This window comes from Acartia tonsa, chromosome 11 (genome assembly GCF_053477335.1).
Source record: "Acartia tonsa isolate MP-2025a chromosome 11, ASM5347733v1, whole genome shotgun sequence".
Taxonomy (NCBI): Eukaryota; Metazoa; Arthropoda; class Copepoda; order Calanoida; family Acartiidae; genus Acartia; species Acartia tonsa.
Window position 1 is genome coordinate 3830874 of NC_137270.1, and position 72089 is coordinate 3902962.

General features: G+C 35.8%; 3 protein-coding genes across 4 annotated transcripts in view; all 3 read right to left on the reverse strand.

Annotated features, from left to right (window-relative positions):
• LOC145332473 (uncharacterized) overlaps positions 1 to 2342 on the reverse strand; it is a 6148-nt gene extending 3806 nt beyond the window's left edge. The window contains exons 1-2 of the mRNA XM_080177474.1: positions 2261 to 2342; positions 1803 to 1916 (exon numbers count right to left, since the gene is read on the reverse strand). Of these exons, the coding sequence (XP_080033600.1) occupies positions 1803 to 1916; positions 2261 to 2316 (170 nt within the window). The 5' untranslated portion in view covers positions 2317 to 2342. The remainder of the gene's footprint in view (positions 1 to 1802; positions 1917 to 2260) is intronic.
• Positions 2343 to 18591: 16249 nt separating this feature from the next.
• LOC145332810 (uncharacterized) lies at positions 18592 to 56368 on the reverse strand. 2 transcript variants are annotated; one of them, XM_080177878.1, is made up of 6 exons: positions 56188 to 56368; positions 23764 to 23839; positions 23044 to 23240; positions 22018 to 22075; positions 21105 to 21312; positions 18592 to 21001 (listed from the first exon to the last, which is right to left on the reverse strand). In XM_080177878.1, the coding sequence occupies exons 2-6, from the start codon at positions 23836 to 23838 to the stop codon at positions 19932 to 19934; spliced, it is 1608 nt and encodes a 535-aa protein (XP_080034004.1). In that variant the 5' UTR covers position 23839; positions 56188 to 56368; the 3' UTR covers positions 18592 to 19931. The 2 variants fall into 2 exon arrangements, with proteins under 2 accessions (XP_080034004.1, XP_080034003.1); XM_080177877.1 differs by lacking the exon at positions 56188 to 56368 and adding an exon at positions 31593 to 31647.
• A 6054-nt stretch (positions 56369 to 62422) lies between these two features.
• The window catches only part of LOC145331548 (uncharacterized), a 12381-nt gene continuing 2714 nt past the window's right edge, over positions 62423 to 72089 (reverse strand). The window contains exons 2-5 of the mRNA XM_080176260.1: positions 65346 to 65380; positions 64615 to 64686; positions 64124 to 64216; positions 62423 to 63634 (exon numbers count right to left, since the gene is read on the reverse strand). Of these exons, the coding sequence (XP_080032386.1) occupies positions 63567 to 63634; positions 64124 to 64216; positions 64615 to 64686; positions 65346 to 65380 (268 nt within the window). The 3' untranslated portion in view covers positions 62423 to 63566. The remainder of the gene's footprint in view (positions 63635 to 64123; positions 64217 to 64614; positions 64687 to 65345; positions 65381 to 72089) is intronic.

The window sequence follows — 72089 nt, forward strand, 5'->3', positions numbered from 1 at the left end:
CCCCTTCCCTTTTTATATGATGGCACTTTACAAAAGTGATACAAAATCGGGACAGATTGGGCTTTCTCAACTTTTTTGCTTAAATTAGTTAAGAATTTATTTCTCTTTTCTAGTTGTTTTTATAAACAAAGAAAATAAACGTAAAAAAGTAATTGTCTGCTATCATTCTCACATGGGCTTGCATATTATATATATTTAAAAAAAAAATGGGTTTGATATATGTATTTGGATTAGGTTTAGACTTCCAGCTGATTTTAAAACTTTTAAAGTTGATGTTCTTGAGGCTCATAGGTTGCTTATGCGTAGCACTAATTTTCACGTACCTTTAATGACAAGCTAACCTATAATTCATCCTATTATATAAAGTAGAAAGCTTTTTTTGGCAGTTGCGAAGAATTTCTTTAACCGCAAAACCGATATGGTCATCCTTTACAGTAAAGCTTCTTATAGGAACGGGGATGTTTTTTTTGATAAAAAGTCTGGGTATGGTTTTAGGCTGTTTTTCTGCCATTCCATTTCGCTTCGAATATAGAGCCCCTAGAAGCTAGGGGCACAGCCGCTAGTAGTTGTAATAAAGCTAAGGATTGTTGAAAACGTGTAATTTCAATTACAATATAAGCTGTAAAACTTTTTAACTTTCAGCTTCAGTTTGCTAAATAAAGGATAGTTCAAAATTTATTTAAATATTTGTGTTTGTTAAATTAAAATAAATTTTTATTTTAAAAGTTCTGTTAGAACAAGAAACATTATGATACTTTCAGAGGCGTGCATAAGGAGTGTTATCCACTAATTGTCAAATTTATAAAGGGGGTGGTGGATACACCCCCCATCACCTTCTAATATACACAAATAAAATAGCAAAGTTTAAAAAAAGTATTTTCAATGTTTATCTTTGAAATGGTCTGGTTGAGCCCAGCAGAGATATTATTAAAAACTTGTATCAACTATAAAACCATACTTAAATTATGGCTATGAACTCATGTTGTTACAAAACAGCCATTAAATTTATCTTATCATCGAATACACAATGCAGTAGATTACAATAAATAGTTGAAATGTTTGAACACTCAACAAAATGAAGCAAACAATCAAAATTCATTAAGAGTCCCCATAGTTGTTGATAAAACTTTGGGGACTAGTGTAAAAAACAATGTCCCCTCTCTTCCTAATACAGTGTGTTTTTTTTATGAGCACTTTTTTGAAAGCAATTTTACCCCACTTATAGTTATCAGAATTTAATGATTAATGGCTTATTTTCTTCGTTTTTTAAGGGAAATTATGAAACAACAAAAAAAATTACAGTTTTTGTTAAAAAAGTACAGTAAAGTTGAAAATTAAAAACTTAGGTGTCAACATCTAAAAATGGTTTTAGCGCATTTTTCTTATGTTCAAATATTCTACCTTTTGCAAGAATGGCTGCAAAACGCTTCAAAGTTGAGATATAGAGCTATAAATTTATACTGATACTATTGGGGACATGTACTAGAATAGGTCAAAGTTTGAAGGCCATATCTCAATTAGGGAGAAAGTACTGGCCCCCCAAAGTCGACTACTGAAAATCAAATTTTGAGCATAAGAAAAATGCGCTAAAACCATTTTTAGATGTTGTCACCTAAGTTTTTAATTTTCAACTTTACTGTAGTTTTTCAACAAAAACTGTAATTTTTTTTGGTTGTTTCATAATTTCCCTTAAAAAACGAAGAAAATAAGCCATTAATCATTAAATTCTGATAACTTTAAGTGGGGTAAAATTGCTTTCAAAAAAGTGCTCATAAAAAAAACACACTGTATTATTGAGTTACCTGAACCTAAAACAGATTGTCCATTGCTGGAGAGGTTTAGAAGATTGTGGCTGCAGCAGGGCATACCCGTTCACTCCATCAGTAGACCTGATCAGCGTTTCCCCCTCACATGGTCTATACATGGATGACAATATACATAACTAAAGGTTTATGTCTTTTGATGCATGACCGACAGACAGACGGACAAAACAATATAAAGATTATATGCGCATAAGTCATAGGAATTTTCACAAAAATTTCATTAGCAGCCGAAAAAATCATGTCTCCCCAACAGCGTTACGGACTGACAGACGGAAGGACCCCCCACCCCCCTCCTCAAAGCTCAAGTGTCCCTCTAGAATATTTTTTTTTACTTCTAGAATTTCATTTGACTTTCAATTTTCATATTAATAACAAAAAGCACACTAATGTATAACCATAAACCATAACCAACATAAACTATCTCATAATAAATTTACCTAAAAAGTGCCAAATACACCGTAAACATAAAACCCATTTTTATTGCTGCGAGCATTTTGTTTCAGTGTTTGTAGATAATTGAGAGCATTTAGTTTTGGTGGGCCAGCTTTATACTTCTCATATATAACCTCCCAAAGAAAGGGTTATGTAATCCTCTGTTTAATTTCAGGATGGGAGGGGACATTGGGCTGTTTATTACACTAGTCCCCAAAGTTTTAATTAACGTTTTCTAATTTGTAGGCTTAACAACTTTGACGACTTTTATTTAATTTTGATTGGTTGTTTTAGTTGAGTACCAAAACGTTTCAACACCGAATTGTAATTCACAGGAGGGGTAATTTTGTATATCATCATTGGGGAAATACTTCAATTTATCGATCTTTATGTTATTCCTGTAGATCCCTGGTTTTAATATATTTGTTTCAGGTTATGTATGATTAATTTATCTAATTTTGTTCATTTAGACATGTTTTAATTGCCCTATTGATTTCAAACTTTGCTTGATGATTCCAAAAACAGTTAGGTCCGATTTAGGAAGCGTTGCAACTCTATAATCGTGTCCAGATAGTCCGATCATACATTCAAAACATGTTGAATTTTTACCTTTTTTTGACAATGACTTTTTGTATGATATAACTATCCTATTCGTCTTATTTTTGTAATAACGATTCCTAGAAAAACCAGTCACAATGTTGCAAGCGAAGCATCACTATAATGTAAACCTAAAAAAAGTATGTCCTTATACATCCAGAATTTCTGCAATTTTGCAACAAATTTATATACAATTTTGTTAGACTTACAAATTAAAGTTCCACTTATTACGGTCTGCTTCTCTACAAGAGTTATAATTCATTTGTCCTTACTTCTTTTAGAGCTTCACTTTTATGGACGTTTTTATCCTTGTTAACATATTACCCTACATACCCATTGCACTTTGATCATCTCCCTCTTGCAATGCAGAAGTATGTGTCAGGGGGGAAGGGTGTAACTTATACTTTAACAAGGATGACAACATCCATAAAAGCAAAGCACTTAAACGGTATGACAAACGGACATTAACACTTGTATAGTGTCTAAACTGAATTATCAGAATATAAAAGTATAAGAGTCAAAGCAAAATTGTAAGTACATTTGTTGAAAAACTTCTTGATACAGGATAATGTTTATTATGTTTATGGACATACTTACATTTTAAGGATTTGATTATAGAGTTGCTTCGCTTAAAATATTGTTCTTTGTTGTTCCAGGAATCAATATACCAAAAATCAGATCAAACGAATAATTAGATCACATAAAAATTTGATGTCAAAAAATTAGAAAAATCAACATGTTTAAAATGGACGTACGGACATTCTGGTAATGATTATAGAGTTGCTACGCTTTTTAAATCATACCTAACTACTACAGGAATCACCATGCAAAGTTTGAAATCGATAGGACAATTCTAACATGCCTAAATTAACGAATAAAAGCTATCTATCTCGGACAGACGGACGTACTGACCGACCCTAATTATAGAAAAGCTTCGCTTTTAAAAAGGTTAAATTGCTTACAAAGAATATCCGATTCAAACAGAGTAAACTAGCGGAAAATCTAGCCGTGCCACTGTATGATAACTCTAATGTTTAAATTCATGTTCTAATAAATAGTTTGCCAGTCAGCTGGCATGTAATAATGTATGCTTATCATGTGTTGATATCATAACATAATGACTTTAGAACCCAGAAAGCTCTATTTGCTTAACCATTTAAGTTCATTAAATATCCTTGGTATTTATTAAATGCAAAGTTTATATATAATTGGAATTGTACGCCTGTGTGTCTGCAAAACATTAATAAACATACTATTCTTTTTGCTTGTTTAAAAATTAAACTATAAACTTATTTATTGATCTAAACAATTTTATGCATTTTAGAACAGTCCTATCAACTTCAAACTTTGCAAGATATTTCCTCTAGTAGTTATGTACACTAGAAAGACTTTTAACTGTGTAAACACCTTTGGTTGATGTATCCAATTAATTTTGCCAGAGGGGTGGAGACACTCCCCTGCACTCCACTTCTACACGCCAGTAAAGGCATTTGGAAAATATTTATCTAAATCATTAAAAGTAGTACTTTAAAAAGTTTAGATTTTTACTAGAATTTTCATGTTATTTAAGTTGTTAATTTTGTGAATCAAAGGCGAAAAACAAATAAAATTTTGTTATTGATTTTCGCTATTTGTACCTTTAATTGCATTTTTTTCATATTTTCTTTTGTTTTAAAATTATAGGTTATATAAGTTGTTAAATAAAATGGTAAAGGATGATTTAACTTATACTCACTTATGGTCAAAAACTCCTCCCAGTATGGCTTCGAAACCAATTGATATCCGCTAAATAAGAACCAGTTCTCGGTCATACTGAAAACTCATGTATAGCGGTGTTTTAAGAAAAGGCTGTTAAGGGTTAATTCATTTGCTTACAAACAAACTGGGGGTGATTAAACAATTTAAATTTAAGAGATTAAATCTTTAAAAAAACATTTTCACGCGAGAAGCCTTCTCAAAAATTCTGTTTTTTTGTCTATATTTTTTTTCAAAAGTAATTTATCTTTAAGATGCTCATACATAAAAAAAAATATTTGCTAAGTAGCTTTGCTACTGATAAAATTAAAATAATAAACATTAAGCATTATCATAGTATTGCAACCTTCAAGCCATTTTAAAATATATATAAAATCACAAAACCTAGACGGTGGTAGACGTTCGATGTTGATTTAACAATAGGTCATGCTAGTTATATAGTAGATTCGCTAAAAACGTATGCATTTATGCTTTGTAAGATATAATTCCAATAATTGTTTTCTGTTGCTTTTAATACATTTTTCCTTTAATGGTAAATGTGATCATTAATCGATAACCATACATGCTTATTTAACTTTTAAATCAATTTATTTCACTCTTTAATATTTTTAACAGTGCAGTGGGGATAATCTATAAATGACATTGTTTGTTGGTTTTTCTATAACGCTATTGGCTATTGGCTATTTACTCGGAAATTGTTAAGATTTTTGTTATTGAAAATTTATCCTATTATAGTTATTTATCGCATCGCCAAAGGCCCGGGCTATGCATGATTTTTTAGTATGGTGGAGAACCGGTTCTAGCCTAATGGATATAAATCGGTTTCGAAGCCATACTGGAATAATAAATCAAGCTAATCTATAATTCGAAATGTACTTCAAAAAGTCCATCTGTGCTAAGAATTTTTATAGTATTTGCCGGAATGAACGTATACCTTGTAGTTGCGGCTAAATGGTAGGGTTGGGCCGGATATCCGGTGTGGCCTGATATCCGACAGGATATCCGATGTGGCAGGATATCCGGCCGGATATCCGGCCATTTTCAATATCCGGCCGGATATCCGGCTCTATAATTTTTTATACTTTACACCAAAAATCCTTGCTTTTTAAAATCTTAAATGGCTATAAGTTTCTTATTATTGAAGCTAGATGAACATTTTTCTGAATAAGTTTAACTTTATGTAAATTTATATAAGATTTCTGAAGAAATTTTTTTTACTACTTTAATATCTGGTAATTTGGCCGGTTATCCGGCCGGATATCCGGTAATTTGGCCGGATAACTGGATATTTGCCGGATATCCGGTAATTTGGCCGGATAACCGGATATTTGCCGGATATCCGGCCAACGCCGGATATCCGGCCGGTTACCGGATATCCGGCATTTGAAATCAGCCGGATATCCGGTGTCCGGCCAAAAAAGTATCCGGCCCAACCCTACTAAATGGTTGTTATCACATCGTATTAAAGACATCTATCAACGGATAATAATATGAAAAATTACCAGTTTTGTTCGGCCCAGTCTAACAAAACTATTGGAAAGTTTTCTGCAATATGATATTATACTTGATTTTTTTAGTATGGCTGAGAACCGGTTCTTATCCAGCGGATAAAAATTGGAATCGAACCCATACTGGATAAATACTTTTTAAACTTTCAGGATTATATTGGTAGAACAATCTTTTCTAAAAAGTTTAAAGTCTAAAAGTTTTAAAACCTAAATTGGAAAAAAAGAATTAGAAAGACTAGCTTCATTTTTCAACTGTTGAAAAAGTACAATTGTGTTTTATCATCTAAATATTATTTATTTAATATTTTAGGGCGTGTTTATTATTAATTACAGGGTGCGGCACATAAATCCGGACAAATTCTAATTTTTAAACAAATGAACATAAAATCGTCAATTTTAAAGATTTTATTGAATTTTAAAAACTGGGAAGCAAAATAGGTATATGACTAGTATATTATTCAACAAAATCGCCGCCAGCCCCAATCACCGCCTCTACCGGCCTCCTCAACCGCCGGCAGGTCCAGGTCAAAATGTACCTGTCCAAGCTGGCGTAGTTCTCATTGATAGTGGCAATGAGGGAGGTCTTTGTGATATGGGCACGTCTATTGGTGCATGCTTCAAAGTAGCCCCAGGCCCTAAAGTCCATTGAATTAAGATCGGGCTGCTGGGAGGCCACATTTCCTTAGGAACATGAGTAACCGCCAAATTGACAAAATCCATGTTTTTGCTCTCATTTGGGATAGGATTTGGCTACAGTGGACTATAAATACTCAAAATGCGTGTCTCAATGAGCTTATGACACACAAAAAAATTTTGGGTCAAATTTCCAACTCCTTCCCTGTCGGGCCCTACTGTTTGTGATTTCTTAAGGCTCAAAATATTGAAAAATCGACCTCATTTCGGCTAGTATTGAGCTAAAATGGATTTAAACACGGCAAAATGTGTGTCTCAATGAGCCTTAGACACTCACAAAATTTGGGGTCAAGATTCCAACTCCTTCCCTGTCGGACCCTACGTTTTGTGATTTTGCGCATTGAACCACCGGCGCATTTGGAATCTGCCTTGTTGAACATATGCGCGGCCAGCTCGGTGTACACGTCCATCTTCGTCCAAAGATTTTTTTGTGCTAAAAGGTCATTACCTAAGCTTTCTACAGTGGGGTCAAACGTCCTGATTGGTCAAGTAGTTTTGACGCTATGGCCGTTTAAAAAATGTCCGGATTTATGTGCCGCACCCTGTATAATAGGTTTTGGTTGGAACTATGTATAGTTTGACTACTTACTGACTCTCATTATAGAAAATCTTCGCTTTTAACAAATGCCGCAAGTGCTTGTGAACACGCCCCCCCACCTAATAATTTACAAATAATTTTATAAGGGGGGAGGAGTAATTTTTAAAATACTCAATGACTAATACAAACGTATAACTTCTTTTTTTTGCAACCAAAACCAAAAATAACGCAGCAATTTCTTGAGGAATGAGAAACTGTCCCAATTTTGTATAACTTTAGCGGAACAAGTTCCAATTACGTCATATTTTTCTTTCCCGAAAAAGAGAAGGGGGAAAGAAAAAAAAGGGAAGGGGGGAAGAAAAAAGAGATGGGAGAAAAGGGGGTTTTCCCCATCTCTTTTGAAGAGATTTTCTTCCCCCCCTCCCTTTTTCGGGAAAGAAAAATATGACGTAATTGGAACTTGTTCCGCTAAAGTTATACAAAATTGGGACAGTTTCTCATTCCTCCAATTTCTTGTATACTTTTTGATAATAGCAGGATAGGAGGAAAGCTTTTCTTTGCTCCTAAACCAGTGTTAAATAACTAAAGTTTTAGATATGAAATAATTCGCTTGCATCGCATAGACAGCTTTACGCGGATAGTAACATGAAAAATTATAAAACTGGTAAAAATTTTATGATTTCTATTCAAATAATTGTGGAAAATTATCTGTAATACGATGCACTACATGATTTTTCAGTATGCCTGAGAACCGGTTCTAATCCAACTGATATTAATCAGAAGGCGAGGCGACAAAGGCTATTTATTACACTAGTAACCAAGTTTTATAATACCGTTTTGGCTTAACAACTTTAGGGACTTTTAGTGGATTTGATTGATTGGTTTATTAAGATGAGTGTCTAAACATTTCGCCCACTAATTTTTACAAAAAGGGTAATTTTGTGTTTGCTTAAAATCTTTTAATTTTCATATAAATTTGACAGACATTTTTAGCCCTCTAGTAGGATCTCAAAGATTGGTTTATTATTCCATAAAGGCTTTGAAGTTCATTGACGACCAGGGGGAGGGGGGGGGGGGTAAACTTTGAAACCTCTCATTTACCACCAAAAAATTAAAAATACTATAGATTACTTTCCTCAAACATTTGAATCGCCATATTTAGCCCCCCTCAAAATAAAAAGTTTGGACGTTCCTGTTCTGAAATAGCGTAAAACCTGTAAAGAACTAAATATACACCAACATAAACACATGTTCAACTGCATTAATATAATGGCTGCTTGGCAATCACAATGGCTGACTTTTAGTTCATGGATCTTTTCATTCTTGTTTTCTCTAACAAGATTTTATATTTGTTCAATTAATCAATTTTTTGTTTTAAGTATTTTTTTATATGTAAAATCTGGATACAATTGGTTCTTTACATTGAGTGTTTCAACAAAAACGAAAACTTTTTGGTACAAAAAAATCATTAAAGTGAGTTAGAGAGATGATGTTCAGTTGGCATACCAAGAAATAGAAAGAGAGAGAAAATCACGAAACCTTAAAATAAGGTTTATCCTATAATACAAAGTAGAACGATGTCTGTCTATTTGTTTGTCTGTCTGTTTGTAGCGAAGGATCTCGCTTACCGCTGATCCGATCGGGTTCTCCTTTACAGGGTAGCTTCTCATAGGTCCCGGGAAGGTTTATAACTAATTTCTTGGGGGGGGGGGGGGTGGGTGGGACACCCCTAACCCCCCCCAAATTTTTTTTTTATAGAAATTTTCTTTAAAATGTAAAACACGAAAAATTAATTTGATGAAACCTCTTGGGGCAATGCCCCTAGAGGCTAGGGGCGAAGCCGGTAGTATCTGTTAAAGCATGGCCGACAGACAGGCGTACAAAACAATGTATAGACTAGGCGAACGTATGTCTATATCTTCAACTAGCGGCTACGCCCCTAGAGGCCTCTAGTGGCACTTTAAATGTTTTTGTTTGTTAAAGTCTACGATAATTCTTTATATTATGGATACCTCTTAATGTTACGTTGAAGTCTCCCAGATTTTAAGAAAATTTTCAATTTTTTTGTCATTTCTTTTGGGAGGGTGGTAGTACCCTCCCCCGAAATAGTTAAAAACCTTCCCAGGACATATGAGAATCTACCCTGTTAAGGAGAACCCGATCGGTTCAGCGGTTAGCGAGATCCTTCGGTACACACAGACAGACACACAGACAGACAAACATCCTGTTACTTTAGTATAAGGATAACAAATCATATTTAGCTATACGGACTGACTGACAGACAACGTGAATTATAACGTTGCTTAGCTACATTAGAAAGGTTTTTCAGCTGACTTGTTTGAAAACTTTGGTTGTGTCTTCTTTGAAATTGAAATGACAAGCAGTTTTGGAAAAATGGGTTGGGCATATTTTTTCAAAAATAAAGGAAAAAGTACAATAAATAAAAAAAAATATTTTAAATTGTTTTGTGGTATTCGGCAGCCGTGAGCCATATTCTATGGCAACCCTGACCTTGGTTCGGAGAAGGGCCGAGGGCCCTCCCCCGAGTACTGGGGAAGGGGTCAGCCGACCCCCTCCCTATGCCTAAAATTAATGATAGATTTTGACAGCCTTATTATGGTTAAGCTGTATTGTTAATTCCCCCCACCCTTTCCAGGGATGGGGGATCATTATTGCCCAAACTGACTATTGTATATGTATTTATATTGATTCTGTTTATGATTACTTATTCCAATCTGTGTATTTATTGTTTGTTGTATATAACTTTAGTAAACCTTAGACCCTGAATAAAGGAACATCTGAATAGACTCTGTTTGTTACTTAGTGATTGCTAGAGAAGCGTAGCTTCTCTATAATATATGTGTCCACGTCTGTTCGCACTGCCGTAGTCATTTGAACTCGGGTGTCTGCCATTTAACCTAGGCGGATACCACAACTTTTGGTGACAGCTGTGTGAGATTACGGCAAACCACAAGTGTAGAGCAGACGCGCAGCTGAGGCTAAGGTACTCCCAGCAGTGAAACTGGCAAAACTGACACAAACAACCTGAATTACCCACCCTGGATAGCAAGGTCTAACTCTGTATCCGGCAGTTGTGGAAGCGAAACCTAGCGAAAGACCACTAAGTGTGGCGGAACCCGAGCTGCGGAGAGTAGCGAAATCGGACGAGAGACTGCGGAGAGCAGCGAAACTTGACGGAGAACCGCGAGAAGCGCCGACATCTAACGGAGGATTGAGCGCTCAAGGGCTGAAACAGGCCTGCGGACGGGCTGAAACAGGCCAAATAAGTGCAAACGGCTGAAAATAGGCCAACATTTACTGCAAGAGATAGCAGGATCCGAACCAGCGGCGCTGCAGGAAGGGACATTCCCTGCTGCCACCAGCCGGATTCGGATACACGGCGCTGCAGGACAGGACATTCCCTGCCGCCGACTGGCTGAAACAAGCCAAATAGCTGCGAGCTGTGTGCGAAAATACGAGTGTAGTGTACCAAGCAGAAGAAAAACTACGTTAACTCCAAGTATCCTGAGAGGCTACAGCGCAGCCACCCATCTAGAAAAACAGATATTATATCAGATTTTATGGATTACCACCCTGGTGTGAAAGCTGAACAATAGATATATGGGCAAGGCTTGGTAAACAAATTTGTTGTGTATTGTGATAAAGCCAAAAATAGAACCTAGATGTAAGATAACAATGCAATGGTAAACAATCTGACCCCAAGCCTTCAGCACGACAAATACACCCCCTTATCCCAACGGAAGGGGAGGGGCCCACCATAAATTGAAGCAAATACAATTGAGGTGACATAACAATAAGCCCAGGATTAAGGAAGAGGCACAATTACCTCACCACCCAGTCACTTCAAACCTGCAGCACCCCCCTCCCCATAGGGGGGAACGGACGGCTTTACCCCGTCCCCTCACGCGCTCCCCCTTCTCCCCACACTAAGTCCGTCCACGGTGCGGAGATAGCGACCGGGAGAACAGAGCGCAATTCACGGGTTGCGCAGCGGAGCTTGGGACGCAACAAAAATTCAACGGACAAAGGAGATAAAGCGGACCAATGAGAGAGCAGATTGAGGGATAGATGCGCGTTTTACCTGTGTGCGCAATCTGACGGCGCGTAGGCGCGTTGCAAGAAAAGGAGATTCCACGCACACACACACACACAGGAGCGGAGCTACTCCATAGCATACAACAGAGATATTTTTAGAAAAAAGGACTTGCAAGCTCCTCCCTCCTATCTATAGTGTGATAAGGAAAACCAAATCAGTTCCTGACAGCAGTTCAGACCCTCAACAACTATCTACACCTACCAGCCTACCCTAAAGCTCAGAAGCTAGTGACAAGTATTCTAGTGTACACCTATTTTAGATCTTTGTAGTTTAAACTACCAACCGAGTGATAAACAGTGTTGGCTGCTAGGCTAGAAAGCCATAAGTGTAAACCACCTATAGTATTGACTTAAAACTTAGTGTCCCGCCGCTGAACCTTTGACCCGATGGAGCAGCCACAAGCGCAAGGAGGCGACCAGCTCCAAGGATGGCTCCAGGACGATCCCCAGCCGGCTCCAGCCGAGTACCGCAAGCTGATGCTGAGTAACCTGCCGGAGTACCGAGGACCGCCCAAGCAATCCTGGAATTCCCACATCCGGAGACTAGAAATGTCATGGGCGGCTTACCGTGTGCCCCCCCATGACACACTGAACCACCGCAACGCCCTTTTACTATCCCTGGCGGGGCAAGCGGCGGAGATGGCCTCTCATCTGTTTGGAGAGGCAGGCCAAGCCTTGACATACGAACAAGTCAAGGCCGAGTGTGAAATGTTATTTCGTCCAGCCTATGAGTCTCAGACCCTGAAGCAAGCCTTCAGAGACTACAGGCAGCACTCGACAGAGCCTATACAAGCCTACATATCCACAAAGTGTGCGCTGTACCGGGAGGCCTACAGCCACGAAGATTTGGAGTTATTGATATATGAACTAAATCGCGGCATTCGTAACGCTAATGTGAAACGCTTTATGATGGGTCATGAGATCGCCTCGGTACCTGAGTACACGAGGCGAGCCATGTTTACCGTGACCATGATCACCAAGCAGCTGAAGGAGGGTGTGTGCCTAGTGGACGCCACCGACGGGCTCACGGGATCGGCCAGCGTCCAGTTGCCCCAATACGATGAGTCGGAGCCAATGGAGATTGGACCCTTGGCTCCGGGTCTCCACCAGATGGGGAAGGTTGCACCAGACGACAAGATTCCAGGCCGCTGCTATCGCTGCCATGGGAAGGGCCACCGAGTCAGAGATTGTCCTACGCCTATGGAGGTCAGCCTAGAAGAGCGACGCACCCAGCCACGCCGTGACCGTCCTGCCAAATGTGAACGTTGCCATTACACAGGCCATACGGCAGCCGAGTGCAAGGCTGACTGGGACCAGGTAGCCGGCCGGAGATGCATAGCTGACAAGGGCGCTCACTCAGGAAAGCCCAGCAGAGTAGCCAACATGGAAGGGAGCGCGCCCCCAGCAACACTCCAGCAAGCAGCCGCCCCCAGCGCAGCGGGCCAATCCGAAGGAATGCCGCAGTTTGGGACCATCCCAGCTAGGATCAACGTGCTGGGAGGAGCGGCTGAACCCAACTGGGTTGGCCTGGGCTTCAGCCTCAACCACTTGGGACCGGAGTTCGTCCAGCCAACCAACATTGCGGAGCCAGAAGTCCTGAGGCCTCAACCCTTCAGCCTCAACATGATGGGGCCTGCCAGACCGAGTCCACCCAGCAAGAGCGGAGGGGCGCTACCCAGCGCCACCGAGACAGTGTACGGGGAGGCCCTGGCGGCCGCTGAGCGAGAGAGGCGAGAGGTGCTAGCCAGCGCATCGGAGTCGATGTATGGGGCGCCATCCGGCATCGCCACGTGGGAAGGACGAGAGGTGCGCCCCCGCACCCCCAAGCTGATGTCTGGGGCGGCAACCGCCGCCGCCACCTGCGAAGACTGGGGGGTGCTATCCAGCGCCCCCACACTGGAGCCTGGGGCGACAACCGTCGCCGCCACCGAGATACCTGGACCCTGGAACGAGCCTGCAGCCCCAGAGGGAGGGGTGACATCCGTCACCCCCAGTCAGCCCGCGCCACCAGCCAGCAGGGAGAGTCCAGCTATCCATCATCCAGCGCCACCAGCCAGCAGGGAGAGTCCAGCTATACACCATCCAGCGCCCCCTGCTAGCAGAGAGAGTCCAGCTGTCCACCATCCTCAACTGAGCCAGGATAAGTTAAAATTGACAAATGTATTGTATCCAAAGTATTGTAACCCTCCAGCCTTGCCTGTGCCTCCCGCACCAGAGGCTGGGGAGATTGAGATTTGGGGTTATCAGGACTTGCCTGTGCCACATGCACCTGAGTTCCTAGGGCAGGGGAGGGATGTAATACAGGGCGAGCCTGTGCCACACACACTCCAGCCCCATGCCACTGGGCATGCCATGGACAAGGGAAGGGACACCTTGGGGCTAGGGGAGCCGACACCCAGACGGGCGCCAGTCGCCTGTCAGTCTGTCATTGGGGAGGGTATCGGGACGCCCCGGGCGTCCAAAGATAACACTCAATGGAAATTTATATCTAGCCAGGAGCAGCCCAGCAGTGTCCAGCCCCAAGAAGCAGTCGTGGCCCGAGCCGAGGATACCCAGATGCGTGCGCGAGGTCGATGGCTGTCTGGTAGATTCTCACATTGGTGGATGGTTCTGTGGGGCCTACTGCTAGCAGCTGTGTGGCCTACAACTAGCTATGTCTTGGTAGGGTGGGACTGTGCCAACCCCACCCATGTCACCGCCTACAACAAGGAGCAGATGTGTAGCAAGGAGCCGCTACACCAGGAGGTGCCCTTGGGCCATGAGATACATGTCCTGCAGCAAGTCAAGATTCGGGAGACCACGGGATATAGCTGTCAACTCGCAGTGTCCCAGTGGACATTTAGGTGTGGAGTCTGGGGCCACCTGAAGGTGACCTCGGTCCCCACCCTCATGCGGCCAACCAAGATTGACCCAGAAACGTGCCGAGACCTGGCCCGGAACCGAGTCTACACTCTGCCAGGCAAGACCCAGCCATTGACGTTCCAGCTGAACCACCCCCTGTTCTTTACCCTCGATATGGTGGGCGCATTGGTCCCGAGGGGGTGGGTTGTGAAGGGGAGGACGTCCATTTTGAAGGCCAGCTGTACCGAAATGAATTAGTGCTCCAGGAGCGATTGCTGCTGGTCAAGGAAGAGACCTACGTAGTCGAGAATGGACGGGTGGAGTCCCAGTCTGACCACCTGACCCTAGAGTGTCCCCATTCCGAGCTGTCCTGTATCACTGGAGAGGCCACATACGTGTGGGACCACCTGGGGAGAGATTGCCCCTTGAGGCTGATCCGCAGCCTCCAGCCCAGCCTTGTGATGGATGCGTTCCTGGTTGACCATCAAGCCCAATTCTTCATCAACATGACTACCCCCACCTCAATAGTGAACTGTGACTTTGAGGCCCATGCCACCAACCACCCAGCATTGTTCGTGGCAGCCGACCCGGCCGCAGCAGCGTTGCCCAGAGTATCGGCCAGGGACGTGGATGTCCCCCTCCAGGCCCAGATACATGCAGGTTACATCGGATTTACCCTGGAAACTCGAATGAGAAGCGCAGCAGCAGAAGAAGTAGCGGCCAATTGCTGGAAGCTCCAGCAGCTATACCCGGCCCATCCGGTGCGCGTCCAGGGGAGCACGTTCTCTGTTTTGAGGGGAGATGTATTGCTCCAGCTCACCTGCCAACGTAATAAGTACGTGGTCAGGGAGAGCAATGAATGTTGGGACAAGGTGCCGGTGGAGCCCACAGGATTTGTAGATGCCGTGACAAAGGTGTATAGCGGCCACGCCACCAAAATTCCCTGCTCCTCCACCTACCCCCTAACTGTACACGCTGAGGAAGGATGGATAGAGCTAACTCCTGCACCTAAGAAGAGGCCGCCCCCGCTGGATACACCCAAGCAGCTGCTGACCGAGCCCTTGGATGACTTCAGCTCGGGAGGATTGTATTCGCAGGCCGAGCTGAACGACTGGCAGCAGCTACTAGCGTTTCCGGCGTATAAGGCCGCCATGCTGACCGGCCTGTCGTATGGCTCATGCGTCCAGCAAGGCAGCTGTTCAGCCACCGGAGACCATGGGATCGTGTCCTACGATATTGACCGACTGGCGGAGGAAGGAGAAGCAACCCTGGATGTCTGGGCTGGGTTCAGACAGGCTATTCACGAGTGGGGAGATGGCGCAGCCATACTGTGTCTGCTGTTGTTGATCCTCAAGCTGCTGGGAGACTTAACCATCATCTCCCTGGCAGCCGCACAAGGAGGTGTACGAGCCGCCCTGAACGCGATGTCACAAGTATTCCTGTATCACCCAACCTTGTATCGCAAGGCCTTGGCCAGAGCCAGGCTCACCCATGCCAAGTCCCGGGACTTTTCAGTGGACTGGGATGCCATTCCTATTGGCCGGGAAGCAGCCGAGGAGATGGTATCCATGCAATCAGCCGATAGTGGAAATGACCGCCCAGGCAGGCCTGGGCCACACTCTGGAAAGCCCCGCGGCCCCTCGGGAGGCCAGGCTGTCGCCCAGACGGTCAACCTGGTAGCCAGTGCCCCAGCCGCTGCCAACAACAACCAGAATGCCCCGTTGCTGACCGGTCCCGCAGCGGCTGCGCCCCATGCCAACCTGACACCCGCTGGCGCAGAGCTACGTGCCCAACAAAAGCCAGCCTCTACCTTCTATCCCACGTTGGGGGCCCATCAGCCCTGAAAACCACCACTAGGATTCCATTGAATCATTATCTCTTGTATATATTAGCCCTAATGAGCGGGCCAAAGGCCTCAACCACTGTCGGAAGTCTGGCAGGGAAACCCCCTCCCAGCCTTCCGAGGGGAGAGTTGTGGTATTCGGCAGCCGTGAGCCATGTTCTATGGCAACCCTGACCTTGGTTCGGAGAAGGGCCGAGGGCCCTCCCCCGAGTACTGGGGAAGGGGTCAGCCGACCCCCTCCCTATGCCTAAAATTAATGATAGATTTTGACAGCCTTATTATGGTTAAGCTGTATTGTTAATTCCCCCCACCCTTTCCAGGGATGGGGGATCATTATTGCCCAAACTGACTATTGTATATGTATTTATATTGATTCTGTTTATGATTACTTATTCCAATCTGTGTATTTATTGTTTGTTGTATATAACTTTAGTAAACCTTAGACCCTGAATAAAGGAACATCTGAATAGACTCTGTTTGTTACTTAGTGATTGCTAGAGAAGCGTAGCTTCTCTATAATATATGTGTCCACGTCTGTTCGCACTGCCGTAGTCATTTGAACTCGGGTGTCTGCCATTTAACCTAGGCGGATACCACAGTTTGTTTCAAGGTATTGACAGTGATAAAAAATAATCCCAAAAAGTAGATTTGATAAATAATATAAATATATAAAAGTGTTAAAAACTAGCGGATTTAACTAATTTTCAATTTATGGCAGATATTATCAATGAATCAAAGATATTTTTCTTAATAAAAAAAGGGGACATCCTATTATTATGAAAAAAAGTCTAATCTGATAAATGACTTTCCAAATGTTTTTAATATATCTTTTATTTTACATTTTCATATTTTGCTGACAAAAAGGGGCTTTCTGAAATCTGTAATTTTTGTTTGACAATATGAGATAGGATAATAGATACACTAACAGTATGACAAATATAAAGAATAGCTTCTTTTTAGATTTATGCACATTTTTTTCTGTAGCATAAGTCATAACTTCTTTATGAATATGCTATCGACTACGCCCCTAGAGGATTCTCTGGGCACTTGAGGGAGGGAGGGAAATTATCCCCGAATTTCAATTTTGATTTAAAAGTTTTTAAAAAAATTGTTGGTTAATATTTTTCTACAGGCAGTGGTTAACAAAATAACAAAATAAGAGAATGTGTTTACCAACCAATTTCCAAGGCAGCTATTGCTCAATAATAACGTCTAAAACCCGTTTTAGCTCGGACTTATCTTCTTAAAAATCTGTGGAATAAACAACTAGCTAGCTTTAACGATATACTGGTTTTTTTTTAATGGAACTCGTATTAATAAAAAAAAACTTATTTTCTAAATTCAATATTTTGTATCTTTTCTTTCTAAATCTAGGCCCAAGGCCATTCTGATAAACTACGGATGGGACAATTGTGGATATTATTTGGATGCTTAATTTAAGTTTGGTAAGGAGTAAGGTTAAAAGAACAGATCTATATAGTATAGATGTATATACAGACAACTACCGTCCTTTTTCAAAGACCTCTTTCGTCTGCTTCTAAATCATATCTGCTACTTGGCTGTGTTAATATAAGCGACACCATATTGGTTGATTTTCAATGAAAGGTTGCACATTCACAAAGCGGTTGCGATGAGGAGATACAGTTATTTAACCCTTTCTCCCTCTAGTGTTTTACTCTAATGTCAAAAGTGTACCGAAGGTGTAGGGCCCTGCAGGATTAAATTCAGATATTTTTTCAGACAAGGTGTTTCGGATATAATTTACGTGAAAACACTCAGACAAATCACTAATAGGCGTATTTTCTTCTTATGATAGTTTATATTGTGATTTTTTATGTATATTTGTATTGTCACTGTAATGAGAATACCATTTTGTCATGGATGATTTTTGTCTTGCTTATTTGAATCTTGAGTGAAACTACTCTATAATTCACTTTGTCTGTCCGTCCGTCAGTCCGTAACGGTACGGGGAAACGTGATTTTCTCGGCTCCTTTTCAAGGTAGACAGCTGAAATTTTTAGTACAGATTCCTATGACATATGCCCATCTAATTTTGGGTGCTAGATCGATTCCTAGATTTGTAAGTTTTTGTGATTTTCTCAACTCCTTTTCAAGATAGAGAGCTGAAATATTCAGGGATTAATTAATTTTACATTAATTCTACATATTTCACAAAGTTTTATCAAGAATGGTCTATTAATTGGGGTGCTAGACCGATTTCTATAATTTTAGTTTTTCGTGATTTTCTCGATTCAATTCAGGATTGACAGCAGAAATTATCAAGGATCGAATATGCTCATATTCTAAATATATCCATCAAGTTTCATTAAGATTTATTTATTAAGTGCGGTGTTAGATTTATTCCTAGATTTTTAAGTTTTCGTGATTTTGAAGGTTGCATGATTTTTATAAATAGTATATTTTTATTGATTACAGCATTATAAGCAACTTTATTTATTTTATTTCAAAAACATATAAAAATACTATCTAATACTAATATTATACAGAAATCTTATTTTGTTATATTGAAAACCTAAACATCATGACAAGTTTTGAAGTTTCTTGAGATGGAAGACACTCCATTATTTATTTTACATCCTAAAGATAGATTTATTTCAGGGAGTAAGGGAGGGGACAATGGGCAATTAATTCAATATAAGAGTTATCAAAGAAAGGGCATGAAATCCAGTTTAATCCAATAAATTTGTAGGAAATTATAAAGTGATTGTTAATTGAATAATAGATTTCCATGGCGTCATGTAAAGTTAAATCCCAACTTGTTTTTGATGAAATATATTGAGGTTTTATGGTGTGATTTTTATATTACAAGATTATTGGACCCGGCCAGCTGCTAGCAAGAATATGACTGCCCCTTTTTATTCTGTTTATTTCCCTTGCCCCCACCTCCCTTCTCCCTTCTCCCCGTCTGCTACATTCCAAACTAACACAACGAGTAGTTATTTCCCTTGCCCCCACTCTCCTTATCCCTTCTCCCCGTCTGCAATATTCAAAACATACATAACGAATAGCGGCATTTCATGCGCAAGTACCCAAACTTAGTCAGAAACTACTAAATTCTTGCACATTCCCTTTAAGCCAGTACCCAAAGTCTGAGACTCCTAAAAATTGAATATTCGATCCATTGTCCCCTCCCTTACTCCCTGGATTTATTTGGCAAAATAATTATGGCTAAAACAAATTCAGTTAATAAATTTTGACTTAAAAATTACATAATATATAAACTAATATACAAGTAAAAGGCAATTTACAAAGCCTTGAGACTAATAAGAGAGAGAGAGAGAGCTGCACATATACATGAAAGGAGAAGTATCCGAAAAATTAAATAAATTACAGGAAAATATTTATTTATCGCATCGTATTATAGACAGCTTATTAAAATAAAAGATCATAATACTAAATTTTTTTTGTTTGTCCCTAGAGACAAAGTCCAGGTTTTAATATTATGATTTTTTTTTATTCGCGGAAAATTGTCTGTAATATGATACTATACATGATTTTTCAGTATAGCTGGGAACCGGTTATAATCCAGCGGATAATGATCGGTCTCGTTGCCATACTGGAAATGATTTTTCAGTGAGTTTGTAGTAAAATCAACCAATTAAAACCCTTCACCCAGAATCTACTCATAAAAATCATTTCCCTGTCTTTTAATCAAAGATTTTTTAAAGAAACTTTTCCCTTCTTTTACGTTTTAGATGGCTAATAGGAAAAATACCCAATAATCATCTAATTATATAATATTACGATAATTTTGATTAGAATTTTTAATTGTTCTTCTTGGAAGATTTTTTGTCTTCTTTTGGCTCCTCACTTGATTGATCCTCAGATGAATCTTCATCACTTTCATCATCCTGTTCATCTGAATCTTCCTGTTCATTTGAATCAACATCCTCATTGTCATTACTCTCCTCTTGCTTGATAAGTTTCTTGTACAGGACTGTTGTCGTTTCTGTTTCCTCTTCAATAGCCTTAACGTCAACTGCAACTGTAGTTGGGGCTTCAGTAGATTCTACATCATCACTATCTCTGGCAGCATAAGCAGTTGTGGTCTCGGTTTCAGAGGATTTTAACTCAACTTCAGCTTGAGTTGTGGTTTCAGTGTCTTCACTGGTCTTAACATCAGCTGCAATTGTAGTTTCGTCAAGGTTGAACTCTGTTGTATACAGATCAGTAGCGCGTCTGCCATTAGAATGCATGTCAGTTGTGGTTTCATATTCTTCACTGGATACAGTTGTTTCTTCCCCAGTTCTAACATCAACGGATTCAGTTGTTGTTTCATCATTTGATCTTTCAACATCATAGGCTGTTGTAGTTTCATAATCTTCAGCAGTCTTTACATCAACATTCTCTACAGTTGTTGTGTCTTGTTCATCTTCTGAGGATTTTACTTCAACAGCACTGGTTGTTGTTTCAACATCATCATTTCTGGCAATTTCTGGGGCAACTGTGGTTGACACATCCTCATCACTTTCAGTGCTTTCAGCACTCTTTACGGAAGGATTTTCAGTGGTTTGAGACTCAGTTGTGCTGTCAGTGGCTACATCTCTTTCAGCAGCTGTGACTCCTGACTCTGTGGTTGTATCAATAGCCTCAATATCAATTCTTCCTTCATTTCCAACAGTTGTCTCATCAGAACTAGCGGCCTCAGTTGTTGCTTCACGGACCTCAGCCTGTTCAGTGGTACCTGCGGCTGCTGTGGTAGATTCTTCTTCAACTGTCTTAACATCAGCATGGCCAGTGGTGGCTTCAACATCTGAGTGTGTGGTAGTAGAATCGTCATCAGCAAGCTTTACACTGGCAACTGTTGTCTCAGCATTGGCAGCTGTAGTTGTTTCTAAACATTAACATAATTACATAATTATAAAAAAAATAATTGATATATTTTACTGAAATTGTTTAGATATCTAATATTATTTGCATTAAGTTTTTTTTCTTACCTTCAATGTTAATTCTAGCAACATCAGAACTTGTGGTAGCTTCACTCTCACTGACAACAGCAATAGTGGTCTCATCCGCATCAGCATCCTTAGCATTCACTACTACAGTTGTAGTTTCAACATTGCCAGCAGTAGTTGCATCGCGTACTTCAGCTTCTACCTCAGTTGTTGTTTCGGTTGCTTCGTGGTGCTTAGTGTCAGCTTGCACCTTATTAATAGAATATTTTAATGAGAAAGAAGTAACAACAGTTCTTATGAGAAAAAAAATGTCTTTCAAAGAAACATCAAAAAGTCAATTGCGAAGCAGTTAATAGTGCCTTATGAAAAATTACGTCACATAATACTAATGACCAATGATAGGCCAGTATACATATTACCATTGGTATTTTTTTATAGATTTTTTGTTACCCCCTCCACTTCCCATTTTTATCTAAAATTCAGAGTAAACTTTTTTCTTGTATTCATTCAAAACCGGTAGATTAGAACCGGTTCTTACAAAACGAAAAAAATACGTCTAGAATCGTACTGTATACAGTTTTCTACGAATTTAAAAATGTACAATCATAAGATTATAATTGTATATTTTATATCCGCGGAAAGCTGTTTATAATACGCTGCACATTTATTTTGGAATACAGGGATTTTGTGACAGTGGAATTTTAGTCGATAATATAGATTGCTATAACAGTCATCATATATTGTTCAATACCTGCCTTCATCGCCAGGGTCGGGATGGGGTGGGAGGTAGTAAGGGTACTATTTATTAGCCAATTGGGAGAAACATTTTATCAAGGTATATGAGAATTTCTCACATCCTAAAAATCGCATTATGATGTCAAATTTTTTTGGCTGCACTTCACACACCCCTGTCACCTGTGACAAAATTCTCTGCACGTTTCTACTGTAATAATACCTGAACAGTAGTAGTTTCTACAACAGGTTGTTCCTCGGTTGTTACATCTGTAGCTTTACTGAAAAATAAAAAACAATTATACATTAAAAACTTTGATCTTTAGTAATATACTTTACTAGAGTTGGCTCAATATAACTATATCGCTATTGGCTAGTTTTCTATAAGTACAAATCTATTATCTATTTCTCAATAAATCTATTTTCCTCCCCCGCCATTACTATCTAAAAGAAAGAAGTAAATATTCATTAATTTAAATGATTTTAAAAAAAATTCAATTATATTTTTTTCACATTACCATCACCAAAGGGTTAATATAATTAAAATTTTAGTTTTAATATTTTAACACAAAGGAAGTGTCGCCACAATCGAATTCTTTTAAAATACAGTTTTCTTAGATTTACTCTAGTATGAACGAATATTTTTTATTTATGAAATAAGGATTGAATACTTTGATGTAATTTAAATATCTACATGGAGTGAAAAACTTAATTCATTCTATAAACAAACAGAATAAAGGTCCTATCGCTTTGGTCAATGAGAGTTTAATGAGGATTATTGGAGCACTATGAGTTTTAAACACTTTACCATTGGAAGACTCGAGCTCATTTATAGACGTTTAATTCCTATATAGATCTGTCATGGATCTTGATGCAATAAAGCAGGCCGTTTTGTAAATGTTAAAAATTGGAAGATTTCATTAAATAAAAGTAATCGCAAATATACTTAGTAAATAAACACATTTTTGAAAATGTTAGCAGTTTTACAAATTTTGTGCATTTTAAGAGACTTTAAGTAAAAGGATGTATGTGTGTAACGATGGATATCAACAAGCAATCTACAAATATAACCAGCTTAATAGCTCCGAGGAGCCGAAGGCTAACAAAACTACTATTAAATTTTTATTTTTCATCTTATTATTCATAGAAAATTGTGTGTAATACATTATTTTTTATATGTCTGAGTACTGGTTCTAAGCCAGCGGATTTATATCGGTTTTGAAGCCATATTTGAAAGAGAGTTTTATACCTGATAAGGCCAGGGACAGGCCTTTGGTTCACAGTCTCCAGAACATCAGAAACTGTTGAAGCAGCTTCATCAACAAGAACATCAGCCTTGTCCTGAACACCTTCCAGCACTTCAGTAAACTTCTCAGGAACGGCTTTGCTCACTGTGTTGGCGGCTGTCTTCAATGCATCCTTCACAGCTGCAGGTGCTACAATTTCCTAGATAATAAACAATTAAATTGTGTCACCACTTATAATTTTGAGGCTTTACAAAGTGTCTCAAAAATCAGCCATGTGACGCCATAAACATGAGGGATTATCAATCTCAGGGGTTTTCTTTCCCACTTCTTCTCTCATACCTCATTTTTATGACGTCACATGGATGATTTTTTAAGACACTTTGTAAAGCAATTTTAGTTCAAAGAATTAATAATAAAGAGTGTTGTATATAAGTTTGAGTATAATTAATTATAGCAAGAATGAGATTTAAAATTCACCACTAGAGCTTTTTTTATTTTATTTAACTTTGAAAAAAAATTCGATTTATTGTGATTTCTCTTGGGAGGGTGGTGGTACCCTCCCCCAAAATAGTTATAAATCTTCCCGGGACCTTTGAGAAACTACCCTGTTAAGGAGAACCCGATCGGTTCAGCGGTTGGTGAGATACTTAGGTACAGACACACAGACATCTTTTTACTTTAGTATAAGGATTTTGTTACCAATAAATAGTTCATAAACTTACCAACAGAGGGTACTGTGTAGAAATTTGAATGCAAGCGACAACCACCAAAAGACAGGCTCCTCTTACCCGTGTCATTCTAAAAAATAAAATATTTTATAGCTCTAAAAAATCTGACTATTTTTAACATTATAAAAAAAAGATGTACTTCAAATAAAAGAAATATTATATTATTTTCTGTTCAGAAATTTCTGTCTGACTGTTCTTATATTTTAAAATTCTTTTTCAATAGAAAAGTATTTGAGACAACAATAAAAGTTGAATTGGTTTTGTTGATATTTTTAGAGCAAAGTACATCTATATTTTTTTTGATTCTATGATTGGTTAGTAGAAAACAGTTAAACTTTTTTGACTTTTCAACCACTTAAATTAATCTCCATAAGGAGTGCGTACTTTTTAATTATCATAATTAAGGGTCAATCAATATTTTTGTTATGTCGTATCCCTTAAGATCACTGAATTATGAAATGTTTCTTGTGAGTATTTAAAAAAGGTTGCAAAGCTTATGTATCTGTAAGAAACAAGGATGATAACATCCAGCATGAAAGCAAAGCTCTTATATCAGAAGGAAGGACAAATGGATAATAACTCTTGTACAGTTTCAGAGCTTTGAGAAAAAAAACACATTAATTAGTAAGTCTAATCAAAATTGTACATAAATTTGTTGCAAACTTGTGTAAATACAGGATACAGTAAAAGGACATACTAATTACTAGCTGTGATCAGGGAGTAAGGGAGGTGACAATGGATCGAATATTAAATTTTTAGGAGTCTCAGACTTTGGGTACTGGCTTAAAGGGAATGTGCACGAATACAGCAGATTCTGGCTGACTTTGGGTACTTGCGCATCAATGCCCCGCTAACTAGCTGAGCTAGTTTTGAATATGCAGACAGAAAAATTTGTTATTAATGGCTGATTTTAACAAATAATTTTTCCCAAGAAAATGTCATTTCATGTATAGAAACTCTACTGTGATATTTATGTATTAAATAATCTAAGAACCGCTAGAAATTAGGGGTCAGTTATAAATATATGAGAAGGGTTGAGGTAGTTCTAAACAAGATTTTTATAGTGATTAATTACAGAATGTTTACTACATTGTGATGTGTTGATAATTTAATTTTCAAGTAAATGATTTTTTTCTTAGAACTAATTTTGTTCTAGATTAGGTTACCATGATCCCTTTACAATTTTGGTAAAATTTTCTTGATAAATCTGGTTTTCATTGCTTTTCAGCGAACCCTCTTAAATTGAATTATTTGCCCATTGTCCCCTCCCTTACTCCCTGAGCTGTGATAGGGATCATCATACAAAGTTTGAAATCAATTGGACAATCTTAACTTGTCTAAATTAACGAAACGAGCTGACCGTTATGCACAGATGGACGGGTGGATTGACCCTAATTATAGAAAAGCTTCGCTTTCAAAAACGAGACGATTGCACAAACCTAATTAAATAATTGCTTTGCTTGCAGAAAACTAAATAAAGAAAACTACCAAAAACTGCAAAACAAAGATGAAAATATCCACAAAACAAATCCCTTAAATCAGAAGTTATGTTAATCAAACAAAAAAACATTCTTATCATCAGAATATAAGTCTACTATCGACCACGCCCCTGGAGGCTTCTAGGCTCGGAGTTGACCCTCCCCCGATTTTTATTTTTTGTTTTAAAAAGAAAAAATGAAAAAAAAATGGAGTTTATCATTTTTTCTAAAGGCTATTTTCCTTGAAAGGTTGGTAGTCCCCCCTCCCCCCAAAAAAAGTCATAAAAATTCCTTGGACTTATAAGAAGCTTCATTGTAAAAGATAACCATATCAGTTCAGCAATTAACGTGATACTTTAATACAGACAGACAAACATCTTGTTACTTTTATGTAAGAATTTAAACATGTGACCATAATTGACCTACATGTTTCTTTACCAAGTGTGTATGGGCACGTGAATAGTATTTTTTTTTAAACAACCACTGCTGCATATGTACTGTGCAAATGGATTTATTATCACTTGGATAGTACACCAGATTTTCATGTTCTCTGATAAAGTGAGACACGCAGCGGGCTAAAATAAATATTTACCCCTTCCACCTCCTTTACCATATTCCCTCCCCCCCCCCCTACTGGAATAACGAACTGACCAGTAAATGACAGGGGAAATAGCAGCCTATATTGACGACAATTTTTCCCTGTCAAAAAATCCACGAGTAATTTACATCCAATTTCTGTGCAAAAAATGCTCAAGGTCGGTTTTACACTTTTTTTCCGCTGGTTCAAACAAGTATTTGTTATTTTTTTACTATTGGCTTCTGATCAAGCCTTAAAAATGTAATACTTTTGGGGTTTACTACAATATGTAATAACTATGGCTAACCAAAATGTTAGTTTTAGTAGTTTACGGGGTCTTAACGCACAATTAAAAGTATTTTTTTGTTCGTAATGTATAATTAGGTTTATTTTTATCAAGGCAAATTAAGACAAGATGTTTTGGTTAAAAACATCAAATCATCTATTATAATGTAATTTGTATTTTTTTTTCAAAATGCATCTTTTTAAAAGTGTTAAAAAAAATAAATTACGCAAGGTTTTTGATTAAGGAAAATTCTAAGAAATTCAAATATAGGAATAAAGTACTTAAAAACAACAAAATGATTGTATCAATTAAAGTGAAATATAATTTAAATCAGGAATTGTACATGTTTTTTGACAAGAGAAATATTATTACTTGGATGTTGCACCAGATTTTCATAAACTCTGAAGAAGTGATGCTTGCAGCTGGCTAAAATAACAAGCCCCCTTCATTACCTTTTCCCATCCCCTCTCCTCCTATTTGATGAAAGACTGACCAATAAATGAGATCCATAATAGCAAGCTACATTGACGAAAATTTGTCCCATTTTACATCTATTTCTTTGTAAAATTTTTAAGAGAACAAACCTTTTAGAACAAAATTTAAAATTAAACGTAGAATGACAATTAATATTTAAAGTGATTTTTCTTTAACAGTTTTATACATCCATTTTTTAAAATTATCTGTCACTATAATGTATTACACAACAATTCAGATTGTACAAAAAAAGACGTTTTTTTTGCACTTATAAGCCAATAGTTAATAAAAATAAATGTTTAAGCCAGGGCTCAGCCGCGACGAAGCCTCAAACTTAAACTCGTTTGCATGTTTTGATTTTAAAAAATGAGTTTTTGCCATTTTTGGTCAGGTTTAGACTTCTAGCTGATTATAGAATTGTAAAAGGTTGAATTCTCTGAGGTCTAGCTGATATTAGAATTGTAAAAGGTTGATTTCCCGAAGGCTAACAATGGACGGATGCCGAGCCTTGGTTTTAGCACATGAAAAAACTATTGATGCGAAAAAAATTTGCATAAGACATTTTTCAATCATACTAACCTTTATTCAAGTGTTTTTGAGAATTTTTTTTTGTGTAAATTCAAACGTTTTGCAACTTTGCCTTATTTTTAAGAGTGCAAAACTTGGAACTTTTTTGCACATGGCCAAGAACGCAGAATGACAATGAAATATTCAAGGAGTAAAAATATGTGTCACTATAAACCAAGGACGGGTAAAAGTATTCAGATAAATGGCAATGATATTGACATACTTTGATTTGTCATAAATTTTAATGTAATGAACCTTTGGAATATCACTTCATAAGTTCATTTATAATTTCATAGAACTCAATTATAACGAAAATTGTGAAATTGCAAAGAAAATACTATTTTCAACTAGTATAATAGTTTGATTACAAAAAATTTTAATTTGTTGGTTTATTAATCTAAGTTAGGTTAGGTTACTTTATTGCCCCATGAGTAGTGCCCCGTAGTGTGAGGACTCCCTGCAGAGGTTAGACATAGGAAAACATTGCTCGATGGTAACTTGAAGATAAAGCACCAAAAAAATTCGCATGTGACCTATTCCTGTCCACGAGAAATACCTGTTTTATTTTTATGGATGGAACAAAAACTAGTGAAAGTAGATTTACGTCGTGTGTAGTAGTACTAGGTTCGAGTTTAGGCAAGTGTTTTTATCTTAAAGCTAAGAAATGAAGCAACAGGATGTGCGTTAGGACCTTTCTAACCGCTGAACCAATATGGTTCTCATTTACATTGTAGCTTCTCATAAGGGAAATCATCTCGAGAAAAAGAATTTCTATTAAATAAAAATCAATTTGAAAGTGGGGTATGTCGACTCAAGTACCTCTAGAGAAGCTGTTTGTAAATTATTAAGGCAACATTATCTATATATCTGCGTGTATTTATGTATGAATTTAGTAGTTCATTACTAAGGACTTTAAGTTAAGATCTTACTTTCAAATAATGGTTGTCTATTGCTAATTATAACGTGAAATCCAGTCCACCATTCTTTTACTTTTTGTAATAACATTGAAAAATATATCATTAAGCTTTTTATAAAATACAATTTATGCTGATACGTATAAACGCCATAAAGTATCTAAATAGTAGTAGTAGTTGTAGTATGCATAACTATATATGTGTATATATTATATGTAAAAATTTACTTATGTATATTGTATGTATATTATAATCGTATTCTATACATGCATGTTTTACAAACGTAGTATTTATGTCCGGCTAAAGATAAACGAGTATGATAATATCCATGAAAGCGATGTGCAACAAAGCAGAAAAATAGGGATCTAAAGGGGTTAAGACAATGTAAGATAAATTGATGTACATCACCAATACGATATTCCCATTTGCCGATAAAAATGTGTAGTTGAACCGTTCAGACACTCAACTTAATGAATCAACCAATCAAAGTTCCAAAATTATTAAGCCAACGAATAAGAAAAGTCATCATAAAACAGCTCAATGTCCCCTCCCTTCCTGTCGGCTTAAGATAAACGAGTATGATAACAGATGTGCTGAATTTTAATTTCCAAATGTGTACGCAGTTTCCGCTGTGTTTCCTCATCCTATCTCATTATTTACTACTAGCTAAAAAAAACTTTAAACTTCCAAAAAAAAAAAAAAAAAAAAATTAAAGTTTTGCGTGTATAAATCGTTTATACGTTCAAAATTTTTAAAGTTTGGGAGTTTGAAGCTTTTTTAGCTAGTAGTAAATATTGAGATAGGATGAGGAAACACAGCGGAAACTGCGTACACATTTGGAAATTAAAATTCAGCAAATCTGATAACATCCATAAAAGTGAAGTGCAACAAAACAGACAATAAAACAAACGAACATTAGTCAATATAGAGAATAAGAAACGTTTGAACACTCAACTTAATGAGAAAAAAATCTAAATTCAATTCAAATCCCCAAAATTGTTAAGCAAACGAATAAGAAATATAATTATGTGGAAAAACAACTTAATTAAATTCAGGATGCTTTTAATACGAGCATATTCACATTTTCAGACTTGATTATAGAGAGATTGTGCTCTTGGGGTGCTGCCACTTTTACCACTAGCAAAAATACAGCCACTGTATTTATGACAGTACTATCACTGTATTTTTGCTAGTGGTAAATCTGCCATGTATCCGTGCTCTTATAAAAGCTAAAAATCAACATGTTTTAAACGAACATACAAACTTTCTGGTTATAATTATAGAGTTACAACGCTTTTAAAGTAACCTAACTGCTACAAGAATATATATCATGTCATGTTTAAAATCGAAAGGACCATTCTAGCGTGCCTAAATCAAAGATCAAAACTATCCGTTAAGAATGTATACAGTCGAACGGACAGCAGTACAGATATAACGACTTTGCCAAAATATGCAGCAAACTTATCATATAATAGACATAAAAAAGGTTTATACAATATACATAACATACTATAGAGTATCTGCGCCACTTACCAAAGTAAATTTTAAAGATTAAAAAAAAGGAAGGGTATTCGTTTACTTTAAAGTTGGAAAAGGCACTAAATAATTCAAAGCTACAAGTCTACTTACTTTTGTAGAATATTTCTTTCATGGAACTAAAAATATATCCTGTTTAACACTTTTCCCTAATTTTTTTTTTCAATTTGGAACATTTTTTGTTTGTATGTTTATAGCTTAAATAACTATATTTCATTCTTTCTTATTATTACAGTCTTTTCATGTGAAGACCCCAAAAAAAAAAAATATTTTTCTCGTATTCATTCGAATCCGGTGGATAGGAACCGGTTCTCATCCATACGAAAAAACTATGTCTAGCATCGTATTATATCCAGCTTTCTACGAATATAAAAATGTACAATCATAAGATTAAAACCAGTTTTTTAGCCAGTGCCTTCGGCACCTCGGGGCTAAAAAAACTTGTTTTAATCTTATAATTGTACATTCTATATCCGCGGAAAGCCGTTTATAATACGATGAAAGAAATAACTATTCTCGTATACATTCAAATCCGGTGGATAGGAACCGGTTCTCATCAATACAAAAAAACTATGTCTAGCATCGTATTATATCCAGTTTTCTACGAATATAGAAATGTACAATCATAAGATTAAAACCAGTTTTTTTAGACCGTGCCTTCGGTACCTCGGGGCTAAAAAACTTGTTTTAATCTTATAATTGTACATTCTTTATCCGCGGAAAGCCGTTTATAATACGATGAAAGAAATAACTATTCTCGTATACATTCGAATACGGTGGATAGGAACCGGTTCTCATCAATACGAAAAAACTATGTCTAGCATCGTATTATATCCAGCTTTCTACGAATATAAAAATGTACAATCATAAGATTAAAACCAGTTTTTTTAGACCGTGCCTTCGGCACCTCGGGGCTAAAAAATTGGTTTTAATCTCATAATTGTACATTCTATATCCGCGGAAAGCCGTTTATAATACGATGAAAGAAATAACTATTCTCGTATACATTCGAATCCGGTGGATAGGAACCGGTTCTCATCAATACAAAAAAACTATGTCTAGCATCGTATTATATCCAGCTTTCTACGAATATGAAATGTACAATCATAAGATTAAAACCGATTTTTTTAGACCGTGCCTTCGGCACCTCGGGGCTAAAAAATTGGTTTTAATCTCATAATTGTACATTCTATATCCGCGGAAAGCCGTTCATAATATGAGGAAAGAAATAACTACTCTAAGATTTTATTTTAATAGGAAATAACAAAATATAATCCTTCCTTAAATTCTTTTGTCCTAAACTCTTAATAGAACTGTAGCACAGCTATTTTATAATTAGCTACAGTCCGTTTGTTCTTATTTATTAATTGTTCAATCTACATTTCAAGAATATAACTTAATGTTTTTATCGACTTTAAGATGTAAAATGTCATGAACATGCAATTTTAATTTGTTTTCTCGTATTCATTCGAATCCGGTGGATAGGAACCGGTTCTCATCCATACGAAAAAAAAACTATGTCTAGCATCGTATTATATCCAGCTTTCTACGAATATAAAAATGTCCAATCAAAAGATTAAAACCAGTTTTTTTAGCCGGTGCCTCCGGCACCTCGGGGCTAAAAAAACTAGTTTTAATCTTATAATTGTACATTCTATATCCGCGGAAAGCCGTTTATAATACGATGCGAGAAATAACTATTATTTACAGATCTATTGTGTCATGTTTACACTAGAGGCTGTGCCCCTAGCATCTAGGGTCATCTTATTAAAGCGGGTTAAAAAATAGCTTTAAACCAACCCAAGACTTAAATCTAACAATGAAATAGCCTAAAACCATCACTGGACCTATGTAAAGCTTACTTATACCAATTACTTAAGTTGTTATTGTGAAATTAAGGTTAAGACAAGAAAACCTTACTACTTTATATAGTAGGAGGATTAAAGCTACACAGGACAAAGAAAGATTTGAAAGAAATTCTAATCCCTTACCTTTCCGCTGTCATTAGAAAACTATAGAAAAATTGTATTTGACTATCCAAGTGGAAAAAATAATCCTTCAATATATAAAGTAAATTGGGAGAGGGATGTTCATTATGAAAAGTTATTAGGGTAACAGGATACAACAAAAACTGGACGATTACATTTAATAGTAGCGACGCAAATTTAGAATTGAAAAGTTCTTTATCCTTAGTACTAGCGGCTTCGCCCCTAGCCTCTAGGGGCTTTGCCCCAAGAGGTGATAAAAAATAAGGCAAAATTCGTAAAAAAAAACAGGAAAATCTTCAGCCAAGGAAATGTTCTGCAAAAAAAAGGACCAAGGAAATGTTCTGCAAAAAAAGGACCAAGGAAATGTTCTGCAAAAAAATATCCTAAAACCAACAAAGGATCTGGATCAGTAGGTATATTCCCTTAAGAGTAGAATCCGATCGGTTCAGTGGTTACCGAGATCTTAAGCTTCAGACGGACGAACGGATGGACGGACAGACAGACATCAAGCTACTTTGTATTATAGATAAACTGACAAACTTTTAGACATACATACACAAATAACTATAGAGTAGTTTCGTTACAATTGGCACAACCCACTCACAGTTACTTCTCTATTACTGCTTTGTAATTTAGCCCATTTACCCTTGACAGAATTTAATGATATTTTAGAATATGTTATTCCGGTTTTAATGATGTTCGGACAAATACTGGCAGCCGCTTGGCAGCTGGCTGCAGTCACAGATATTTTGTGATAAAAAGATAAAAATTTAGACACTATTACTAGGCTCGAAAATTTGTCTTAATTCATAAAAAATCAAAGTTTTCTTGAAAACCCAAGAAATTCGTTTTGCCTATAAAACTTCCTGAGACAATGAAGAAATTAAAATATTTATAGATTCTTTCTGTCAATTATATGTGGATTAAAATGTGCAATACTTTAAATCTAATTAAAAGAAACACACTTACAATTTTGTTTTTGTTAATAATTGTCATTTTTTTAATAGCAAATAAAATTTGTAAAAAATATCAAAGAGGACATATTAGCTTTAAAGTAATCACATTTTTTATTTGTAAATGTAAAATTGTTAATGAAAAATTGTGTATCAAATCATATTATTAAAACAAAAATCATAAAATTTAACTCCCTTTTTTTGGTCATGGCAAACAAAATTCGATTCATAGTTTTTGATTTTACTATCCGTGGAAAACTATCTTGAACACGATGTAATTAATGACTATTGGAGACCGATTATTCTAAACAATCTAAAGTAATATTTCTAATATTGGCAAAAATATTTATTTCAGCAATTTCTGGATAAATCGGTGCTGTCAGTGAGGAAGGGATCATTGGGCTGTTAATTACACTAAACTAAAAGTTTATTGTAACGTTTTCTTATTGGTTCGCTCAACAACTTTGCCGACTTTTATTGAATTTTAAATGGTCAGTTCCATTTTGAACCATTAATTGTTATTTACAGAAGGGGTGATTTTGTTTATCATCATTTGGGATTTAAATCAATTTAACGGCCATTGTCTTATCCCTTTAGATCCCTGGCTGTGCTGACTAAGAAGTTTCCCTTGGCAAAAAAATTGTAAAAAATCAACACAATTAATTATTACAGAAATATTAATTTCAATATAATTATGTAAAAGTTTCTCCTATCAGTATCTACCCCCGTAAATGCCCATGTTATTCTTTTTCGTAGGCTCAAATTTTGATTGATTGGTTTAAACCTAGTTTTGTTCAAATGTTTCAATCAATAATCTTAATCTTCAGAATGGGTAATTTTATTTATCATCATTGGGGATAAACATCAATTCATTGTCCATTGTCTTAACCCCCAAAATCACAGTCTTTAACCCTTCAAAGTAGGTGTCAAAATTCTTAGTCCGCTTCACGCGACCCCTGCGTTTAAAACTTTTGGAAATGTCTTTTAAAAAGGGTAACTATCGTCTAAATATTATTATTTATTCATCTGTGACAGAGATCTAAAGTGATAAGACTTAAGGAGATAATTTGATGTACATCCCAATGAGGATACACAAAATTAACCCTTCTGAAGGTTACAATTGGTTGTTGAAACGTTTGGACACTTAACCTAATGAACCAACCAATCATAAATCAATAAAAGTCCTCAACCCCCACTGAATCTTTTATCCATTTTAGTAAATTCTGACTCTGGAAAATTCGTAAAATAATGTTTACTTGTTGTAAAAGCTGGCGCAATTATTTGTTCACGTGTTTACCGGTGCATACCAGTATGGACAATATTCGGCGCAATAATTGATAAATTATTTTTCATGTACTCTGACAAAGTGATACTCGCAGCTTGCTAATATAACAATACCCCTCATCCACCCCCTTTACCCCCATCCCCTCTACCCTACTTGATGCACGAATTTACAAGTAAATAAGGCCTAATGTATCAACCTAAATGACGAAAATTTTTCCTTGTCATAATATCCACGTATATTCTACATCCATTGTCATGATTATTATCATATGCCTTATGGGCGCCGACGTAATTGTAAATTTTACAGTGTGTCCCAAAAATATTTTTATTTTATGTGTGAATTTGTTTTGTACTGGGTTGTAAGATTTAAGTGCTGTTTTTTGAGAATTTGTATTATGTACTGGTACATAATATTTAGTTTAGAATTGTTTTATGAAATTTTTTTTTAAACAGTGGCTTTCATTAGTAGGTAGATTTAGAGGTGTATGAACCCCCACCCCCTCTTTTTCATCCCCTAATGTTTTCACCCTCACCCCCTAGTTAATTTCTGTGCACACCACTGTTCTTAAAATTAGATTACTTTGGACTAAAAGAAAGCATATGAAATAAATCCTCTAAAATTAATCTTTTCCTAATATTTATAAAAGATTCAATGCAGAGATTCTACAAAAATGGATGCAGTAAAATATAATCTGAAACTTTTACATGTGTTTGAAAATTTCATGTAATTAGTAATTTGCCATTCATACAAATGATACAGACTTTATTATTAAAGATTTTTAAAGATTAAAGTTTCAAAGTTTGTATACATAGTACAAAGCACTAAAAATTTAATAAATACAAGGTAAAGTATTCTTGATATGAACTTCAGATTAAAATTACTTCTTTTAATGAAGCAAAATTATAGACGAAGCCCAATCTGTACCACTTTTGATTCCTGTGACGTAATAAAAATGAGGGATTCTTCGTCTCTTTTTTTAGGGGTTTTCTTTCCCACTTCTCATCTCATCTCCCTCATTTATATGACGTCACAGTAATCAAAAGTGGTACAGATTGGGCTTCGTCAAAGTTATAAAAATAAAACACTTTAGATGCAACAAGAAAAGTACATCACAGAAAAGATATTGCAAATGTATGTAGAATAGATAACTTTTTTAAAGATGTCTTTTGACCAGGGAGAGGACGTTGGATGCTGCAAAATTACCCTAGTCCCCAAACAACTTTTTCATATTCGTTAACCCAAATACTTTTCATGGGAATTTTATTTAATTTTAATGAGTAGGTAAAACGTTTTAATAACTTAATGTAATTACAGAAGGAGTAATTTTGTGTGTCATCAATGGGAATGTACATCAATTTATCGGCAATTGTCTTATCCTTTAGATACCTACTTTCGACAGATTTTAGGATTTAAAAAGGGGTTGTCCAAAAATAGCCATAGAAAACAATCTAATACTTTTTTGTCAGCTTAATTATTAAAAAAAAAGAAGTAAAACCAAACGATTCCCCACCTTGTACCATACTATATAATTCATGATTAGAATAATTACATTTTCTCAAAAATGGGATTAAAAAATAAATTGCGTTCAATTTGGTATCAGGAAAATTTGTATTAAATCTTTTAGTTTCTAATTAATAGGAAAATTCCTAAATTAGAGATTGAAGAATATTTATTATTATTACATCGAATTATAGACAGCTTTCCGCGGATATTAAAATAAAAAGTTATAAGATTAAAACCAGTTTTGTTAGCTACGATTCATTAACAAAACTGGTATTAATTTTGATATTTTTATTTTAATATTGGTTGAAAATTGTCTTTAATACGATGCTATACATGATTTTTCAAAATGACCAAGAACCAGTTCTATTCCAGCGGACAATAATCGGCTTTAAAGCCATACTGTCATTCTGGAAAATAAAACCAAAATCAAATGCTGTAGGCAAGTCCTGAGAGTTCTTTAATATTAATTTCTTATTCATTGCCTCAACTTTGTAGACTTTTATTGAATTTTGATTGGTTTGTTCATTAAGTTGAGGTCAAAACTTTTCAATAACTTATTGTAATCTAGGAAAGGGGTAATTTTGTGTAACACCATTGAGGATGTTCAACAATTTATCGGCCATTGTCTTATCCCATCATATCCCTGTGTAGACAGGCATAGTACAAAAATATATGACATGCAATTATGAGTTTATACGTCTTGCATTTTAAACAAGGATGACAACATCCATATGTAACGAAGCACTAAAATTCATGGATGAACAAGCGAACAAAGTAAGTTATAAAGCATATGTTCAGTTCTTATAACAAAGAAATAGAATATGCAACAAAAAATCCAAGAGTATAACGAAACCCTAAAAGAATAAAAAGTTTTGAAGCACGACCGACAGACAGACTTTAAAATCAGCCGAGAAAATTACCCATAGAGTTACGGACTGACTGACTACCGATTTTTTTGGTCATAAATTTTGTTTCTGTTAGATTGTAAGTAAATCACCAAACATGACATTTTCACGCGCTTTACAAATACCAATTAATAGATTATGAAAATCGGCCAATAATGAAGAAGTTTCAATTTTCCTTTACCAAATACTATTTATGAAGCAGTCTAAACGAGCAATTCGACTTTTGTTTTTATCTTATTTTATTATGTGTTTCATTATGTCCTTAGGGGAATCCAAATAAAAATTCCAGAATCCTATCTAAACTTGGCGCAGAGTATAGCCATACTGTTACTTACGGCCTTACCCTATTTATAGAAAAATGTTCAAAAAAAATACTAAAAAAGCTCTTGAGAAAAAAAAAATAAAAATTGACGAATCACGAATTGAAATTTTTACAAGGCAAAAAATGTTAATATATTGTAAAATATTAAAATTCTATGAACTGAGAGACTCTGATTATAATTTTTATTTGAAATTTAAAATTAGAATGATATTATCCAAAAGTAGCGTTGCTGTTAAAAATATGTCTTACAAAATTAATATATTTTTTGATTATCATTATATTCTCTAACAAAGTAAATCTTGCAGCGGGCTGAAACTCCCTAAACTAAACGAGCTCCATGTTGGCAAGCATGCATAGGATTAAAGACCAAGAAGCCAAAAACATTGTAGAGTTGCTGCGCTTCTAAAAAGCTGATTATAGTACCCGACAAACATCAAATAATGCAGGGATCGGAAGCCGAGCGTAAGCCGCGTGTAAGCCTCAGTGAAATCTTCATGTTATCAGCTGGATGTATAAAACTGCTCTTTAGCAGACAATCCTTCTTTCTGAAATTTCTTTTTATGCTCACAAGCAGGTTTAAAACTGAGGCTTATGCGCGGCTGAGGCGCGGCTTCCGAACCCTGAAATAATGTTAAATAATGTTAGGTCCGAACTGTCTGTCCGTCCGTAAGAGATAGCTCTTATAGCTAATTTAGACATATTATAATTTGTCTATCGATTTCAAACCTGAAATGATGATTTCTGCAATAGTATTGTACGATTTAAAGAGTGCAGCAACTCTATAAATGTTAATAGAAAGTCCATACGTCTATTTAAAACATGCTACTTTTTAACTTTTGTCAGCAGGATATTGTATGATATGATTATCTTAAATTCATCTAGTTTTTGTATGAGGTCAAGAAGATACAATGTTCAAAGCGAAGCATCACTATAATAAAGTCCTAAAATGAAGTACATACTAAAAAAATCCTGCATTTAAACCATTTTGCAACAAATTTACATACATTTTCGTTTTGACCTTTAAACTTTTTAACTTATGTCACTCTACATGTGTTTTTCCCCTTATTTAAAAAATTTGCTTGTAAGGATGTTGTCATCCTTGTTTTACTAAATTCATAGGTAGATGGTAAAATTTAGATTTTATTTTCTGGCATTAAAATTATAATTAGACATTTTTAACTAATAATAGTCTAGATAATCTAAAAATTCATTTAAGATTGACTTCTCAAAATATCAGATTAAACAATAACTAAGGCTAACTTAGGCTTAACTTTTAACCAATGCTATCATATGATTGATTTTTCTTTCTATAATCTTATGTTGATAGAATTACAGCACACTAACTTGTAAAAAATCGTTTTTGTCTCAAACTGTGATTTTTTTTCTTGTAAAAAAATCTTCCCTCCCGGTTTTATTACGCTTTTGTTACACCAAGATGACTTGAAATTAATTCTAAAATTGCTTGTTTAAGAATTTAAGTAAATAAAAGAGGGTTAGTCCGTCATAATAGAGAAAAAAAAAGACGCATAGCAAGTCATTTCTAATCATAGAGCAGCGTATCTTCTCTATTAATTGCTACTTTTGTCAGAGTATTTTACTTAATCCTAAATTATAAAAAAGAAGTAAAGTTTTTTGGATCATATGAAGAAAATGAAGTCATTCCTAAAAAGGACAGAAATTCCCTTCCTTGGGTATAGGAAGGCTATTTACTTTCCTTTTTCTTACAAATTCTCTGTAAGGAAGGTGATTTCTGTCCACTATCTTACAAATTCTCACTAAAGGAAGGTGACCTCTGTCCACCATCTTACAAATTCTTCCTAATTCTTAGAAATTCTTCCTTTTCCTCACTATTACAACTATGCTTAATAAATCTACCTTATTTACCCAAATTCTTACTTATTCTCAGAAATTCTACCTTAATTAGACAAATTCTCCCTTATTCTAAGAAGACCTACCTTATTCAATGAAATTCTTCCTTATTCTAAGAAAATCTACCTTATTCCCTCAAATTCTTCCTTATTCTAAGAAATACTTCCTAATTCTATGAAAATCTACCTTATTCTAAGACATTCTTCCTTATTCTAAGAAAATCTTCCTTATTCTAATAAGATCTACCTTATTCTAAGAAATACTTCCTAATTCTATGATAATCTACCTTATTCTAACAAATTCTCCCTTATTCTAAGAAGACCTACCTTATTCTAGGAAATTCTTCCTTATTCTAAGAAAGTCTACCTTATTCCTTCAAATTCTTCCTTATTCTAAGAAATACTTCCTAATTCTATGAGAATCTACCTTATTCTAAGACATTCTTCCTTATTCTAAGAAAATCTACCTTATTCTAAGACATTCTTCCTTATTCTAAGAAATTCTTCCTTATTCTAATAAGATCTACCTTATTCTAAGAAATACTTCCTAATTCTATGAAAATCTACTTTATTCTAAGACATTCTTCCTTATTCTAAGAAAATCTACCTTATTCTAAGACATTCTTCCTTATTCTAAGAAATTCTACCTTATTCTAAGACATTCTTTCTTATTCTAAGAAATTCTTTCTTATTCTAATAAGATCTACCTTTTTCTAAGAAATACTTCCTAATTCTATGAAAATCTACCTTATTATAAGACATTCTTCCTTATTCTAAGAAAATCTACCTTATTCTAAGACATTCTTCCTTATTCTAAGAAAATCTAGCTTATTCTAAGAACTTCTTCCTTTTCCTTACTAATTCTCTCTTATTTTCAGATAACCTAGCTTTTTCTAAGAAGTTCTTCCTTAATTCCCCTAATTCTTCCTTTTTCTCAGATAATTTTCCTAATTTATATTGGGATATCATAACTGAAATAGAGGTATAGAGAATATATAAATTCTGCCTTTTCCCCTTCCTTATTCTCTCAAAATCTTGGTTTTTCTCACATATATTTCCTTATGTTTATTGGGATATCAGAACAACATGTGTAGGATAAGTTTGAGTTGTATCTTTTGACCTGAAATGTTTGTTTGTACTTTAGAGGTGGAAATTCATAAAGTACATTTTAATAGGAACCCCAGTCAGAAGTATGAAATTATCTTAAGAAATAATAGAAAATTCAGTATTTTTTTTGGTTGTATCTTTTGACATTTAGTGTTTATGTTTTTATTCATAAAATTATTAATAATATTAACATAATTTTGCAGAGAAATAAACCTAATAATAACAGGATAACAGAAAAAGACAAGTAGTCTTTACAATCTTTCTCTAGCCAACACATAAAATATTAGACCAAGACCAAAAAAGTAATAATTTCAAAACAAATTAAAATATTTTGTATATTTTACTGATAATTTTCTTCAATAACTATATGTAATTAGCAATCCTTTTATAAAAGTAACAGGATGTTTGTCTGAGCTCCCAAGAAAAATTGCCTAAAGAAAAAAATTTCCCCCCTAACCATCAGAAAAAAATCTTTTCCTTTTCAAAAATAAAATCCCAGGCTTAGAGTCAGACATTTTTATTTGATTAATTACCCAAAGTGTCCATAGAAGCCTCTAGTGGCGTAGCTGCTAGTCTCAACCAATGTAATGTTTTTTTTCTTCACATTCCTATTTATGTGGTACAAACTCTATAGAAAGTTGGCAACTTATTCTTTTCGTCGGTAAACTAAAACAGCTGATAATTATGAAATCAATTCAAGGGCAATTAGAGTGGGTCAATTTTCAATTTTTTTTTTAATTTTGAATTCACCACAATGGATTTATTATTACTTAGATCTTACACGAAACATTTCATGTTCTATAATAGAGTGAACTCTCTTGCGGGCTAAAATAACGATCTTCCCCACCCAATTCTTTACCCTATTTCCTCCCATCCTAATGGAAAAATGGTACACCAAATAAAATCGAAGGGAAATTGCAACCTAAACTAACTAAAAATTTTCTCCTGTGATAATATCCACGTGAATAAATATAGAATTAATTGGAAGTTGAACCATAATTTTGTATCCTCTTAAAATATCATTGTTGTAGATGGTTAAAACATTATCTATCCCCTCTCCCCTTTACCCTATCTCTTTTCCTTCTTTATGGTGAATAAACTGACCAATAAACAGGTTAGCAACTTAATTTGGCGACAACTTTTCTATGTAACTCTATGTCAATAAGATAGGGTACTTATAGCTTTAAAAATCGAACCATCCTTTTAAATATTGACCCAACTCGACCCAATTTGTTGCTTTTAAAGACCAATACTAAAATCTAAATACAAAAAGTTTTGACATTAAGAAATATTTTATTTTTTGGTATTAAGTAATATGAATATTAAGAAAATTCATAATCCTTTATATCTTTTGAACATATATTTATAATTATAAAAATATCCGAAAATCAACAATTCTTTAGCTCTGATGTTGGTCATCACTCATCCCCTCACTAAACCATATGTTCTATTATTCATTCCCCAAATATACTATTAACAGGGATCTAAAGGGATATGACAATTGCCGATAAGTTGATGTAAATCCTCAATGATTAAACATAAAATTATCCCTTCTGTAAGTTATAATTGGTGGTTAAATCGTTTACTATTAACAGGGATCTAAAGAATAAGACAATTGCCGATAAGTTGATGTAAATCCTCACTGATTAAACATAAAATTATCCCTTTTGTAAGTTATAATTAGTGGTTGAATTGAATCGTTAATGGACAGGACACTCATTTTAATGTACAAACCAATAAAATTCAATAAAAGTTTTAAGTCACTGAATAAGAAAACGTTATTATAAAACTTTGGGGACCAGTGCAGTGTAATAAACAGCTCAATATTCACTCCCTCCCTGGATTATTACACAGTTTTATTTTAACAATTTCTTATTAATGGGCTCAACAACTTTAGAGACTTTTTATTTAATTAATTAAGTAAATTGATTTATCATCCATTGTCCTATCCCTCTTAATTCCTGATTATAGGTTGATTTCTCTGTTTCGGCATGGGACAAGGACAACATATCAAAGACAATTTGTAAATATAGAATATGTAATATAAAAGTTTTTTTAAAATAATTAGATACCACTGAACCGATATGGTTCATTTTTACACTGTAGCTTCTTATAGATCCTGAGAAGGTTTATAGCCATTTTGAGAAGGGTACCACCACCCACCTTGAAAAATATTACTCCTTTACAAAAAATTTTAATTTAAAATAAAAAAAAACAGAAATGAAAAATGTGGGGATGAGTATGATCCCCCCCCCCCACCAAAACAAAAAAAATTAACCCCCTTCCCTTCATTTTTTTCACTTTTTCATTTTAAACTACTATAGAAAATGGAGATATTAAATTCAATTCCCACCACCTAAAGTGCCCCTAAAAGTGTCTCTAGGAGCGTAGCCGCTAGTTTGAAATAAAACACTAACAATATAATTAATTATCCATTAAAATTCTTAAAATTCTAAATATACATAGTCTATGGTCTTATTTTAAATGTATGTCTGTGGGTTTGTGTTCGTTCATAAAAAATACACCCCCTCCCTTACCATGTAGCCGGCCGTGCTGCGTCAAATTCTTGTCCAGGCTAGCCAAGCTGACGGACGTTTTTTTTTTCTAATTTCTAAAAGCTACCTTTTTTATAAGAATATTTTTTTAATATTATATATAGAAGCAGTATGGTTCTTCATTACTGTTTAGCTTCTTATAAGACAAAGGAAGGTTTATAGCTATTTTGGGGGAGAGTACTAACACATTCTAAAGAGATATCTCCCCTAGGAAAAATCTCCCCCCCCCCAAAAAAAAAAATTAGAAACCCACTAAAATTAAAGAGGTCTCTAGGGGCTAGTTTGTCATTAAATTAAAAACATTCTTATTTTTCACTAATAAAAAAAGCTAGCTTTTTTATTTGGATGAAAAAATCTGATCTACATAAAATTATTGCAACACAGCACTTTTCTCATCTCCTGGTAGAATATGAAGAAAATAGTAAGGTTTTTCTGTCTGAAGCTTAAGATCCCAGGAATGGTTGGTCTAATTAGCAAGAATTAGCTAAATTATCTGAGACAAAGGAAGGATATGTGATGAGAAGGAAGACTTTGAGGGAAAAAGGTAGATTTTCTTAGAATAAGGAAGAATGTCTTATAATAAGGTAGATTTTCATAGAATTAGGAAGTATTTCTTAGAATAAGGTAGATCTTATTAGAATAAGGAAGAATTTCTTAGAATAAGGTAGGCTATCTGAGAATAAGGAAGAACTAGGAGGTATTGGGTTAATTTTCTTATAATTAGGAAGATTAAGTGAGATTTAGGAAGAGATTTTCTTAGAATAAGGAAGAATGTCCTAGAATAAGGTAGATTTTCTTAGAATAAGGAAGAATGTCTTAGAATAAGGTAGATTTTCTTAGAATAAGGAAGAATGTCTTAGAATAAGGTAGATTTTCTTAGAATAAGGAAGAATGTCTTAGAATAAGATAGATTTTCATAGAATTAGGAAGAATGTCTTAGAATAAGGTAGATTTTCTTAGAAAAAGGAAGAATGTCTTATAATATGGTAGATTTTCATAGAATTAGGAAGTATTTCTTAGAATAAGGTAGATCTTATTAGAATAACTAAGAATTTCTTAGAATAAGGAAGAATGTCTTATAATAAGGTAGATTTTCATAGAATTAGGAAGAATTTCTTAGAATAAGGAAGAATGTCTTAGAATAAGGTAGATTGTCATAGAATTAGGAAGTATTTCTTAGAATAAGGTAGATCTTATTAGAATAAGGAAGAATTTCTTAGAATAAGGTAGGCTATCTGAGAATAAGGAAGAACTTAGAGGTATTGGGTTAATTTTCTTAGAATTAGGAAGATAAAGTGAGATTTAGGAAGGTGATTTTTATCCTCTTTTTCAGATATGTGAGAAAAAGGAGAGTGATTTTTGTCCATATTTGAGATATCTGAGAAAAAGGAAGATGATTTCTGTCCTTTTTGGAAGGGAATTTCTGTCCTTTTTAGGAATGACTTCATTTCCTTCATATGATCCAGTTTTTTTTCTGAAGATTAAGATCAATCACTAATTATTTTCTTCTTTTTAGGGAAGTTTAATTAAGTAACAAGATGGTTTTACGCAATTTTTGTTGTTGAAAATCTATATTTTTGAATGGTTTTAGGCTATAGTTATGACACTCTACTACAGAGTCCTTAGATGCTACGGGGCCGGCGCTGCCACTAGTAGATGTCTGTATATCTTATGGATGATGTTGTCATTGTTTAAAATTTTACGCATTTCTAAAATGTTTTCAAAAAGAAAATTACATGAATAAATGTAGATCTTTATTTATCTTAGAGGTACAAAGCAACAATCCTTATACTAAAGTAACAGGATGTTTGTGTGTTTGTGTGTTTGTTTGTACCGAAGGATCTCGCTAACCACTGAACCGATCGGGTTCTCCTTAACAGGGTAGCTTCTCAATCTCATAGGTCCCGGAAAGGTTTATAACTATTTTCTTGGGGGGTGGGACACCCCAAACCCCCCCAAAAATGAAAAATCCCCTCCCCCCCAAAATTTTTTTTTATATTTTTTAACTAAAATTAAAAATAGGGAGGGGCACCCTCCCAAAAAAAAAAAATTTTCACCCCACCAAAATTTTTTTTTAACTTTTTCTTTTAAAATCTAAAATAAGAAATTGGGTTATCAAATTCCACTCTCCTCTCCTCAAGTACCCCTAGAGGCAACTAGGGACGTAGCCGCTAGTGGATAAATAATACGTGTATTTTTGTACAGGGGAATTTATGTCGTCAATTTATGTTGCTAATAATATAGTCCTCATATATTGGTCATTACGATTCTCAATTTTCAGGGATGGGATAAAGTCAAAAGGGAGGGGTGGAGATTAGGGATATCGATATATTAGCCAGCTGGGACAAAATTTTTATCAATCACAATATCCACGTATTCAATGTCCATTAAAGCAACAGGAATATATAAACGTAAAAAGGAGTCGCACCAAATATAATGAAATTAAGGTTTCTTATGTGTCCGAATATATTTAGCTAACCACTGAATCGATAGAATTCTACATTCTAATAAAACTTCACATGAGTCTTGGAATGGTTTAAGCCTATTTTATTTCCATCCCTTTCCCAGATATTAGGTATTACATAATTACTTCTTGATTTGTTTCACCATTAAGATCTCAATAACCACTGAACCGACTGAGTTCTCTATTTTAATTTTATACTGCATAGTTTTCTTTTAATTAAAGTCTTGGAATGTTTTAGGCTATTCGTATATTTCTACTCACCCTACTTCCCTGATCCAAAACTAAAAACTTATCTTTTTAGAATTCTCAATATTTCTAATTTTATTCTTGATAGGATAAAAAAAGAATGAAGGATTTTGACCTTTGTCTAGTTTGGTAGCGAAACAACTCTAAAAATATAGGTTTGTTATACAATATATAATTACCATTTTATAATTTTGTTTAAAATTTAAAATAATAAATAAATATAATTTTAGCTTACTCCTGCAGGCGTCACTGCACAAAATACAACCTAAATTATCTAAACTCAAATAAAAACATTAACCATTTTAAACTAAGTGGGGGTGGTTAGGTGCTCGACTGGGCACTTTAAATGGAAACCGCCGTCATTCCTTTTCTCTTAAATTTAAAGCTAATAACAATCTTTAAATGAGTCATTGTTTTTTTGTGTGATTTAATTACATTTTGCAAGTAAATATTTTAAAATTTAAATTAACTTTATTTTCAAAAGTAAATTATTTTTTTTTCTCCATAAAATCTGCTGTATTTAAAATTACCCTTGTTACACTTTTCATAGTATATTAAATATTTATAGAAAATAAAAATTAAATTTGTTTTTTGAAAATGAATATTTTCCAAGAAAATCACAACAAAATAATTGGTATTATTTTGAAAAATAAAAAAGAATAATTGAGAAATAGAAAAAATATTTAAGTAACAAACAGTTTTTTTTTCTCGGGTGTGTGTCGCTTCCCCTTACAAAATAAATACCCTAAAACCATCCCTTTGATCTTTCGAAACATACACACTTACTCTTAAATCATAAGATTTTTTAGATTATAAAAATGAAAAAGAATAGTTATTTCATTTAGTATTATCAACGGCTTTCCACGGATATAGAATGTACAATTTTAAGATTAAAACCAGTTTTTTTTAGCCCCGAGGTGCCGAAGGATGAGAACCGGTTCCTATCCACCGGATTCGAATGAATACGAGAAAAACCATTATTGTAAAAAATTAGTTGACTAAAAAGAAGTAAATAGAGATAAAAAGAATAACATTTCCAGCATGTCTTAAAAACGTATTAAACCGATTAATATCCACAGGAAATTAAAATCGAGAAAGACTAAACTACATAACTTTTGATGAAGACGATTCCATTATGACGTCATATAAAGGGAAAAGAAAAAGGGAAGAGGGAAAAAAATCTCTTTAAAAGAGCTGGGAGAAAAGCAAAAGTTATGTAGTTTAGTCTTTCTCGCCTGGGGCTTTTAATCTTATATTTTTCTATATTAATTGCCGCGGTAAGCTGTCTATAATACGATACGATATAGATCTATTTTATGATAACGAAAATAAACTAAAATAAGGAAGACAACATTCATAAGTAGCGAAGCTCCATATAGATCATGAATAGACAAACCGACAAATTGATTTATGATAGCAATGTTCACTGGTCAGTGGTAAGATAAATCCTGGATCTACTGCAGTTCACGGTAAAATATTGCTGGTGACGACAATTGCCAAAAATCTATGAATTTTAAAGGCTGCTAGCTGCTAAACGGCTGAACGTACAGATCATGCCCGCACACTGTTTTAAGCGGCATAAAAAGGCCTACAAATAATCTGGAATAGCCATAAATCAATAATGCATAATTATCTCGCAGTGCAGAGAAATGCGCGAAAAAGGCCTATTTTGCGCGTTTTTTCTTCAGTGAAGCTTTCCCTGTGCATCATTGGATCTTGGCTATTCCAGATTATTTGTAGGCCTTCTTATACCGCTTAAAATGGTGTGCAGGTATGATCTGTACGTTCAGCCGTTTGGCAGCTAGCAGCCTTTAAAATTCCTAGATTTTTGGCAGATCCTAAATCCTTAAACTGTTTTTAACCTATTTTTAAAACGTATATAAAAAATATACTATGACACCAGTAAAATCAGACTGCAGAGCCTAAATTTGAATTAAGTCCCCAATAAACTTTTTTGGGGGGATTTAAATATTAATTTTTACTGTTGCCGTAGTCATTTTGATCAAAGCAAAAGGTCTTTTTTTTATTTGGGTAAAATTCGTAGCTTTTAGAGTGTTTTGCTTCATAAATATTGTATTCTGGTATAGAGTAAAATTAGGCCTTATGATTTTACTATAAAAATTCACTAAAAAGTTAAATCTTTACAATATACCAATGAATTAACATTAACATGTTTGTGTTCGTTCACCTATTTTAAACACATAAAAATTGGCTGTAAAGGGTTAAATTTGATGTCAACATGACAAGATGTCAACAAATGTTTATGCAATACAACAAAATTATTTTTGACACATATACAAATATGATATAAAATAAGATTATTCAAACTTATTTTTTTTAAATATTTTTAAAAATTATGTATCTTTTACGTGTATAGTTTTCATTCTTTTCATTTTAATTAAATAAAAATTATTTAACTACATTGTAAATAAGTCACTTTGTGAAAACACTCTTTTTTGAATTGTAAAAAACAGAAATGAAACAAGACTTGTAATTGGTTCAGACTTCAGAATAATACGTTTTATTTTAATGTTAAATTTCTTCTATATAAATTATTGTTTTAGAAAAAAATTATTTGCATCGAACAGAGTAGAGTTTTTATTATTGTATTGATATAATCTGAATCACATCAAATTGTTCTGTAAGAAACAATTTAACCCCAAACTAAAAAATGCTTTTGCTTCCATCAAAATGATCACAGCAACATATAAAATTGATTTTTAAATCCCCCAAAAAAAGTTTATTGGGGACTTAATTCAAATTTGGGCTCTGCAGTCTGATTCTACTGGTGTCATAGTATATTTTTGATATATGATAAAAAAATAGGTTAAAAACAGTTTAACAGGATGCATGATCTTGCAGAAAACAGAGGTCTCTAGGGGCGTAGTTGTTAGAATTAAAATAAAATAAAACAGCATTTGTAGCATGACCGACAAACCAAGTAAGTTTACCAAATAAATATGCAGTTTATCGACGAACCGGCTTTTAACGCCCGGTTCCAGAAAATGCCAAAATAAACCGGTTTTCAGTTTCTTGATTGCATCATGCTCGCTTGAGCCTACCCTTTACTGTGCTGTTTTTCAATTCCCCCCAGAGAGAAGCGTTTCTATCTATTAGGTCGGCCACAATCTTTCATCGAAAATGGGTGAACCAAAAAAAACAAGGTGATTTAAAATACCCCTCCTAACTTTTTTGTTTATGAAGTAAAGTTAGTGATTTTTTTCGTGAAATTTAAAGTTTATTGGCAACTACATTCATTTGTGAATTCGTTTTATTCAAATTATTATTTTTTATATGATTTTTTTTATCGTTTTTTTACGTTCTATATAGGCCCGGTTCGGCGTGAGTAAAAATACCCGAAAGTTTTATTGCCCGGTTCGGCACTAATGGGTTAACTTTTCAACCATTAGATATATTAGATATTTTTTATCATTTATTATTCTCTTCAAATGTAAAAATTTCTTTATTTCCCAATGATAAATATCATTGATAAATAGATAAATAAAAGGATCAATAGATAGATAGATAGACTGATATATAGGGATAAGACAATGGCCGATAAATTTATGTAGATTCCCACTGATAATCAACAATTGTTAGATAGATAAACAATAGGATGGATGGATAGATAGATAGACTGATATATAGGGATAAGACAATGGCCGATAAATTTATGTAGATTCCCAATGATAATCAACAATTGTTAGATAGATAAATAAAAGGATGGATGGACAGATAGATAGATATATCTTGGTTTAGACTTTATTACATAAATATTTTTAAGGTGTGGGGGGGGGGCGGGATATGTTTTTTTCTCTCTCAAAAAAACAATACTATTTTATATTTTGATTATCTTGTCATAGCCCTACAGGATGGGGGCATAACACACGAAAATTCAATTATTATTACTTGTAAATATGATGGTTTTAGGCCATTTCCATTATCTTGTCATCGCCTTCAGGATGGGGGCGTAACTAACCAGTATTCTATGTAAATTTGATGGTTTCAGGCCATTTTGCTTATCTTGACATTTCCCCACAGGATGGGGGCGTAACTAACCAGTATTCTATGCAAATTTGATGGTTTTAGGCCATTTTTGTTATCTTGATATTACTGTATTATTCTATTCTTTTGTTTGTGATATTTTTTAAATACTTTAGGCCAAAGATATGTAATAAGTCTTTTCTAGTCTTTCCTTTATCAATAAAAATTATATTTTTTTTATATATTTGTCAATTACTGATACTACTAGAATAGTTGCTACTCTATAATTCACTTTGGACGTTCAAAAATTACATTATCAATATCCCTCCCATTATTATCAATACAAATATTAGCAAAAGTTTTAAAACTTCTTCGAAATGGGCTTTTTTAACCGAAAACGGCGGCACCTATAGCCAAAATCTTAAATGTGATATAAATTGTTTTGTATGTTAGTTGTAGCTCTATCAATTACATGAGGTTGTGTAGTTTTCAATTACGGATCGTATCAAAGTTCTAAAAAGTGTTCATCTCACTTTGGGCGTTCAGAAATTACATTTTTAACTTTTCGCGCCAAAAAACCGGGTATTTAGGTCGCAAACGGGCTTTAATGCCGGGGGAAAGCACCAAAAAGGGCCAAAAACGGTTATTAATGCCGAAAGGTTTTTTTACTCGCGCCGAACCGGGTTTTATTGCAACTTTCCTGTGCACGCCACTAGAGCAAAACAAAAAAATACGAATTCCGCTTTGACCATTATAAAGCTTCCCTGAGATTTTCAGCTCGATCGGTCCATAAAAGTGGCGCTCGGCACTAATGGGTTAAATAACAATCACAAATTGACGGACTAAAAGACATACAAAGTAAATTCCAGAGTAGCTTCTCTACTAAAAAAGAAAGGTGAATAGAATAAGAAAAAACGTGAAACGTGAATAAAATTTCCAAGTTTAAAGGTATAATTGTGCAAAATATATATATTTAAAAGAAAATGGGTTGAAAAGTTGATGTTAAACTAAATTAGAGGTTAAACAAATCCTAATATAGAAAGTAATAAGTTTGTTTTGTCTGAAGCCTAAGCTTTTAATAACTCTTAAACTGATTTAGTTTTCATTTTTAAGGATGCTTTATATAGGTCCCGGGTTGGTTTAATTATATTTTTTTATATTTAACTTTAGAATAACGTCAAGTGTATGCACGGTAAAGCAGCTTTTTATACGATACAATCATAAAGAGGTTGGCAAAAGGGTCGTGATAACTTGACCAAAATTGTTAAGGGATCGTGGTAATATAATTTAGAACCAAATTAGTTCTAATAAAAAAAATCATTTACTTGAAAATTAAATTATCAGTACTTCACAATGTAGTAAACATTCTGTAATTAATCACTAGAAAAATCACCCTTAGAACTTCGTCAACCCTTCTCATATATTTTTAATTGCTACCTAAATTCAAGTGATTCTTAGATTGTTAAATACATAAATATCACAGTAGAGTTTTTATACATGAAATGACATTTTCTTAAGAAAAAGATTTGTTAAAACCAGTCATCTAATAACAAATTTGTCTGTCTTCTATATTCAAAACTAACTCAGCTAGTTAACGGGGCATTGATGCGCTAGTACTCAAAGTCAGTCATAACCTGCTGAATTCTTGCACATTCCCTTTAAGCCAGTACCCAAAGTCTGAGTGAGACTCTTAAAAATTAAATATTCGATCCATTGTCTCTCCCTTACTCCCTGATTTTAGTGCTTGTTTGCTTTTGTGCTTTTAAAATTTATGTAATAATTTCTAATATATCTAAATTATCAGCAAAAGAAACTTTTTAAGACACTAGCGACTGCGCCCCTATCATCTAGGACCTCTGTATTCAAATGGGCAATGAGGGTAATGTAAAATAGCCTTAAACCATCCAAAGACTTGAATCAATAGCCAAAAACCATCCTGGGACCTATGCCTAAGATTACTTAATCGGTTTAGTAGTTATTAAAATCGCATAAAACCTGTGCAGATTAAAAATGATCACAGTCATAGTCTTTAAATCCGTGACTTTTACGGTGCGGAAGTAGGTAGCGGGTCTAGTAACCACAGGAATGCGGTGAGAATACATTCTTACATATTGGAGTAGTAATATTTACATTTTAATTAGTCAATTCCTTACCCCCAAATAGCTGGTAAATATGTAATTCATTTTTAGCCTCTGGGTTTGACATACCACATTTTTGAAAGTAATGAGACCGCAATTTATTTTTATTCTTTTGGATTTTTTTTCTATTTGTTAAAGAGGAGGGTGGGAGCGTCAACCCCCCCCCCCCCCCCATGCAAAGTTTGTATTTTATTGTACTATAGAGTAATAAGGGAAATCATATAACAAATATTATTGCTATGAATGCTATATTAGTTACTAGTAGCTGTGCCCTTAGCATCTGTATTTTCAAAGGGGTATACAATAGACTAAAACCAGCTTGGGACCTATTTGAAGCTTCGTTGCAAAGAACAACTATGCAAGATTTGCTATAATTCCTCATTTAAGTTATGTTAAAGGCAGAAACGCAAGAAATTTCTGAATTTTAAATGCATAAAAAATTAGCATACCAATAAGAGCAGGGTATGCAAAAGTGAAAAACAATCTATAATTAAGGCAACCCATTTAATTATTAATCTGTAAGAAATAACATAAATTTCCTCATTTTTATATCTTCTGTATTCATAAGCTGCGCCCCTAATCAAGATCCTTAGGAATTTTCTTAAAAAATCCTGCCTTTATCATTTATTGAAGAATTTGACACATGCCCCCCCCCCCCCAAGAAAAAAATAATACTTTTATGTAAAATGTCTATCAGGAGATTCGAAAGATCATAAGCCAAACACAAGATGAAACACATAATGTTTTAGGTTGCTAATATGAACCTCATTTTTTGGTCAGGTCGTTAATTCAATAGAAGGGTACAGGGGGATGGGGTACAGCAAGTGGCTGTATCGTTATTTAAGAAGCCATCCGGAATTATTACATTATCAGAGTACATGAAAATCTGGTGCAACATCCAAGTAATTATATCTCTATTTTTCTAGAAACCCCATCTCCATCAGTGCTGAGCAAACGTCCTTGGTAAAAATTTTCTCAGCAAATTCCTTCAGGAGAAATGCAAACCACAAAATGGTTGATAATTTACTCATACACACAAAAAATGCCGGTAGAGTTAAAATTCCAAGATTATTGCAATGAACCGGAACCAGCCCCCCCCCCCCCCCCAATCAGACTCTTAACTTTTTTTTTGTTATTATCCTGTTTAATGGGTTGTGCTTTTCCAGGAAGCTTTAAAATGTCTTGAATTAATTTTATGTCTTATTTCTGACTTATTTTCTCACCCTCCCATAGCCTATCCTATAATATAAAGTAGTAAGGCTTATTTTGTCTGTAGCTTAAGATTTCGAAAACTTCTGAACCTATTTAGTTCTCCATTTCAGGGAAGCTTTACATATATCCAGGGGTGGTTTTAGGCTATTTTATTTATAGATTTAGGTTTTAAGATGGTTTCCCTCTTTATATATATATAGATCCCCTAGATGCTAGGGGCGCAACCACTATTAGTAATATAAACTACTAATAATTTATTCAGCTATTCAAAATTTCTATCTTTAAGACTTAAGCTGCACAAAAATTCACATAAAAATGGAGTAGACCTATTATTGCAAGGTTGCTTGCTGATAATTGGCATTAAAAAAAAACATTACTGTTTTTTTTCTAATAGTGTGGAGGTTGGGTAGGGTTATTAGTTACCCAATCTAAAGTTAATGGAAAAATGTTAATAAAAACTGCCGGTTCACTTAATAACGTGGTAAGGTTTAGATTTGACTGGATTTTATTGGCAAGACTTTTGTATTTTTTTTTGGCAATTTTGTTAGAAACACGATAGTTAGTAGCACAGCTACTATAGTTTATATCCGTTTGGATCTAAAGGAACGACAATGGCAGATAAATTGGTGTACATTCATAATGCGTATACACAAAAATACCCCTTCTGTAGATTACAAATAGTGGTTGAAACGTTTGGATACTTAACTTAATGAAATAACCAATTAAAATTTGATAAAAAATCCCGAAGTTGTCAATAAAAAAACGTTTTTATATAACTTTGGGGACTGGTGTAATAATTAGCCCAATTTCAGCCCCTTCCCTGGTTTTACAAGGATAGAATAAATGAAGGATAAACTAATTTAAGGGGGAGGGGAAGTTAAATAGTTCCTTGAACCTGTACTAAATTTATTTGGAATTTTCATTAATGAAATCTTAGTGGACATAAAAACACCTTGCTAATCAATAGGATAGAATAATATTTGTACTATGAAACATACTTATTTAAAAGTAAGGATGTCTAATTCTAATGTGTCCGTCTGTCTGTCTAAGTGCGTGTCTGTAGCAGTCTAAAAACTAATAGACCGTCATGTCTCTCCTCTAAAAAGAAGATTCTTTCTGGTCTGGGGAAGGTTTATTACTATTTTGGGGGAGATATCCTCGACCCACCCAATATAAAAAAGTCGCCAAACATTTTTATATTTTTTCCTTTCTAAAACTTAAATTTAAAGTAGAGGGTCGATCACCCCTTTTCTTAAGTGCTCCTAGAGGCCTATATGGGAGTAGCCGATTGCAACTGACATAAAAAGTTATTGAAATTTTAACTTTCACAGGGAGGGATGGAATATTGGGCTGTTTATTGCACTAGTCCCCAAAGTTTTATAATAATGCATCCTATATGTTGGATTAACAACTTTGGGGAATATTTAATAATTATGATTAGTTATTTTGTGTATCATCATTGTGGAATAACATCAATTTATCGGCCATTGTCTTATCCCTAAAGATCCCTGGTCGCTGGTCGTCGTGCATTGACCCCTCCTCCTTCAACCAAAAGTTTTAAAAGAAATGATGGGCAGTAATAGAACAAGTAGCACATATTTCATGACCAACATAATGAAATAGAAAAACAAAGTATCCTGTATACTAATGCTGTTGTATGTATATATGTTTATTTTGTTACTTTAAATCCCTAAAACGGCTAGACCGGGATGTTTAAATATATTAGAAAGCTATTCATCAATTTATTAGGATATTTTTAATTTGATGATTTAATTATGATTAAACCAATCCTTTTAGATAAAATATTTTTTTTTGTCTGTAGCTTAAGATTTTGACAACTACTAAACCGATTGAGTTCTTCATTTTCTGGAAGCTTCACATTATTTCCAGGCTATTTGGTTTTTAGATTTTCGAAAGTATCGAAATGGATTTTGTTTCTGCTTTCCCTCCCTTACAACTACAAAGCTCCTAGATGCTAGGGGCGCATTCTTGTATTTATTTGAATCTTTAATTTTAAAATTTAAATTTTCATACACAATTAGGTTTTATAACGTTTATTATAAAACGTACAGTTAAGATAAAATATAGAATAGTCGTGTTACTAATAAAACGTAAATGTAAGAAGATTAAATATTTTGCTTCAAGCAAGTAAAAAGGAATTTCTAAGCAAAAAGTGATGGCGCCCGTATCATGGTAAACGTGGAAACTATATGTTGACATTAGATATCATGTCAACTGTGTAACGTTTTCTAATTAATGCCTTGGCTAACAAAACTGGTAATAATTTTAAGATTTAAAAAATACTCGTGAAAAATGTCTGTAATACTATGCTATGCATGATTTTAAAGTATACCTGAGAACCGGTTTTAATCCAGCGGATATTTATCGGTTTGGAAGCCATACTAGAAAAGACATTTTAATGTTGAGATAATAACAGCTTAAAATTTTAGCAGGGATCAATTGCGTTTCCAATCTGCTTTCAAAAATTTCACCATTTTTGTGAACTTTTTAAGGGATGGGCATTTTAAAAACGAACAATAAGAAAGAAAAACTATTTTTTTTACCAATTTAAAAAAAAAAAAAATACGGCAAGAAAGTATGTTTTTGGTTGTTTGTTAATATTACATGTGATAATATCTTATTTATTTATTTTCAAATTAGCCTATTTTTCATTTTTTCTTTAATTCCTATTCTGCTTGTAACGCAATTAATTTTACTTTATTTGTTTTCTGAGCTCACTTTGTTTTGAATTACTCAGCTGTTGTTTGAGATAGACGGCTTATTTTCTTTTATTTTGCGCATCTATTTTTTCTGGAGGGGTTAGTTAATGGAACTATTTAACCGAAAAATAATAATATCATAATGGGACTCGTTCAAGCCGGTGATCGTTCTTTCTACTGATAACTTTTGTTTATTGGTCTTAGGACCTTTAAATTGTATTAACCTATTTTTTAGCATGCATCTGATGACGTTTCATGGCGGTAGGGGGATACCTGATGACGGCGGCGGACCGAGAAAGCTGGGGGTGTAGGGATTTCAATAAAGCACAACAGCGGATTATTATATTGATTGATAACAGTGTATAATCAAATCAAAAGTCGAAATAATTGGCCAGCAATAGCGCCCCAACACCAACAGGGGCGTGCTCCAGCCTTAGGGCTACGTTTCTGCACCTGGTTATTTTGACAGGGCAAAATCCGCTAATCTTTATCATTTTAATTCTATGCAATTGCTTTATTATTATTAAAAATGTAATAAATATGAATAATGATAAATAGATGGGTAATAAATAATAAACCATCATGTTTTATATAATGTAATTGATATATGTATTTTATATCTTGCTATTTAATATTATTTTTGCCCTGATGGCGGAGAATTGTCCAAGATCAGTGGTTGTCGGATCTAGAGGTTAAATAAAATTTGATTTGATTGATTTGATCTACTCTATAAATTTCTTGGCTGTTATGAAAGAAAGAAAGCTAAAATTTGTGACTACTGAACATCTACTCTACAACTTATTATGTCCATCTTCTATAATTCTGCGTATAATATAGATATTATTAAGATTAGCATTCACTTTTTAATACAATTTTTTTTCCTTCCATTGCATAGCATTTCCTACTCTTATTTTCATAAGCTTTGTTCCATATAGAATTTGTCATCCTTGTATTTTTTGTATAAAATCTAAATTGTATAGATTAAGTTTCTTATTATTTTTTCCAAGAAAGATTAACTAAAATCTTTAATGCTAAACGTAGGACTTTTTTGTTAACATGATATTCTAATTGATTCTGTCAAGAGAATTACGTTTTTGAAAAAAAAGCATAACTTAAATTTTCTATTAATGATGAAACGACTAAAGTTTTATGTTGATAAAATATCAGCACCAAAGACTAACAAAGTTCAGTAATTTTAAACCAACAGGTTCAAATTAAATTCCTTACAAATTTAATAAAAAAAATCAAATTTTCTATGAAAGAAATAAAATATCGCCTCTTAACAATTAAATTAAATATGCAAATAATCATGTAATAAAAGTACCTATTTATTTACCTTATATTTCTTTGTGCTGTTTAAAGTTAAGCTGTACACTGACCACACTCCTTGTCTGTGCTGTTATAGCTTTTGCTTTTTACTGGCCACACCCTGTGCGTGGTTGCTTGACTATGATAATAGCTGTTTTGTGACCACGTTTCTCAAATGACCGTAGCCTTAAGCAGCAGATCTAACACTGAAATCTACGTTGGTCGTGTTGATTCAAATTTCTTTAGGGTTCATCATATCATCATGCCTTTTTTTCTTACGGCAAGGGGGACCCTCACTAAGGGCGGGGGGGAGGGGGGATTGGTCACTATAAACATTCAGGGTATTATATGGATGGAGGGGGGATGGGGGGAAGTGGGCGACCCTATGTAAATGTTTATAAAACAAATACGTTGAGTAGTTCTTTTTTTGGATTTTGTTTTTCCATTTTTCAGCAACATTTAAACTTGGGGCCCAAATGCCTTAGAAGTTTAATTCAAACGACGATAATTATTTTTAAAGGAAGCATATTCAACCGCGAAAGTAGGAATTTTCTCCACTGGTGTATAAAAATACGTAAGAAAACGGCCCAAGGCGATTTTGATCAGGTTTTAGTAGTATGGCATACAAAAATCTACCAGGCACCGAGGGATGCACAATTGACATTGATATGTGAAATAATTTTGGCCTAATAAAATGTTTTTTTTTTTTTTTAATCTTAATAATAAGCCTATTGAACTTTAATATATCCTAGAAGAAAAGATAAATAACAAAATAAATATAATAACCTAGAAGCTTATGAAGATCAATCTCTTTTTATAATTCGTAAATATTAGTCAATTGCTGATTTTTTACTATTTAAGGTCTAATTGAAATTACGGGTTATAGTCCCTTTCGTAACATCGCACCTTATGGGGCGATTCTTCGTGTTTTTCACAGTAGCTTTTTTCTATTTCTAGCCCCTGCGGGGCCAATTACCTAAACCTGTGGGGCAATCACCTAACCCAACCTAACCTAAAATAATCTATAAAAAGCCATTTTAAAAATCCGACGAATCGCCCCTTATGGGGCGAAGTTACGAAAGGGACTATTCACGAAATTACTTATTTATATATTTGATATTTGATTAGTATAATCGTTGTATTATATATATTTTTGACTATATTTAAAGAGATAATAATAGCTTAAAACCATCCCAGAACACGCTAAGCTTCTATCCTTAGTGGGTTAGCGAGATCCTAACAGACACAACAAAAAACCTAACTACTTTCATATACTTATCAAGTTTCATATATTAAAAATTAATTAGATGTCCCTTATCCCTGGCATATATTAGATCGCGCGTTTTCTTCATGTATTTTTCACCCTCAAACTTTCCACCATCATTTTTTCCATCCCATTTTCTCTTTTCCTTTTATCTCTCTCTCTCTCTCTCTCTCTCTCTCTCTCTCTCTCTCTCTCTCTCTCTCTCTCTCTCTCTCTCTCTCTCTCTCTTCTCTCTCTCTCTCTCTCCCTCCCCCTCTCTCTCTCTCCCCCTGTCTCCAGAATGGTTCCTCGTGTAGAACGTCTAATTCGTCGACACATAAAAGTTTTATGAAAAATATACCCTGTCTAAAAATGTCTATAAATTGTGCCGTAGCATCTAGGGGCTCTGTATCAAAAGAGTAAAAACGGTGGCAGAAAAATAGCCTATTAATCTATTACAGGGATTAAATAAATAATAAAATAGCCTTAAACAATTTCTATGTAAAGCTATGTAAAAGGGAACTCAATAAGCTAAGTAGTTATAGAAATCTTAAACTTTAGACAATAAGATATACTGTTTTTAAAAGCGAAGCTTTTCTATAATTAGGGTCGGTCCGTCCGTACGTCCGTCCGTCCGTCCTTACGTCCGTAACGGATAGCTTTTTCCGTTAATTTAGGAATGTTAGAATTGTCCTATCGATATCAAATTTTGCATGGTGATTCCTTTAGTAGTTAGGTACGATTTAGAAAGCGTAGCAACTCTATAACCATTATCAAAATGTCCGTACGTCCATTTTAAACATGTTGATTTTTTTATGTGATCAAATCATCGGATTGATTTGATTTTTGGTATATTGATTCCTGGGACAACAAAGTATAATGTAATAAGCGAAGCAACTCTATAATCAAGTCCTAAAAATGTAAGTATGTCCATAAAAAATATCCTGTATCAAGCAGTTTTACAACAAATTTACTTATAATTTTGCTTTGACTCTTATAAATTTATATTATGATAATTAAGTTCTAACACTATACAAGTGTTAATGTCTGTTTGTCCTACCGTTTCAGTGCTTCGCTTCTATGGATGTTGTCATCCTTGTTTTTTTTTTATAATTTAGGATTTTAGTTTATGTAAGACACAACATTAAAAGTCTACTTTTTTAATTTTTAGTGGCTACTATTAAAATAAAACAATTGATGCTATGTATCAATGACATCTAAGCTTAATTTAAAAGCCAGTAGCTGAAAGTTGGAAGTTTTGAAAGGTAAAGTTTTTTTTAGAATTTATTTTTCCCTATTGAAAATTAAATTTCTACCGTTCTACATACTTTTTCTTCCGTATGCCTGTCCCTTTCCATGAGTTCGCTGCCAAAAGACGACGGTGATGTTTTGGACGGACGGACAGACGGACGTACAGACAAACGTGTCAGCTCCGTATGGTCCTGTAGTAGTATGTGCAGCTAGGTTTATGCATGGATTATTGTGTATTGGTAGGGCTACTGTTCTTATCTTTTAAAGATTTTGGTTTCAAAATATTTATCTCTTTATAAAAGTAACAGGTTTTTTTTGTCTGTTTGTATATGTAGCGAAGGATCGCGTTACCGATATGGTTCTCCTTTACAGTTTCAACTAATATATCTGAAAAAAAGAATATTAGTTATTACTCCCAAAACACATTGATCCATCTATGGTTGCAACTGATATGGTTGTACATAGTTGCTTCCTTCGTAGTAAATCTTTCTTATCTGATTAATTTTTTGGGAGCGCTAAAAGTAACTTTAGCAAAAAAGCTAACTTTACCTTACAGCACAGTTAATCTATTACTTAAGTTTATCCGTTCGTCTGTAACTACGATAGTGTAACTTAGATCCAGGACAAACGCAGGAGTCCCAAACGTCGGAGTGGACAAACGCAGGATTGTTAAAATATTGATTTTATTACGTATTTCTAACGGATTAGGTTAGGTTAAGATATAAATGAACAAATAAGCCCAACCTATAAGATGGTCTAAAATAGGCTAGGTCAGGTTAAGTGTCCACTCCGACGTTTTGGATTCCTGCGTTTGTCGTAGGACCTGTAACTTTTGTTCTTATTTGTCCATCCGTCTGTCCGTAACGGGTAGCTCTTTTCTTAAATTTATACATGTAATAAATGTCTTATCGATTTCAAACTTTGCACGATGATTCATATAACAATTAGGTACGATTTAAAAATCGTAGCAAGTCTATAAGCGTTACAAGAAAGTCCTTATGTGTATTTAAAACATGCTATTTTTTTACTTTTTAAATTATCCTGATTATCTGATTTTTGAAAAGATAAATCCTATGACAACAAAGTCCAATGGATGTTGTCAACCTTGTTTTTTTGTAATAACTGTTAAAGCTGTCTTTGTATTTTTGTGTGCAAAAAAAATTGTTTGCTAATAAGGCGCTTAACATGAACGTAGATATGGTTCACGTGCGCGCAAACTAGGAAGAGAGAGAGAAGTGGGGAGACAGAGAGAGAGAGTAAAAAGGGGGGGGGGATGAGAGAGAGAGAGAGAGAGAGAGAAAACACATCCATGTTTTGATAAATAATCAAAAGAACTAATTTATAAGATAGATCTTAAATCTTATTTATAAGCTATTACGTACGTCTGTATATGCTACATTTACGTAAAAGAAATGGGATTTCCTAAGCGCCTATGCAAAATCGAAATAAGTCCTGAAATTACAAAATATAAAAATATAAATTTTGTCAAAATTATCCGTAAATTTGTTGCAAAACTTTTAAAATATAGAATACAGTTTAAGGACATACTGACATGTTTAGGAGTTTATAATTGAGATGCTTTGCTTATCATATTGTACCTTATTGTAATATAGAAATCAGTACTCCAAAATTTAGATAAATCGGATGATTACATCACAAGAAAAATTTTTATTAAAATAGTTAAAAATCAACATGTTTAAAATGGACGTACAGACATTCTGGAAACGATTATAGAGTTGAAGAAACGCTTTCAAAATCGTACCTAACTACTACAGGAATCATCATGCAAAGTTTGAAGTCGTTAAGATAATTCTTACATGCCTAAACTAACGGTAAGCTATCCATTACGGACGGACGAACCAAATCTAATTAATTATAGAAAAGCTTCACTTTTTCAAAGGGTTGCTTAATGAGAATTGACAGAACACTATGATTTAATGCCATGCGAATATACGACAACAGTTTTCTTTAGTCCTGCTTTAGTACATCGAATAGTACATTTTTTTTATTTTGTAAATTGTACCTAACGTAATAGGAATCAGCATATAAAGTTTGAAATGGCATTTGAACTAGACCTATATAACAATTACAAAACGTCTGTGCTTAAGAGGTTTAGTGATTAAGAATTGTCTTTAAAATTCTACCTTTATGACTATCTAATTTTAAAAGCGAAGCTTTATTATAATTAGGGTCGGTCCGTACGTCTGTACGTAACGGATAGCTTATTTTGTTAATTTAGGCATGTTATTATTGTCCTATCGATTTCAAACTTTGCATGATGATTCCTGTAGTAGTTAGGTACGATTAAGAAAGCGTAGCAACTCTATAACCGTTATCAGAATGTCCATTTTAAACATGTTGATTTTGTAACTTTTTTAACAATAATTTTTTATTTGATAAAATCATCTGAATGATCTGATTTTTGGAGTATTGATTCCTAATACAATAAGGTACAATATTTTAAGCGAAGTCCTAAAAATGTCAATATGTCCTTAACCCGAGTTCTGTATTTAAGAAGTTTGGCAACAAATATTTATAATACAAAGTAGAACGATGTCTGTTTGTCTGTTTGTTTGTCTGTCTGTCTGTTTGTTTGTAGCGAAGGATCTCGCTAACCGCTGAACCGATCGGGTTCTCCTTTACAGGGTAGCTTCTCATAGGTCCCAGAAAGGTTTATAACTAATTTCTTAGCCCCTAAAAAATAAAAAATACACCCCCCCAAAAATTTTTTCTTTTCTTTTTAAAACTAAAATAGTGGGGTCGACTACCTTCCCCCCCCCAAAAAAAAAAAAAAAAATTCCCCCCCACTAATTTTTTTTCCATTTTTCTTTTTAATATAAAATACGAAAAAATTGGTTTGTTTAAACCTCTTGGGGCAAAGCCCCTAGAGGCTAGGGGCGGAGCCGCTAGTACATAAAATTTTGTCAAAACTTATATATTTATATTTTGTAAATTCAGTTCTGACACTCTATAAGAGTTAATGTTTGCCTGTCATACCATTTCAGAGCTTCGCTTTTATGGATGTTGTTTATTGAGAATCTTTAAAATTCGCCAATTCAATATACTTGTAAGCTTGGCTTTGGTTTAGGGTAGATTAATGTTATTAATGTCCCCCCCCCCCTGATATATAAAGAAAATCTGTAAGAGATATGAAGACAAAGTATAGTTTTTCAAAATGGAAAATTAGAACAAATAATTTTAACATTCCTGGCTCCGTTATTTGCCGTTATAAACAGCAATAACCTGCTTTCAGCAGTTTTAGAATTTGATTTAGAATTCTATTGAATATTTTTAAACATACCATTTTACTGCAATTAGCAGCTGGGCTCCAATCATTTAGATGCTTTGTATTTGAAGGGGTAGGAAAGTAAAAAAGCCTAGATTCAGGAATAGTTTGGCCTAAAACCATCTCAGGACTTTTCCTATAATGGAGACCTCAATCAGTGCAGATTTTTACGAACAATTCCTAACCTTGACAATATAAGAAACTAGTGGCTACGACCCCTAGAAGCCTCTAGGGGCACTGGCAGTAGGGGGAAAAGTCGTCCTCATCCCATAGTAAATTTGAGTTTCAAAAGAGTTCTAAAAATATTTTTTGGGGGGGAGGAGGGTGAAGACACCCTCTCCAAAAATAGTTTAAAACCTTCCCAGGACCTATAAGAAGCTTCACTGTAAAGGAGAACAATATCGGTTCAGCAGTTAGCGAGATCCTTCAGGACAGACAAAAAACGCTTACTACTTTATATAATAGGATAAAAAAAAACATTATTTGATATTATATGTATATTAAAAATCTTGAATTCTTATCAATGAATTACAAAAAATGTAATAAGTATAATAATAACATATAATACAGTTAGGGAAAAGAATTGATTTCAGTATTTTGGAATGGATAAATTAAAACGTTTTCTTATAAAATGTGCAGAGGGTTTTGTCAGCTTCTGAGCTTACCCTAAAAAAAATTACACCTTCCATATACTTATATCGAGGTGGATGTGAGCTTTTATTTATTCACAACCCCCGTAAGTTAAATGCGGGTTGTGATGCCTTTATAACCCTCACCTTTAGGGGGATGTAGACCATTGTCAAGGGGGTGAAGGGGTGGTGAAAACCTAGTAGTATGTATCCAATCCTCTTAATTTTGCTAAAGGGGTTGATACACCACCTTTCTGGTAAAGTCTTTCTAAAAACAGAATAGGGAGGGGATGCTCCAATTAACCATAATCATTTCACTACCCTAACTGTAAAAATTTCATATGAAAATATATGATTTAAAATGGTATAAAAAATACAATAATTTTAAATATTATACAACAAATAAATAAGAAAATAGAACAGATAGTCAGTCATTTTAATTAATTTTATACATGTAATGTTTGTTCAAATTTAATCTTTAAACGACAATGGATATAGAATACATGGATATTGAACAAGGGAATTTTTGTCATCATTTCAAGTTGCTAATATAGTCCTTATAAATTGGTAAATACATTCCTCCAAATTCAGGGGAGGGGATGGGGTCGTTATATTAGCCAGCTAGTAGAAACATTGCATCAGGGTATGCGAGAATCTCGACACAGTATCCAAGTATTCTATATCCATTTAAAGTATACACAAACATACATGATTTTAAAAGTGGATATGGAAAACCATTTTGCCATCAAAATTTCATCTAAATGCAAAGAAATGTACTTATACATGACCGTGTAGTATAATTGTAATCAACAAAAAACATAAGATTGCGATTTGTAGTAATTTTGCCAAAGAGAAGCGTGAATATGATGCAGCGAAAAACAAAAACTGTTAATTTTTAACTATCACAATTTATTTATCCCATTTTTTACATCAAAATTTTTGTCTCTCTGTCCATATTTCTTTTATTTCAATAAATTATTATGTATTTTTCAGAGATGTCACCTCCTGGTCCCTTCGTTTCTTGTTGGATTGTTTGTGTACAGGTTGGAAAATCCAAGTTTTCTGTCTGAAAAGTTAATGAATTGATTAAATGCTCTGTTTACAAAAAAAAGCCTCTAGGGGCACTTGAGATAGAGAGAGAGTTATGTAAGGGATAACGAACCTCCAATTTTAACTTTAAAATTTTTAAAAAGTACAACGAAATTGTTGCGGGGGAGGTTATTATTTTTCAAGAGACTATTTTTCTTTGGAGGATTGTGGTACCCTCCCCCAAAACATTTGTAAATCTTCTCATGACCTATATGAAGCTTCGCTGTAAAGGAGAACCATAACGGTTGAGCTGAAACAGAGTTCCTTCGTTTAACACAGACAGACAGACAAACATTGTATTACTATAACACAAGGATAGAAAAAGCATTTTAATTTCATTAAGGGATTAAATCGGATAAACTCTACGGAGCTTTTTTTGTAAAGGAGAACATTATCGGTTTAGAAGTTTTTTTTCGGTACACACAGACAAACTTTCTATTACTTTTAAATAAGGATATGTAAGTACCTTGTTCTTGCATATGCCTGGCCACGTCATAGCCACTGTCTGTTGAACTAGTTGAGATTCTCGAGCTTGTAGAACTCTTATTGCTGCGCCACCCTGCAAAACATTGTTCTTAATTACCTGCCTACTAATTATCTTGTACTTAGTTAGGTTCCTTTTGATTTGTGACCTTTGTCTGAAAGTCCTAACTTTAAATAATATCTATATTATCTATCTATCTATCTATCTATCTATCTATCTATCTATCTATCTATCTATCTATCTATCTATCTATCTATCTATCTATCTATCTATCTATCTATCTATCTATCTATCTATCTATCTATCTATCTATCTATCTATCTATCTATCTATCTATCTATCTATCTATCTATCTATCTATCTATCTATCTATCTATCTATCTATCTATCTATCTATCTATCTATCTATCTATCTATCTATCTATCTATCTATCTATCTATCTATCTATCTATCTATCTATCTATCCATTCACCTGAGTCTTGTGTGCTGTCAAGAACATCATAAAAACTTTGCCATGGATTGTCTGTTTTGTTCTGCTGCTTTTCTAAAATTTAGATAGTTTGAATTTTCTTCCATTTATCTATTATTCAATAGACCTTTTACATATTACTACAGCTTTTAAAGTTATAGTATAGATATAGCCATGTGTATGTGTATGTCTGTCTATCTGTAATAATCATTTCCATCCCTTAATAGTATAACTTTTATATAATCTTAGAAATTGAATCCCTACATTAGCGGAGGTAAAATCTTATAAATTTTACTATTTACCATATATAGGGATGAGGATGAAAAAAAATTATCATCTCCTTGACTTTTTGTATAAACTAAAATGAAAGTGTAGTGTCTACTTCCCTCCACCCCGGCCCCTTCTGTAAGTGCCCCTAGAGGCAAAATGTTCGACCCCGATGTTTATGTACATAATCAACCTATTTAAGTTGCATAATAGTTATTTCTCGCATCGTATTATAAACAGCTTTCCGCGGATATAGAATGTACAATTATAAGATTAAAACCAGTTTTTTAGCCCCGACGTGCCGAAGGCACGGGCTAAAAAAACTGGTTTTAATCTTATGATTGTACATTTTTATATTCGTAGAAAGCTGGATTTAATACGATGCTAGGCATAGTTTTTTCGTATGGATGAGAACCGGTTCTTATCCACCGGATTCGAATGAATACGAGAAAAGTCTGTAAACTTACCAAGCTGTTCCTGAGAATTTAGTCCAAAGTTGTCATTCCTTTGTTAAAAAGCCATTGTTTTTACGTGTATAACTAAACAAGGATGAAAAAACGCGCAAAAAGGTTCTAAACACTATATTGTAACTTATTCATTTTATTGAGCCAACCTTTCAGAATCAAACCTTTTGTAATTTCAAAAAACCACTGGAAGTTTTAACCCTTACAGATCGGGGGGGGGGGGGGGGCTCAAAGAGCCCCCCCCCCTCTAGTTTTTTCAATCTCATTTTTTTTGTAGGTAAGATTGAGAGCTGTAACTTCATGACTTTTTAAGTTTAGTAATTATACGTCGGCAAGAGTTGATTTTATTAGGATATCTGGTCTTTGTCGGTCGTGGTGTCCGGTCAAAGTCGGTTGGGTAGCAAAAAAAATTAGAAAAAATTCTAAATAAATCTTAATTTCTACATTATGACTTTTGTGTATAAGGTAGAAACCTAAAATTTTTTTGGTGAATACTTAGATATCAATGACCATCTGAGAAAAGTGGTGTTATGACCGTTTGACCGCTCCCTGACCGACTTTATGACCGATTTTTGTCCGGCTTTTACTACAGACATATATCATGAATATCGTGGCTTCTATTACAGCTAGAGACCTATAATTTTTTTTGGTAAATCCTTGAGCAATAATAAACAGATAAAAATATTAATTTGCGCCGCCAACCGCCGTTTTACCGCCGTAACCGCCGAAAATGGCGGTTTCCGTTATTTGCCGTTTTTCGGCGATGATCAGAAAAAGTAATTTTTTTGTTATGAAAAATAAAAGTTCGTCCTAAAATTTGGTCATCCTAGCTGCAAAATTTAGCGGCTGGCCGCTAAAAAGCGGCTAAGGAGCGGTCTGACTGCTATGACTAGAAAAAGTAATTTTCTCTAAAAATACACATGAACTACCAGAAAAAAATTTTACGTCTTTATCTGTACCAGGAGCCGAGATAGAGGGGGGGGGGCTAAAAAAGGGTGAGCAAAAAAAATGCGTACCTTTTTAAAATTCAAATTGCAAGGCTTGTGTTAATGGTAGAAAAATGTTATGCATATCGTTAGAACCGCTATGAACTCTATTTTATGGAAATATAAGAACGATTCCTCTGCTACTTATAGTAAGGGAGCTACGTGTTAAAATGTCCCAATTGATATAAAACTTGACTTGCGAGTAAATTTTAAAATATAACTAAAAATTAGAGAAGATATTTTGCAAAAAGAGATGCCTACATTTTTAAATTTTAAATTGCGCAGCTTGTGTTAATAGTAGAAAAATGTTACGCATACCGTTAGATCCGCTATGAACTGTATTTTTTGGAAATATAAGAACGGTTCCTGTGCTACGCATAGTTTAGGAGCCAGATGGTAAAATGTCCCAAAATTTACTCGCAAGTCAAGTTTTAAGTCAATTGGGACATTTTAACACGAAGCTCCTAATCTATGCGTAGCACAGGAATTGTTTTTATATTTCCTAAAAATAGACTTCATAGCGGTTCTAACGATATGCCTAACATTTTTCTACTATTAACACAAGCCGCGCAATTTCAATTTTAAAAAGGTACGCATTTTTTTTTGCTCACCCTTTATTAAGGTGGGAATTGGGGCCCGATCTGTAAGGGTTAAAATGACCTATTTTTAAGAAAATGCTAAACCATCAAAACTGGTTTAAATTTGTGGCTTAGTCGCAGCTGCAGACCACTGTATATAATCATATTCACAGAGTTAGGGAAGCTAAGTTGTATGTATGATAACTTTACATGTGCGTTAAAAAGTTTTGTATGAGGGTATTATGTGGTATTCGGCAACCGTGAGCCATGCCTATGGCAACCCTGACCTGGGTTCGGGGAAGGGCCGAGGGCCCTCCCCCGAGTCCTGGGGAAGGGGTCTGCCGACCCCCTCCCTATGCCTAAAATTAATGATAGATTCTGACAGCCTTATTATGGTTAAGCTGTATTGTTAATTCCCCCCACCCTTTCCAGGGATGGGGGATCATTATTGCCCAAACTGACTATTGTATATGTATTATATTGATTCTGTTTATGATTACTTATTCCTATCTGTGTATTTATTGTTTGTTGTATATAACTTTAGTAAACCTTAGACCCTGAATAAAGGAACAACTGAATAGACTCTGTTTATTATTTAGTGATTGCTAGAGAAGCGTAGCTTCTCTATAGTATAGGTGTCCACGTCTGTTCACACTGCCGTAGTCATTTGAACTCTGGTGTCTGCCATTTATCCTAGGCGGATACCACAACTTTTGGTGACAGCTGTGTGAGATTACGGCAAACCACAAGTGTAGAGCAGACGCGCAGCTGAGGCTAAGGTACTCCCAGCAGTGAAACTGGCAAAACTGACACAAGCAACCTGAATTACCCACCCTGGATAGCAAGGTCTAACTCTGCATCCGGCAGTTGTGGAAGCGAAACCTAGCGAAAGACCACTAAGTGTGGCGGAACCCGAGCTGCGGAGAGTAGCGAAATCGGACGAGAGACTGTGGAGAGCAGCAAAACTTGATGGAGAACCGCGAGAAGCGCCGACATCTAACGGAGAATTGAGCGCTCAAGGGCTGAAACAGGCCTGCGGACGGGCTGAAACAGGCCAAATAAGTGCAAACGGCTGAAAATAGGCCAACATTTACTGCAAGAGATAGCAGGATCCGAACCAGCGGCGCTGCAGGAAGGGACATTCCCTGCCGCCACCAGCCGGATTCGGATACACGGCGCTGCAGGACGGGACATTCCCTGCCGCCGACAGGCTGAAACAAGCCAAATAGCTGCGAGCTGCGAGCGAAAATACGAGTGTAGTGTACCAAGCAGAAGAAAAACTACGTTAACTCCAAGTATCCTGAGAGGCTACAGCGCAGCCACCCATCTAGAAAAACAGATATTATATCACATTTTAGGGATTACCACCCTAGTGTGAAGGCTGAACAATAGATTTATGAGCAAGGCTTGGTAAACAAATTTGTTGTGTATTGTGATAAAGCTAAAAATAGAACAGGCTTGGTAAGCAAATCTGTTGTGTATTGTGATAAAGCCAAAAATAGAACCTAGATGTAATATAACAATGCATTGATAAACAATCTAACCCCCCAAGCCTTCAGCACAACAAATACACCCCTTATCCCAACGGAAGGGGAGGGGCCCACCATCAATTGAAGCAAATACAATCGAGGTGACATAACAATAAGCTCAGGATTAAGGAACAGGCACAATTACCTCACCACACAGTTACTTCAAACCTACAGCACCCCCCCCTCCCCATAGGGGGGAACGGACGGTTTTACCCCGTCCCCTCACGCGCTCCCCCTTCCTACCCACACTTGAATAAGTCCGCCCACGGTGTGGAGATAGCGACCGGGAGAACAGAGCGCCATTTACGGGTCGCGCAGCAGAGCTTGGGACGCACAACAAAATTCAACGGACGAATAAGACAAAGCGGACCAATGAGAGAGCGGATTGAGGGATAGGTGCGCGTTTTACCTGTGTGCGCGAATCTGACGGTGCGTAAGCGCGTTGCAAGGAAAGAATATTTCACGCACACACACACACACAGGAGCGGAGCTACTCCATAGCATCCAACAGAGATATTTTTAGAAAAAGACTTGCAAGCTCCTCCCTCCTATCTATAGTGTGATAAGGAAAACCAAATCAGTTCCTGACAGCAGTTCAGACCCTCAACAGCTATCTACACCTACCAGCCTACTCTACAACTCAGAAACTAGTGACAAGTACTTTAGGTACACCTAATTTAAATCTTTGTAGTTAAACTACCAACCTAGTGATAAACAGTGTTGGCTGCTAGGCTAGAAAGCCTCAAGTGTAAACCATTTATAGTATTGACTTAAAACTTCGTGTCCCGCCGCTGAACCTTTGAACCGAGCAAGCGACCAGCTCCAAGGATGGCTCCAGGATGATCCCCAGCCGGCTCCAGCCGAGTACCGCAAGCTGATGCTGAGTAACCTGCCGGAGTATCGAGGACCGCCCAAGCAATCCTGGAATTCCCACATCCAGAGACTAGAAATGTCATGGGCGGCTTACCGTGTGCCCCCCCATGACACACTAAATCGCCGCAACGCCCTTTTACTATCCCTGGCGGGGCAAGCGGCGGAGATGGCCTCTCATCTGTTTGGCGAGGCAGGCCAAGCCTTGACATACGAACAAGTCAAGGCCGAGTGTGAAATGTTATTTCGTCCAGCCTATGAATCTCAGACCCTGAAGCAAGCCTTCAGAGATTATAGGCAACACTCGACAGAACCTATACAAGCATACATATCCACAAAGTGTGCATTGTATAGGGAGGCCTATAGCCACGAGGACCTTGAGTTATTGATAGACAAATTAAATCGTGGCATTCGTAACGCTAATGTGAAACGTGAAATGATGGGTCATGAGATCGCCTCGGTACCTGAGTACACGAGGCGAGCCATGTTTACCGTCACAATCACCAAGCAGCTGAAGGAGGGTGTGTGCCTAGTGGACGCCACCGACGGGCTCACAGGATCAGCCAGCGTCCAGTTGCCCCAATATGATGAGTCTGAGCCAATGGAGATTGGCGCCTTGGCTCCGGGTCTCCACCAGATGGGGAAGGTCGCCCCAGATGACAAGATTCCAGGCCGCTGCTATCGCTGCCATGGGAAAGGCCACCGAGTCCGAGACTGTCCTACGCCTATGGAGGTCAGCCTAGAGGAGAGACGCACCCAGCCACGCTGTGACCGTCCTGCCAAATGTGACCGTTGCCATTACGCAGGCCATACGGCGGCCGAGTGCAAGGCTGACTGGGACCAGGTAGCCGGCCGGAGACGCGTCGCTGACAAGGGCGCTCCCTCAGGAAAGCCCAGCAGAGTAGCCAACATGGAAGGGAGTGCGCCCCCAGCAACACTCCAGCAAGCAGCCGCCCCCAACGCAGCGGGCCGAGGCGACGGAATGCCGCAGTTTGGAACCGTCCCAGCTAGGATCAACGTGCTGGGAGGAGCGGCTGAACCCAACCGGGTTGGTCTGGGCTTCAGCCTCAATCACCTGGGACCGGAGTTCGTGCAGCCCACCAACATTGCAGAGCCAGAAGTCCTGAGGCCTCAACCCTTCAGCCTCAACATGATGGGGCCTGCCAGACCGAGTCTACCCAGCAAGAGTGGAGGGGCGCTACCCAGCGCCACTGAGACGGTGTACGGGGAGGCCCTGGCGGCCGCATCGGAGTCGATGTATGGGGCGCCATCCGGCGCCGCCACCTGGGAAGGACGAGAGGTGCGCCCCCGCACCCCCAAGCTGATGTCTGGGGCGGCAACCGCCGCCGCCACCTGCGATTACTGGGGGGTGCTATCCAGCGCCCCCACCCTGGTGCCTGGGGCGACAACCGTCGCCGCCACCGAGATACCTGGATCCTGGAACGAGCCAGCAGCCCCAGAGGGAGGGGTGACATCCGTCACCCCCAGTCAGCCAGCGCCACCAGCCAGCAGGGAGGGTCCAGCGATCCATCAGCAAGCGCCACCAGCCCGTAGGGAGAGCCCAGCCATACACCATCCAGCGCCCCCTGCCAGCTGAGGGAACCCAGCTGCCCACCATTCCCAACCGAGCCAGGATAAGTTAAATTTGACAAATGTATTGTATCCAAAGTATTGTAACCCTCCAGCCTTGCCTCCCGCACCAGAGGCTGGGGAGATTGAAATTTGGGGATATAAGGACTTGCCTGTGCCACATGCACCTGAGTTCCTAGGGCAGGGGAGGGACGTAATACAGGGCGAGCCTGTGCCACAAGCACTCCAGCCCCATGCCACTGGGCATGCCATGGACAAGGGAAGGGGCCCCTTGGGGCTAGGGGAGCCGACACCCAGGCAGGCGCCAGTCGCCTGTCAGTCTGTCATTGGGGAGGGTATCGGTATGCCCCGGGCACCCAAAGATAACGCTCAATGGAAATTTATATCTAGCCAGGAGCAGCCTAGCAGTATCCAGCCCCAAGAAGCAGCCATGGCCCGAGCCGAGGATCCCCAGACGCGTGCGCGAGGTCGATGGCTGTCTGGTAGATTCTCACACTGGTGGATGGTTCTGTGGGGACTACTGCTCGCAGCCGTGTGGCCTACAACTAGCTACGTCCTGGTAGGGTGGGACTGTGCCAACCCCACCCATGTCACAGCCTACAACAAGGAGAAGATGTGTAGCACGGAGCCGCTACACCAGGAGGTGCCCTTGGGCCATGAGGTACATGTCCTGCAGCAAGTCAAGATTAGGGAAACAACGGGATATAGCTGTCAACTCACCGTGTCCCAGTGGACATTTAGGTGTGGAGTATGGGGCCACCTCAAGGTGACCTTGGTCCCCACCCTCATGCGGCCAACCAAGATTGATCCAGAAACGTGCCAAGACCTGGCCAGGAACCGAGTCTACACGCTGCCAGGCAAGACCCAGCCACTGACGTTTCAGCTGAACCATCCCCTGTTCTTCACCCTTGATATGGTGGGCGCCTTGGTCAACAGCCCCGAGGGGGTGGGTTGTGAAGGGGAGGACGTCCATTTCGAGGGCCAGCTGTACCGCAATGAATTAGTGCTCCAGGAGCGACGGCTGCTGGTCAAGGAAGAGACCTATGTAGTCGAGAATGGACGGGTGGAGTCCCAGTCTGACCACCTGACCCTAGAGTGTCCCCATTCTGAGCTGTCCTGCATCACTGGGGAGGCCACCTACGTGTGGGACCACCTGGGGAGAGATTGCCCCTTGAGGCTGATCCGCAGCCTCCA

Excerpts from the sequence above, each read along its gene's own strand:
- LOC145332810 (XM_080177877.1), bottom strand. Across the intron at positions 22,076-23,043 it reads CCTGTCCCTGGCCTTATCAG|TAAAGCTACAGATGTAACAA; the intron begins GTATAAAACTCT and ends TTTATTTTTCAG. Across the intron at positions 21,002-21,104 it reads TGCTAGAATTAACATTGAAG|AAACAACTACAGCTGCCAAT; the intron begins GTAAGAAAAAAA and ends GTTAATGTTTAG.